General features: G+C 39.5%; 1 long non-coding RNA gene across 1 annotated transcript; it reads left to right on the top strand.

Annotated features, from left to right (window-relative positions):
• Positions 1-32,608: 32,608 nt before the first annotated feature.
• On the top strand, positions 32,609-60,497 carry LOC106730816. The gene is made up of 4 exons (XR_004318192.1): positions 32,609-32,763; positions 54,560-54,566; positions 54,747-54,757; positions 60,485-60,497. It is a non-coding gene; the product is annotated as an uncharacterized LOC106730816 (long non-coding RNA).
• Positions 60,498-72,089: the final 11,592 nt, after the last annotated feature.

The following is a 72,089-nucleotide window of genomic DNA, read 5'->3' as shown; positions in this document are numbered from 1 at the left end:
ATTTCATGTAAATTTCATGTGTTTATAAATTGAGCATCTCAAAAATCACTTAACAGCTATCCTCCCACCACAAGAGGAAAAAGTAAAGAAGGAAAACCAAAAAAGGGCAAACTGTCTCTTTTAGGATATTTGAGAGATGGAAATTTTAAAAAGCCAGTATCTTCTTTGGTTTTATCAGACAAAGGATGGGGAAATGGGAAAAGAGAAGTACAGTAACCATCAAGGTTAGGAAGGGAAAAAGGAAGAAAGAAGTCCTTATACAGAGATGTGAGCGATGACTTTCCAAATGCTAACCTATTTGCATCATTCAGCCTCTGCTTGTATGCCTCTGGCCCCCAAAGGAAAATCACGTGCTGCCCAAATATCTGCCCCTAACATTTTACATTTACCCAGTGCCTGGTAGAACGGAAGTTCAGAAGTTATTTGGACAGTTGTTCTCAGAGGTATCATCTCAATGCTCAGGTGTTCTGAGTGGCTATTTGATCCATGAACTTTGTGGAAATATTTAAACGTACAGAAAAAAATAAGTGCACTTTGGCATAATATGTGGATGGGAAAGACTTAAGGAAATACTAATTTTTCCTCCTAGTGGAAATTCTTTTATAAGAAAAACTGCCTTGCTTACAATAGATGAATTCCTGCACATGGCATAAGCAGATAGAATGTGTGTGGAATTCTTACTTAATCAAATATTATGAAGAAGTTTATACCGCAGACAGAATGTTGCCATGAAAAGCCATTGTCAGACTATGAAGTGAGGAGAAAAACGTGAATAAGGGTAAAAGAATGAGAATTTGTCTTTAAAATGAAATCAGATGATTGGTACCAATTCTACTGTTCTCTTTATAGAATACATAAAGGATTACAAATATTTTACAGCCATTTTTACCATTTCATTCTGATTCTCTTCTCATTGTTTTCTCTATACCTTCCCTTACAAAGTCAAAGAAAATAGGCACTTGGACAGTTTCCCTGTGTTATCTAAGGATGTCCCATTCTCAGAACACCAACACTACGCCACAGTAACGTTTCTAAATTCAAATTTTACAGTAAAACAAATAAAAACAAAACTTGAGACTCAGGATAGGTAAGGCATGGAAATCATGATGTGACAGCTCTGAAATTGCTCTTAAAACAAGGGTAACAGGCTTCACTATCATCTGCTCACTCAGCAAACTTTGTTAAAAATCCAAGGAAAGGGAGCCTCCAAGCATACTGAATCTTAACACATCAATCTCACAGCCTCCCCAACACCCTGAGCGGTAGGTGATACTACCTTCTTAAAACCTTAAGAGACTGGGATGCTGAGAAATGTAGTATCTCATCCAAAGCAAGGAAGTGAAAGAGGAAAACCCTAACACAAACTCCAGAATGTAAACTTCCAAACTCTCTGCTCTCTTTGTTTGGCCACACTGTTCTTAGTCCTGAGGCAGGACATGAGTGGACTACAGTCCTGACACCTACAGAGGACCCATCCTTCCATTGTCATGCAAAACAATGCCAAAGCCTAAAATAAGTGCGAAAGCATCCCATGGGTTCTTAGATTTTCCCTGAGGTTAGTATGTGTTTAGTTATTATGGAAATATCAGTCACCAAATATTTTCAAAGAGCACCACACCTCCCTCTCTCTCCCTGACCCGTCCTGCTTTGAGATTGTCATAAGTACGTGCTGTGTTTTTCATTTGTGTTACATGGTACTAGTCAGGGTGGGACTTCTCTGTGAAGCAGAGGTTCTCAAATAAGGTTAATGGACCACTAAGCAGCCAATAGAAGGACTAAAGATGTCATTTAGAGCCCCAGAATAGTGTGCAAAGTGGTGTGTATATGGGCAGTCTTCTGGGGAGAAGGCTAGGGCCTTCGATGCCATCCCCAGTGGAAGAAGAACCACTTCTCTAAAAAGCTGGGGATGCTGGGACTTCCTCAAAGCAGGAGAGGAGACTGAAGAAGAAAGAGTAAGTTATTCAGATTGCTTTTTAAAGAGAAATGCTAGACTTTTCACTCATTTGCTTTTAAATTAAGAACAAGGATTATAAAATTCTATTCAATAGAAAATTAAGATAACTTTCGCCAACTTACACGTACACAACTTTTCCTCTGTACCCAGCACTGTGGTAAGTATTTTACATACATTCACTTATTTCATCCTCACAAGAACCCAATGAAGTTAGTATTATTATCATTTCCATTTTATTTAAGGTGCAAGGTATTTTATAAATAAAAATCTATCACAGTTCTGTATTACTACAGTACATAATGGAGAAAGACAGAGGAGGGGAAGGGAAAGAGAAATGGGAAGAAAAATAAAGCAAAGAAAGGATGATGGATGAAACGGTGAAGAAGAGAAATCTGGTAGTGAAGTATTGTTGGAAAAAAGAAGTAATAACGATGCGTAGACTGCTGAGGCCATGGTGAAAAGCACAATTCTGTCTGCCAAAGCCACATGCATTAGCAGATTAATCATTTTAGAAGAAAAAAGAATATATAAACGAGTAGATTAAAAACATGTATAAACACTGTCAAACTTTATTAGGAGAAGTGTTTCAATTTCAGCCTAATATTTGGAAATACAGACATTTCTGAAATGTTCTCTTTTCTTCATTTGATGGAGAAAATCCTTATTCACACACTGTGGAAACAGACTGAGAAAATAGTAGTTTCATTGAGTAAACATCCATTTTCTGCCTGGTCTTTTGGACTTTAATTAATGGTTCCTCAAAGCTCACACTGTCCATCGATGAAATTAAGCCAAGAACTGTATGGAGACCACAGATGAATGCTAGTCTAGCCTTCCTTGCTAGCCAAGTCTACCATGAAATTGGACCTGGGCTGTCAAAATTGGAAAGTAAATTATCTGTATTGTACTGAAATGCTCTCAATATGTTTAAAGTAGCCCTGTATACTACCTGCGATAACAAACACACTACTGGAGGAATTGAAACTAGATTCTTTCTGCTTTTTAACAAAAATCTCAGGAATATAGTGAATACATTTAGCACAGGGACGTTCACATGGTTTTCTTATCAAATTAAAGAAGGTTCGTTATTCAAGAGGGAATCAATGATTTAGGTCCAGTGTCAAGATTCTCATTTTATTTTTTCATCTTTAAAAATGTGTAGGGAAGACTACATTTGAGTATTAAAATTGACTTTGTTTTTCTACCTTTATTCTCAGTGATCAGAGTAGCCTGGAGATATACCTTTTTTGAGTGTTTTCTAACACCTTTGGTATTTGTTGCTTTAAGTCTCCCCCACTTCACTCTCATCCTTAGCGTACATTGTCTGCTCTATAAGACTGCAGGGCCATGGAATTGTACAACTTGGGGGACTGGGGTGGGGATCTACCGTTCAGGTGCCCTGTGAATTGTCCCACTCAAAGATCTAATTGATTTTTTTTAATTGAAGTATATTCAGTTTATAATGTGTCCATTTTTGGTGTACAGCATACTGTTTCAGTCATACATATGTATATATTCATTTTCATATTCTTTTTCATTATAAGTTACTCTAAGATATTGAATGTAGTTCCCTAAGCTATACAGAAGAAACTTGTTTTTTTAATCTGTTTTATATATAGTAGTTAGTATCCGCAAATCTCGAACTCCCAATTTATCCCTTCCCACCCTCTTTCCCCGGTAACCATCAGACTGTTTACCATGTCTACAAGTCTGTTTCTGTTTTGTAGATGAGTTCATTAGTGTCTTTTTTCTTTTTAGATTCTCCATATGAGTGATATCATATGGTATTTTTCTTTCTCTTTCTAAAGAACTAATTGATTCTTAACAATTTCAACTAAATGACTATCAAAGATAAACGTTAAATACCTTGAATTGGCTCCAAATGACCATTTTCCCCCCAAATTTAGACATAAACACTGAGAGGGAACTTGTTAATTCACTGTTCTCTTTATGTTCACTTATAAAAATATGTACTCCCACCTTGCCCATTCCTCTCATTGGACATAGGCCGTTGTCACAATCAGCTCATGAAGCTGTCAGCAGGTCCATGGAGACCCCATTATGATGTCAAAGTCAAGGCAAAGTAACATTGATGCAAATCCTGTGGTTATTAACAAAACAAATGGAACTCATTTTAAATGACTTTTACAGCTAAGATCCCTTCTCTGGACTCTTCCTCACTACTGTGTCTCCATTTCAAAGTCACATCTTTGTTAATAATGTCATGGGATCCTGAATTCAAATTGCTTGTATTTTGCAAAGTCTTTGGAAGACTCATGCTACTGTTCTAATTTCCTTTGGGTGTATTAGAAAACCACAAACTATTTCAAAGAGTTGTAGTATTGGTTAGACACTGTGCATTACAGTGCTATATTATTGCATCAGAATTTAAAATCTTGCCATGAAATGGGGGTACTGAATAAAAGAGAATTCAGCTAATGGTGTATTACTGAACTATTTGCACATAAAGAACATTTGAATTAGGATTTCTTCCATTTTTACTCATTCTTCCAAGAATTATTAAGTGCTTACCCTATGCCAGACATTGGCTACATGGTAAATAGGGAGAAGAGAATAATGCAAAGGATCCAGCACATCCATGACATTCATGGGTTTTATGGCATTTATGAGGGAGGGAGGGAAACACAAATGCCCAATTCTTATACAGTGTGCCATGACGCAGTTAGACTCCGAGCGATTGAGAGCCCAATGCCTGAGGGAGTCTGGTGATGTATCTTGGAAGGAAGATACGAATTTGGTCATCAAAGAGGAAGGATATAGTGGGTGATTGTTGCCTAAATCCTTTTCAACACTCTTGTAATAATTGGGGAGCTTCTTGCCTCCCAAAATAGAAGACAAAAACCTCTCCGCCAGCCTCATTTGGAGCCACTCATTCACCTGTGACCTAGATTTCAGCAGTCCAAGGTGCCCATTGGAGACATGGATAAAGAAGTGGGCAGTGTGAGTGTGTGGGGTTTGCCTTCTAAGGCAGAAGTAGAGTTTTGGTGTGACCTATGCAGGGGTGGGGAAAGCTGTGATATTGGCCTCACTTGGAAGACACTAGAGTGGTGGGCTATTGATCTTGGTTTCCAAGTAAACAAACTGGTCCTTGTTTTTCCTGAAGATTCCTATAGTTCCTTGTACCACTCAATACATTGTGTGAGCTACAATACACTATAAGTAACACAAAATTTTTTCCCATGAGGTAGGCCAATCACATGCCTTTATGTCTAATTCTTTTTGAAGTGCAGCTTTCCTCTCCATGGAAATTGGTCTAGGATGCAGCAGAGTGATCATCTATCTACTAGATCCAGGATGGGTCCATGACTCAGTAGAGTTGATCCTCCCATGTGGCCTAGCACAAAAAAAGAGAGTTAAACCAGTCAGCTTCCTGTCCCTTGGAAATTTAAATTAGGAAATGCAAAAAGGATTGGCTTTTCCTTCTAGCTCTTCTTTAGGAATGGTCAAAAGCCTAAGCTGAAAGGTAGTGAGGTAGGAGGGCCGTGAGCAGCAGCCCCAGAGTTGTGCAGTGCAGAACCTAGGCAGCCATACATGGCAACCTTCACAATGAAACATAGAAGCTGTGGTTATGAGGATTCACAAGTCATGAGTTTTGAAGCTATGAGGTAATAAAAAGATAAATGTAGTGGAGAAAAGGAATGAACCAGCCTCAGTGGCTGCAGGTGGGGGGCAGTCCACTCTGGGTATAGAGAGAAGGAGTTATATTATATACAGATGATTTTAAAATAATACTAAAACTGGCTAAAAGTTGGTCTTACTTTCATTATTACCATGCACCTGTGATTCTAAATAATGTCAGTGATAAAATGCCACTAACTCCCCTCCCTGCCATTTTGGTACACCACTAGTCAATCAGTAGCAAGAGAAGGGAATAGAAATACAACGTAAGAGTGAGACTTTACAGGAAAAGGACCATGTGGGAGTGTGTGTGTGTGTGTGTGTGTGTGTGTGTGTGTGTGAGAGAGAGAGAGAGAGGGAGGGACAGAGAAGCAGAAAGAGACAGAAGTGGGCATAGTGGGCAAATTGAAGGTTCCCAGGAGATCCAAGGAAATGACTGACCCTGGAGTCCAAATTGGGAAGGGCTATTTACAAATTTATTTATTCCATTAGCTGATTACTATGTGCCTGATTCTTACTAGGTCCCAGTGACTGTCCTATCCTCAGATTTCTGCTTTTTTAAGGACTTAAGAAAAGAAATGACCACCTTCAAACCCGACTCCCTGACTCTGTGCTTTCCTAGACTCCCTATCACTGAGACGGTCTGCAGTCTCTGGCCTTTGCACTCCACTCTCTGAAATGCATTAGATATTTCTGACTATTTTCTGCACTATGTTACATGAAGAGCTATTGTTATTCCCATGCCTTAAATTCTGTTTTGGCCTAGGCAAAACCTTCCTTCTCAAATTTACATTGTAATGAGTGTTCTATATGATAAAGAAGAAAAATATCAATTACAGTAGAAACCAGTTGGGTTGGGGAGGGGAGGGGACAGAGTGGATGAGGGAAGGGAACATGGAAGAGAAAATGGGAAGTGAAGACAGGAACAAAAAAAGAAAACTGGAAAAGCTTGACACACCAAAAATTAGAAGAGTTAATTATGGCTGTGAAAGGCTGTGGGGAGGAGTCATTAAGAAGACTTTAAGACTTAGAAAATGATAATACCCAATTCCGGAGGGGTGAAAAGGCCATTAAGCATTGCTGGAGGCGGTATACATTTGTATGGCCTTTTGGGCAAGAATCTAGGGTTTAGCAAGAGCCTTAAACATGTTGATACTGTTTGGCTCAGTATTATGCTTCTGGGAATATAGTCTAAAAAAATTATAAATTTTGAAGGGAAAAAACTTTATGTACAAAAACTTTTTCTCAGTGATATTTGCATAAGTAAGTAATTGGAAACAACCAATATGACTAACAGTAGACAAGTGATTAAATAGTTTTCACAATTAAGTGATTCCTGTCACTCAACTGGACATTAGGTAGCCAACGAAAACGGTGATTTTTAAAGACCATGTAATACAGAAAATACTTACACTGTTACAATAACAAGCTACAAAAAGGCTATATGGTCCCATTTATGTTTACAAATGAAGGAAAAATGTCTATAATAAACGTTAGGGAACACATCAATGTGTTAATGGTGGTTGTATTTGAGTAGTGACGTTGCAGGCTGGATTTGCTTTTCCTTTTTAACAAAGCACTTTTTAAAAATGAAGGTGTTATTTACACCTGATAATAGTCACTCATTTTTAGTATCCCTTGTAATGAATTGTAGTCTTGTATGCAATCAGTTATCACATCCCAATTGAGAAGTTTCCCAGTGTCCTTTCACAGTGAACCCCCTTTTCCCACCCCTAACCGCAGACAGCTGATCTTTCTGTCATTAAAACTTTGCCATTTCTAGAATTTCACATAAATGGGATCACACAGTATATAAGACTATAGTTTTAAAGCTTTAATCTCTGTTTAAAATGTTTCTTCACTGACCACATTAAAACGTGATTTGAACCTAAAACATCCAGATTTCACCTGTCTTTTTCCACTAAAGGCAAAGCAGGAAAGAAATGAAGAACCTTGATTACTTAAGAGAGAGTTAAAACAGACCTGAGTTATCAGGGAGCTCATAAAATCTCTGACTTAGTGACCATAAATAGATGTATACTTACCAAGTGCTGGTGTAGGACTGACCTTCCTTCATGTCTGAGTGAGATGGAGTAGAAAATAACTTTTTAAAGTTTGTTTCCAACCTGATAAGAGGATAATGGGAGGAGAGGTGAAAGATAGAAGAGAGGGCGCTCAGCAGAAAACTAAAGGAGGTGCACTTTTTTATCCCTCTGTATTCTGAACATATGCTATTATAAACATTCTGGAACATTCCATGTAAAGAGTAAAAAGCTCCTATGGTCACCTGCTGTGTTCTCCCTTTTAAAAAAAGAATTTCTGCATCTTTTTTAAAAAAGAATGTTTGAAAGTTCTTTATGCTAGGCCATGTGATTAATTGTAAGGCAAATGACGCTAGGTGGAGTATAATTATGACCGCTATGAACTCAAAGCCATTTTTATTAAAATTACAGTCTGATTTACTGTATATAGCCATGTGATTATCTGTAGGAAGACCTATGCACTTTAGTTCAGTATGAAGTATAGACACAAGGTTAAATATTAAGTGAAAAGTACTATATGTTTATATGTATGTATATACATCCATACATGTGTGCTGGGAATGTTAAATCGAAGGTTTTTTAATTTTTTAAGAAAATTTTAAATGTTTAACTTCCCCCTAACTCCCTGATACCTTATTTTTTAAGAATTTTAATTGTGATAATAAATGCATAACAAAATACACCATTTACATCATTTTAAGTGTATGGTTCAGTAGCATTAAGTACACTAATATTGTTGTGCAACTGTCACCCCATCCATCTCCAGATGGCAGAACTTTTTTCATCTTGCAAAACTGAAAGGTTGTTATCCATTACACGTTAACTCCACATTCCCTCTTTTCCTTCAGGCCCTGGCAACCGTCATATCTACATTCTGTGACTCTGACGACTCTGAGTACCTCATATGAGTGAAAGCATGCAGAATTTGTCCTTTTGTGTCTGGTTTATTTAACTTAGCATACGATCTTTGAGATTCATCCATGTTGGAGCATATCAGAATTCCCTTCCTTTTTAAGGCTGAGTAATATTCCACTATATGGTTAGACTACATTTTGTCTGTCCATTCGTCTTTCGGTAGTCACTTGGGTTGCTTCTACCTTTGGACTCTTGTGAATATATTTCTTAAAAGTAAGCATTTCCAGCAATATTCCCCATGATGGTATAGGGAAGCTGATCCTATAAATGATACAAAGATGCCTTGAGCTGCTTTTCCCATGTATCATGGTGCTAGACTGTTGGTAGTTTCATGACAAAAGTACTGCATCTTTACTTTCCTGGGAATAAACTTAGTTCATGGTACGCTACTTTATAGTCATATAATAAAGCAGAACCGTGCCCAGCCTGACTGAAGGACTTCATTGTGTTATGCACTTGACAGGAATTTTCAATCTGGAAACTTTTCAATTCTGGGAAATTTATGTATTATTTCTTACATACTTTTCTCCCTATAGTATTCTCTGCACTCTCTGCCTGAGATTTCTGATAACTTGGATTTTAGACCTCCTAAACTTAACCTCTAATGTTTTTCTCTTTCTCTCTAGTTCCCCCAATTTTTGGTTTTATTTCTTGGACAGAATTATCAACTCCATCCCTCTCTCTCTCCCCCTTTATTTCTTTCCTTCTTTCAAGGTCCACTGTATAGTTAAAATTTTATTATGTCCAGTATTTATATGTATTCATAGTAGCACCACCTTAGTACTACTGTAGCTGGAAGTTTCCTATATTTAAATCTTTCATTCTTCTGAAATTTACTTTGGAATCTATATACTCATGAAGATAAAATCTGTGCTTTTGTCACGGTATTACTTAATGAATTTGCCATCCTTTTATCACTAGTATGCTATAATATACAATAAATGTAATTATAAATGTATAATAAATTCTCATATCTTCAAATTTACATATAATTAAATATTGGGTACGTCATACTTTCTCACACTTCCTCAGTCTCCTCCTCTTTCAAAATTTTATGTTTAGGTGACATCCATTTAATCTTCTTGATACAATTTTGAATCACTTTTTAAAGACTTCTCAAATGTCCTGATGGAATTGGAATTGAAATTAGATCAGTCTTACCATTTGCAAAGAACTGACATCTTTCTAATTAGTCTTTCCATCCAGGAAAATGGAATGCCTTTTCATGTTTTCAAATCTTATGTCTTATAGTACATTTTAGTAATTTCTCTACATTTCCTATTAATCCTAGATTAAATCTAGGGTTTTTTTTCTCATATTGTGAGTATAACATTTATATCATTATATTATTACTAGAGGTCTGTAGAAGGATATTTTATATTTCTGTTTTTTTCTCAAGGTACTTTATTATGCTCTGTTATGTGTACCAACATTAGCTTTGTTTTGTTTTTTATATTTTCTACATGGATAGAATCAGCCACGAAGTACGAGTTTTCCCTCCCTATGGGAATAGCTATAAATGTTCTTCCCTTTCCTCTCTTAGTGCATTGACTAAAACTTCTAGGAAAATTTCAGAAAATGTGGTGAATCCTGAATTGCTCTTGATGTCCATGAGACTGTATTTGTGCTGACTGTGAAACAAACGGTTCTCCTAACAGAGATGTTACTTACTATGTTACGGAAATAGTCATATTACTGGATTCTAAGATTTTAAAAAATTGACAAGTACTGAATTTAACAAAATAACCCTCTAAGATCTGTTTGAAATAACATTTTTCTCCTCTGACGTATTCAGGTGTCCAATCAAACTAATAAAATTCCTAGTATTAAATCTTAGATGAATCCCATGTTTTCAAGTTGTGCCATTCTAATAATACATAGCAGTTGTTTTAATACATTGTCTTGATTTGCTTCTATTTAATGTTGATTTTTGCTTATGAATTTAAGAATGGTTTAGGCTATAATTTTTTCTATAGTCTTTCCTTGTCAGGTTTTTAATCAGCCTTATGTTTACCTATTTATTATGGTCTGAAATGTTTCTGGGGCATCAGTATTCTGTCTCTTGAAGATGTGTTAGAACTCATCTGTAGAACTCTTTAGGCATGGTAGATTTGGGGGGATATAATTTTTAATAACCATAGAAGACATTTTAAAAGTTATTGTTATAACCAGAAGTTGTCTATTTCTTCTCATGTCAGTTTGGAGATTTATACTTTGCTGTATATAATCCATTTATTAAGATTTTAAAGTGTGTTAGCATGTAATTATAATATTTTAATATTTAAAAAACCATCTCTGTGACAAATGTGTATTCCCTTTCTCATTTTCACATTTTTGTGTTTGCTACTTTTTTTTTACTAAAGCTTGAGTGAGGGTTTTCCCTACATTATTTTCTTAATTTTTGAATTTCTCAGATATTTGGTTTTGTAATTAGTTCTTTCTTCTACTTTCTAATTCATTAATTTTGTCTCTTACCTTTATAATTTCCTTTCTCTGACATTTCTTATTGTCTGGTTCTCGTCTTAATTGCATTAGCTCATTTATATGCCTTGTCTTCTTTTATTAATATCAATAAACTTTAATGTGGCAGAGTTACTTCTGAGTATAATTTTGACCCAGCTTCATATCTTGATATATTATTATTAGCTTTATTTATGGAGCTTATTTCCATTATAAATAGACACTGATTTAGATTAATACTTTAAAATTTCTAACTTCTTGATTTTTTTATGTATTTAACTAAAATTTTGTCACAAATTTCTGGTTTGTTGCATTGTAGCCAGTAAAACTTCTATTTTGGGGAAATCTAAAAATAGGTTTTTGTGTGTGTGTGTGACCATTTGTAAATATTCATGGATGTGGATACCCATTTTTTTGTAGAGAGCAAAGTTACATGTAAATATCAAGCAATTTTAGTAATTAAATTATTCAGGTTATATTCTTACTTGTTTTTGATCTATTTAATGTTTCAAGGTTGTTCTGTCATTTAACACTAAAGCATGCTCTTTTTAAACTCTCCTTTTAATTATAGCAACATTTACTGCATACATCCTAAGACCTAGACATGCGCTGTCCAATATCGTAGTCAGGTACATGTGGCTTCTTAAATTTTAATTTTAATTATTAAAATTAAAAATTCAGTTTATATGCCACTCTTGCTGTATTTCAGGTGCTCAGTAGGCACACATGGCTAGTCGTTACCATACCAGACAGCACAAATAGAGAACATGTCCGTTGTCATAGAAAGTTCCGTCACGCAGCACTGATCTAGACTATTACATTTTATTGTGGAGTATACCGTGGATCAGTGTAGCGTTGCTATGTTGGTTATTTATTACAATCTGAATAATCCTTTCTATTTTTGTCTTTTAACTGCTTGATACATATTTACCTATCCTTTAATTTTTAATACTTCTATATCATTTTGTTCTATATATTCTCTTGTAAATAATATATAGTTCTGTTGCTTAAATATTTTTAAAATGAGTTTAACAAATTTATGTTTATTTTTATGCTAATATAAATCAAGAAACACCTTGATTTACATTTAAAAATAGTTTTCTGTTGTCCCCATTGGTTTCCATCTTATGATGCATGTATAGCGTATTAGTTAAGACCATTAGCTCAAGCATTTGCCTTCCTGAGCATGGATCTCATTTCAACATTTCGAGAATCAGTAGCTCTTAAAGTCTTTGTACCTAAATGTCCTCATTTGTAAAATGTGTAAGGTGGGGATAAAGATAGTACCCATTTCACAAAGTTATTAAGAAGGCCTTGTAAATAAATGTCTTGAATATGCCTGGTATCTAGTAAATGTTCATAACTATTATAAGTTAACTCCTGGGCTGTTTTCCTCTGGAAACATTAAATGTATTTTCATTATAATGGTTACCATCAAATTAAAAAAACTAAGCCTATATATCTCTAATTGTCCATTTCACAAAGGAAGTACGATTATTTGAATCCCATTTCGGATGAGGTCGTTAGCTTGCTTTTATTTCCCCTCCCGCCTGTATATGCATTCCATGATTTTTGTTGGAATTACCTGAGATAATATTCAATATTATTTAATTAATATTATTGAATATTGAAACTATTTTAACTTGAATCTTTGCTTTCAAGAATGATGAATTGTTTTACACCCTGAAATATAAATATCCAGCCTCCTCTATTTAGTCACATGGTTTGGACCAAATAGTTATCTATGTTTGGGAAGTTCCCATTTGGCTATTTCACTCTATATCACTCTTCACATGCTTTCCTTGGAAGCTGGAATGCATCCCTTCCCTCTGCTGGGGTGAACTGTATCATCATAAAGGATTTCAGTTATTGCACGTACCTAGATGACTTCTAAGTCTGCATGTCCATTTCCATACTCTCCCTCTTTCTAGTACAATAACTCCTGGTTTTAATATGTTATTTCCACAGGTCTGTTATCTATAAGATGTATATTTCTTTATCTGTAAATAATGGGATTAGATTAAATGATCTTAAAGGCTGATTCTAGGAATAAAAGTCTATTAAGTTCCAATCTTTCCTCTTTATTATCCTACCAACAGTGCTCTTTAAAATTCTTTTAAACTCCTCCCTCTGAATTTGTTCTTTTTTCATTATTGGTCTAGAAGGTGGCCATTATTTCTCTAACAGATTTACTGGAGCATACAGTCTTTGTAAAACACCCATAGTCTTTGATCCTCTCAAACCTACCCTGCTACAATTAGTAGTTCCAGTATCCAGAGGGAACATACTCGCCACCTGAGTTCTCAGCAGATATCTGCTCATCAGTTTCCTTTTTTCTATTCATCCACCCATGCTCTCAACTGTCCAAGCCACCTGATAACTCATCTTTGGGTGCCACTCAAAAAGTGAACTCATAAGAGCTGGTGCCAGTGAGATGAGGGATCAGCTTAAGGGATGGTGGCTTTCCCTCTATTTCTCTTCTCTCTACTTTTTAAATATTTTCAGTAGCACCTGCTCACCAATCACTACCTCATTTTTTTCCTTGGTTGATACTTTACTCAGAGAGTTCAAACCATACCCTTAACCTCAGAAGTACTGGCACAGTTTTAGTCCAATAGCTAGGGCACATGCCTCATTACTGAGAACACCCAAGAGAGAAGGGTAAACCTCTCTGGGGCTGAGGGGTGTCACTTGAATCCAAGAATGATTACTTTTGGGTCATGATCTCCAGAGATGGTTTCTGATTCCAGTTGACTTGGCTGGTCAGAATACTTCTTTTTCAAACTCAATCTCTGTCTCTCTGACTCTCTTTCAACCTCTCTCTTTCTCTCCCCCTCTCTCCCCTTTCATATTAGTTTTCATCTCTAATCCATATTGGAAAATTTTCATGTCTGTATCCCGAAACTACTAACTAATGTTACTGCTGCTACTACTACTGTCACCATTACTACTAAACTGTTAATACCACTGTCACTACTGTTAGGGCTGTTACTCTATGACATGAAGTGGGTGAAACCTTTACATACATTATCTCATTTAATCTTTACAACGGCCCTTTGGGTAACTTTCATTGTCTTCTGTTCTCTCAAGTAGGGATAATAATCATAGGGAGATTAAGTAAATTTCCTAGAGCATCTGAGCTTGTAAGTAGTGGAGCTGTGGTTTTGAACCAAGGTCTGTTGAGTCACAAAGCCCTCTCTCTTAACTGCTACCAGGCTCCAATCTGGCTGATTCCTGCACATGAGCTGATCCTCTATCCTTCTGGAGTACTGTCAAGTGTTGCTAAGAGACTCCAGCCCTCTTTCTGCCTAAGCCCACATACCATCCCAAATCCTTCAGAAAAGGCCTATGCAGCCCCTCGGGAAAATCCATCAGATTTGGCATATGAGCCAAATCTGAGCAAATCCTGTTTGTGAGCCACGTGGTATGTGACATAAAATGGTGTCCCCCCTCTGCTTTCCATTTCATGGTTCTCTTTTGGAACTGAGGGGACTGAATTCAAAGCCCAGTCACTTGGGAGACAAAATAATGTGAAGCCAGAGGCAAAGATTGAGGCTGTTGCCAAGATACCCTCCTGTCCCTTCCCTTCAATGACACATTGATGCCTTTTCCATATACTTGAACGCTGAACATACGACTGTGAAGTCAGAAGTAACCCACACGTCTTGTATATGTTCTCCTTTAATATTTTTGAAGAGCAAGCAGCTCTGTGCTTCCCACACCCTTGATCACACCATCTCTCCTCCCTAGAATCTGTTCTTATTTGGAAAATGGGATTTAAAGTACTTCGAACTTTCTTTAACTAGAAAGCTCCCAAATTATGAAACATACATATATGAGAATCACCAGGAAGTTCAAGTTAATGATAATTGATGCCATGAAGCGAAGTCAAACTAAAAATGGAAGTCCATGTGATTGTGCCTTTAGAAAAATGCCCATGTATTCTTTGCCTTGGTTTAAGATATGTCAATTCAAGGAGAAAAGATTTCTTCCTGTTGTTATGAAGCATTGCCAAAAAGAAAAGATCAATTATTCTCAAGACACATTTAGTTGAGCCTTCTTCCCACGTCCTAAGTACTTAGGTTTTTGTGAGTTATACAGCTGTACAATGCAGCAATTGTTTCATCTTTCTCAAACTAATAGAGATGCTAGAAACATCTGGTAGTTGATAGTTAATTCATTTTTTCATTGCACCTTTCCGTAGGAAGCAAGGAACGCAATTCAATATATCCCCTGAGAGAGTATTGCATTTATGACAGGTGTGTATTTCTTAACAAGTCGTTTGACACCATTGCTTCTCCTACGTCCAGCTGGAAGTCCATTCATCTGGCAAAAAAGGCAGGGGAGGAAAAGTGAAATTTGAAAGACAGTTGGAATTTCAGGTGGTTGTTGCATAAAGCATCCTGGTCACTCCAGTAATATTTATTCTGCTTATTTTGTGCAATTTCCTGCAACTACCTTTTACAAGTCTGTCACAATGATGACTTTCTCTGTTTTGAACGTTATTTAGCTGCATACTACTCATTTATTTGAGATGGTAAAATGAGGTTTCTTCTTAGCATGGAACTAGAAATGGATTCAACATAAGGTTTGACCTGAGGGACAGATACTCTCATCCTGGCATCCCAGTATCTTAGCATCCCAGCCCCATCTGAGCTTCAGAAAGAGCAGGAGGATATAAGATGAGTCATTATAGCCTGAATTTTCTGACCCCTTCTTAGTATAACTCTTTGATCTCTAAAGAGTTTTTACTTAGCTCCTTGTGACCTCCCTGAGATTATCTTTCTCCTCCCCAGAAGTTATGATTAGCTAGGGTTATTTTTACTGAAAACATCTCGGCGCTTGAAGTAGCAGGGTGAGGATGCTGCGTTCTTGGTGGAGGGCTCAGTGTTTGGAATTCTTCCCTTGATGTGACATAATGAATTTTAATTGTCCTGTCCTTGGGCCATGGCACGGCCACCCTAGCTGGCTGAGCCTGAAGGACTGGTGCTACTTAGGGAGGGGTTCAGAGGTAGCTCAAAGAAATGACATTAGTAGGTAAATAGTGAATGTAGGGCCACCTTGATGACCAAGAATATGGCATCTATCCTACTGGCGTGGTGACTTCCTCATTTGAAGGTTTGGATGGCCAGATAGCTATAGAATATTTATTCCAAAAGAGTCAATACTGAATAGTGTTTATGTCACTCTCACTTATCTCATATTTCTCAGACTCCCAAGCACTGTTGACAGTCAGCCTTTTAATTGGCTTGAATGACTCCTAGATATGCGCGGACACAGTCTCTGAATGAGGAAAAGCTCTGCTGTTAATAGACACATTTGATTCGTCTTCTTTTAATGTTCGATGTTAGGCAAAATATGTTGCTTGCCGACTGGCTCAGTAATTTCCCATTAAATTTCAGCGAAAGGGGCTTGGAATATGGACCATTTCTAATTTGTTCTTCAAAATAAAAATAAAAGTACATATATGTAGAATTGTAGAATGCCCAGCTCCTTTCATCCATCTCTCTCAGGAGTCATCCAGTAACGAGTTGATGGTAATATTCCCACTGGACTCATGAGGTTGCCGAAGCAGCGAGGGGTTTAGTAAATTGACCAAGGTCAATGCTAATGAGCAAAGTGGGTATGCCTCCACGTTAAATTACCTGGCTAATTGTGGTCATACAGTTTCACTTACCACAATAAAATTATTTTGATTTCCTTAAAGCATCTATTGTAAATTGGCAGAGCTAATCCAAATAAACAGTTGGATTTAGACAGGACTGAGAAGTGGTGTGGGAGCTGGATGAGCTCAGATGACCTCAGTGCCCAGGCATCTCCATCCCCTCAAAGCCTTCCCCCGCTGATAAGTTCAGGAAGGATCTTGCTTAGTTCACACTCTTCCATTCGCTGGCCTGCCCTCCCTTATCCTTACTGCCACTTAATGGCTATAAAGAAATGTGTCTTCGTGAGATATCCACTTGGAAATGGCTTTCATAATTGCTGTTTGTGCTGCCTCCAGTCAGTCTTCTTTTCTTTGTCATTGGGGGTGGTCTGATGGCCTCAAGAATGCCACAAATGTGAGGAATGTGCACAAGTCTGGGGCTCTGATTTCAAGGCAGTTTCACCTGAACTCCCCTCCTCGTCTCCCCTTCCTTTGTGACTGGAGTAAAGAGAGCTTTAGTAATTAGGTTAATCTCTTTAGGAGAAATGTCTCGGTGGAAGTTGTGTGTCAGAACTGGAAAAGTCACTAAAGGAAGGTATTCTGATTCATCTTGGCCACTCTGTCTTAAAAGTTTTCTTTGTCTTAGAAACCAGTGCGATAGATGGTGGAATGACATTCTACTAAGTGTTAGATTTCTTCCATGCAGGAAAAAGAGAAATTTCTTTTCCCAAGTATGGTCTTCTGTTCTTTTCTTTAAGTCCCAAGAGTGGTATTTAATCTTTGAGAACATTATGCTTTGCATATGGTAAAGATTGTTAAAACCGTTGGGGAAATTTACCAGGAAATTGGTGCATTTTTTTTCTTCTTCCTTTTCTTCAGAGAACTAACAATGATCCTAACACTGTTTTCTGTGATCTAAGACTCACTTAAGTAACAGAGTGAGCTTTAAGGGTTCTGTCAAAATCTATACAGACTGGCTTTGCCTGTATCTGCTTGGCCAAATGATTGGCAGTGGAGCTCCATCTGAGGGAGATGCACCAGAATCACCCAGGGGGTTCTTTCAGACTTAGACTGCTGTCTTCTACCCCCAGAGTTTCTGATTCACTGTGTCTTGGGTGAGTAGCAAGAATTTGCCGAGCTTACAAGTTCCCAAGGTAATTGCTGGTCCCGGGACCACAGCTTAGAGAACCTTTGGAGAAGGAAGTAAGATTATATAATACATGCCCCATAGACAACACCTGCCAGCTACTATTCCTTACGCTGGGGTAACCCCTGGACTTGCTGTTGTTGGAAGTGTTGGAACAACCTATGCTACTACCAGGAAGTTTCTAATTCTGTTATCACCCTGTTAGGACATTTGAAAAATGGACCAGTGATATATTTGCAAAATATGACTCTAGCTTCTTAAGAGATGTTTAAGATACCATTATTTTGTTGCTTTCTATTCCAAATCTTTGTCTTGGAATCTCTGTGTTGTGAGAAAAATGACTACAAATGCCACCAGGGAAGGAAGGTCTTAGTATGATACTCAGTTTAACACCTCTTGGAGAAGGATTTGTTTTTCCCGTGTCACGTGGCTTAAACGGTTGGTTAACCGGGACAAGCCTCGATGTGTCTGGACTGAGCTAATGAGTAGCTGAATAGTTTATCCATAAGTGCAGAGTAATCCTCATGACCATATGATATAATATGGAAAGTAGTCAACAGTTTCAAAAACTGACATCACCCAACCTATTGTTTTCATTTGACTTAACTGATAGTTCCTACATGCCTTAAAGGGAAAAGTGGACTCATTAGTAGAGGAGGGAGAAACCACCTGGCAAAGCGGCACAACTCTAATTACATATGCAAGTCCAGCTGCAGTTTTCAGTTATAGCACGGGAGACGGGCAAGAAAACAGGGCGGTAAAAAGCCAGTGCCCGGCAAAGATTAGAGGCAGAGCCTGCTGCCAAGGGACTTAATGACAAGTTCCAGCAGTGTCACAGATGCTTCGTGAAAGGAACAAACAGATTTTAATAGGCTAACTGTTATAAATGAAGTTAATGATAGTGTCTTCCTCTTTTAAATGACCTCTTAAGAGAGGCTAAATATATCACACCTGACAACTTACTGATGAATCAGTCATCTCTAAATGCAAAAGTTACACAGTTTTAGGTGAAAATGAGTTTCTGGCATTTCATGGCAGGAAATGGTACAAAACTGGAACATGAGAACAATAGGCTAACAAGTTACTTATTGGTGGAGAGACTTAATATTTTTATCTCCCAGCTCAGCACGTCTGTGTTGTCCAATGAGATTTTCCCTGCTGAGTTAAAGAACTGGAGAACAGTTGTAAAGGTTTTAGGCTCTGGATGCCTCCTGCCAGGAGGCACTTCCTATCCTGTTCTCCAGAAGTCACCTAAAAAGGAAAGGCTGGCACACACGTGACCAGGGAAATGATCTTTGTCTCCTGGCGTTTCCAATCTCTGCTTCTTGAGTGTGGTGGTTTTCTCATTCTGTTACCTTCCCTGTGCTAAATGGTGTCTTCACCCATACTGCCATGGCCCACACCAAAGTCAGAGAATTGGGAGAGTCTCAAGTGATCCTCGTGGGACTTCTAAGTGACCTCAGCTCTTTTGGGCTCCCCAGCCCAAAGAAATGTTGCCATTTCAGTTTTTGTCAAGTGCCTCAGACTAGGCTGGAGAAGCTTGGTGTACTCGGTACCTTACAAAAGCAGCTTCCTCCCAGTCGCCACCCATAAATAGAGAGCTAAAGAAAATAAAAGTCACATCCAACATATATATCGATCACATAGCATAGTAGGCATTTTTCTAAGCCCTTCCTAAGTTGCTGAGTACAATTAAAATAGAAACTAATTTTCACATACTCAAAACATATACAACTTGACAGGAAAACACTTCTACCTGTGTAGCACTTTATTTTTAGAAAAAAGGTGTAGAGATAAATCAGGATTCAAGAATTGACATTCTTGGGAGGAGGGAATAGCTCAAGTGGTAGAGTGCATGCTTAGGATACACAGGTTCCTGGATTGAATCCCCAGTACCTCCTCTAAAAAAATAAAAAAACAAATAAGTAAACCTAATGACCTCCTTCCCCCAAAAAATAAATTAAAAAAAAAAAACAGAATTGACATTCTTAAGCAAGAGATAAGTGAATTTGACTTACTTGGATAAATTTAAATGGATAGGTCCACTAGATCTAGAAAAAAATCTTCAAAAATGAGACTTTCCATTGGTGGTTTCCATTTTGAGATCATTCATGTCTTTATCTAACAAATATTTATTGAGTTTTTACTGTATGTTTGGCAGTAAAAAGATAACCCTGAAAAAAGGGGGTATTTTTCTTCCTAGGGGTGTTTTTAAAGTCTAGTGGGAAAGCCAAACACCAAAATAAATAATTATGATAAAATCAGATGTGAATTATGATGGTGGAAGATAGCAGGAACTTCCAGTGGGGGATCTAACCATGGTAGAAGTGACGGTCTTCTGGAATATTTGGCATTTATGCTGAGACCTGAAGGATTTGGAGGGTCAGCCTGCTAATGAGTGGAGGACAAGCACTTCAAGTAGAAGCAACAAGACGTGTGAAAAATCAGAGATGAGAAAGTGTGTAGTGTATTCAAATAACTGAGAGAACGTCTAGTACCAAATTTTATTTAGCTGATGAGGACATTCACACCCCAAGGAGTGAAGAAAACTGTCCACTGGAGCCAGGTGTGGGATGCTGGTCACCTGACTTTAAGAGCTGGCATCCTGCCATGCACCCCATGGCCCTCTGTGGACTGAGTAGACCTTTGGGGAAGCGCTGCTGGAACTCATGACATTTTTGCATGAATGAAAAATAGTCTGTTTCTAGATTATCATAATACAAAAATTTGGCTAGAAAAAGTCTGCCAGAAAATTATGGCAATGAATATACAAATCTCCAGTGTCTGCTGCCTTAATGGTTCCCTTTAGACGTACAACATGCGTAGTCATGTTGACCTTTGAGGATTCAGATCAATCAAACCTAAAGTAGTAATCTTTGACGCTTCTGTTGGGAAGAGTCCATAACCATCTCACTCCAGTGGCTTTTTAATGGTTTCTGATGGGCTGCCCAGAGTGGAACCACTGACCTTTACCTCTTAGATGTTTGTGTTCTGTTAGGTCCTGATTTATGACCCATTGCCTGCTGTGACCTTCAGAATTCCTGTCTGTTCTCCCACCTGCTTGCCTTCTGGTTTCTGATTTATTACTTTCCATGATCTGGTTCATTTTCTGTCTGAAATGAATGTAACCGTCAAATCATAGAATTAGACATTTAATTTTGAAATTTTCCTCCTTACTGTAACTCTCTCCCTCTCCTATTTAGTCTTTTTTTTTCTGTTTTGTAGTTGATCATAACCCTTGTGGCTTGGATTGGGAGTCTCTTTTATAAAAGGCAAGCTGGAGAAAAGAATGGAAGCTGGACTTGGGTTAGAATAGATTTTCCCAAGTGTGTTAATGCTTGGGAAACACTAGTTTTGCATGATGTTTATAGGCTTTCAACAAACAGAGGCAAGAGTCTTTAGTAAAATAAGTTTGGATAACTGTTGGGTGGTGAGGGGCATTTCTTTTCTACACTGCAGTCTTCAGAGTCATTATCATGCTCGTGTGCTTATGACTATGCAAGTGTACACAGCATTTGTAAGATTTAATTGACCGTGTAGGTAATGAGATTCCTGTGCTCTGTGGAATACTCTTGCCACCTGGGCTTGGTGCTCTAACCAGGCCCTAGAAGGACTTGGTTCAGAAGAGGGAGACAGTAGTCCATTCCTTGATGCCCATGGAGGCGTGGCAAAGGAAGGGTTCCTTCTGGGTGGGCTGCCCATATCCCAGGCAGTATTTAGTGGCAAGGGAAGGAGCGGCCAGGGAAGGCCAGAGGCAGAATCCCACCAGGGAAAGAGAAATGGTAAAGTCTGATGATCATAGCTTCTGTTAGCTGTTTAGGGCAGGGCTCCAGCTGCCCTGAGAAACTGGAGTGCCCATCTGGGAACAGGGACTGGGGATAATGGTAGACCGTAAGTGTGGCACTCCTAATAACTGCCTCAAGGCCTTGGCAGGGTGGTCAAAAGCCCTGAATCCAGAGTCACACAGCTTTTTATTTTTTGTCTCATGCAAGTCTGAGGGAGATGCAGTGACCCTTGGCCATCTTGAAGCATGGACAATTTTATATATATATATATATACACATATATATACACACACACACATCTTTTTTTTCCACAAATGTTAGCATGTGTATATAGTGTTCTGTACCTTGTGTTTTTTTAACTTGGCATTCTGTCTGTGAAATCATTCTCTATAAAGTTCCTTCAATTTTTAAATAGTGACATAGAATTCTATTGATGGGTATACTGTATTTACTTAATTAGTCTTACATTGGTGGGCATGTATACGATTTACAGTCTTGCAATGAATATTGAATATACGTTATTTCACACATGTGAGAGTGTCTCTGCAGGATAAATACTTTGGACTGGAATATCTGACTCAGGAAGAATGTACACTTTAATTTTGACAGATATTTCCAAGTTGCTTTCTATAGACGTTGAACCAATTTGTACACAGTCCCATAATGCATGAGAGTACATTCCTCATTTTAGTCGTCGCCATAGTCCCTGGTATTTCCTGTCGCCTCCTAACATTGAAGCCATACTTTAGGTGCCATTTATCATCATGTATATATAAAATGTATGTGTATATAGGAGAGTTATACATTTATATATACATAAATATAGGGGAGTTAAGAGGAAAGTGAATTATTTCTTCCCTACAGTAAAGATGGAAATGTGTGTTGATTGTAGACATATTAGGTACAGAATTCAAACAGCTCTTTGTCCAGTGCTCCAGCTTGTAGGAAGTACTCGATGAAAATACGTTTATTACTGGCTGGGGGACAGATTAATTGGAATTGGGCTAGAGTGGGCTCACCTCTTGGGGGCCTTTAGTACCTACAAATGAATGGAGTTGGAGACTCCAGGACTGACATTCAGTACGTGTTTATTGAATTGAATCGAAAAAATCTAATTTTAAAAATGATTTCTTAAACCCCGGATCCTTTTGCTAAGCTTGCATGTATTTTAAATGGTTTAGTTTTACAATCTTGATTTAGGATTAACATCCTGTCAAAAAAAAAAAGACATAAAGAATAAGAAAAGGAGCTTTGGATACAAATATGGAATGTAAGCGATTCAATGTGAATGCCTTAGGTCTAATATTTTGCATTCCTCTAATATATCATAGGGAGCTAGGCTTTGATTTCCTCCTTGGGCCTTTATTTACACTGTATGTGTTCCAGGCTGTCTGCTTCCAGGGGAGACTGTGCTGTGATTGTCTGGGTGAGGAAGGGATCCTGGACCTTTTTTTGTCTCCTAGTGCATTGCTAGGCAAGCCAAGCTTCCTCAGCTTCATTTTCCCTCAGCCTAAGGGGAAAGATTTGAACTTAATATATTTTCTTAATCGAAACGGGGAAGTGAGGATACAGTGACCTGTAAGTATCAATTGGAGATCAAGTAAGTTATAGCAATAATAACTCCACTCCCCACCACCCACTTCATGGAGCTGGGTAGTTGGGAGCCATGGTAAGTCTTCCCATAGCCTTGACTTATTGGACCACCTCAATGTGAGCTGGAAAAAAAGACAGGAATGGAAATGGACATCTAACATATTCCTAACTGTGTGAAAATATCCACGGCAAAGAAAAGGACCAAATCAAATGCACTACAACCCATCAGTGGTCCTCTCTGAGCAGGGGCATGATTGACAATTGCCGTTTTTCTTTTTTGTTGCTGTTCAAGTTTCCAACCTTCCTAAAACGAGTGTTCCGTTTATAATCAGGAAGCTATTAGACTGTATTTATTTGTCTGAAAAAATAGAAGAGAAAAAGATGCCAGTGACAACCACCAGTGTTTATCTGCCTGCTCTGCCTCCACTGCTTGAGTTGTCCCTCCAGAGCCCTGGGGGTTTCCAGGGGATGTGTCCCTATACTCACAATGTGTCTTCCTGATGCTATGAGAGTCGTGCCATCTCTCTCCTCCCCTCCTTGGGTCTCTGTGGGAAGAGTTTGGTTGCTCTCAGTGGCCGCAGAGGACCTGTTTCCACTGCTGTTGTCTCTTGGGGCGTTGCTGCTCAATTGCAACCAGTGCCCTCTGTGGATAGTGGCCATCATGTCACCAGTACGGTGATCCGAATGAAGCAGCCACTGCCATCAGTGCCTCCTTTAATGCCAGCTCCTCCTCCACAATCATAGATTCTCTGATCCTTTGTGCTTTCAGTAGCCCTTGGAAATTTTGCAGAAACGGTTTGAGATTTTAGTAGATATTTATTAGAGTTTCCTTGTCCAGAGACTCAGGGTGAGTCTACAGTGATCGAATGAGGAAACAGTTCTATTATAGGATCTAGGCTGTGCTCAGAATGACCCCTTTCTTTCACAGCTCACCTGTTGTCTTTGAAACACTTTGGCTGTTGACCCTTTGTTCTCTTAGGATGAGTAAGTTTCCTGGAGGCTTCTTGGTCTCTTTTGTGCATAGATCCCTGGTGAGTTCATTCCACTGTATCTTCTTGAGTCATAAGGTAAAAAAAAAAAAAAAAAAGTGGAAGCTCAAGTCCCTGCCTGGGTCTGTGATCACTGATGGATGGGAACTCTCAATTCTCGAAAGGAGGCAGAGGAGAAACAAAAAAGAAGAGAAGTGAAGGAGGATCACAGAACCCTGAAAATGCTGGGCTGTGTAAAGAGGATCAGACTGTCCCCTTCCTCCCTCTACCTCTGTGATTCTCATTCCAGAAATTATCCAGATCCAGAAAAGTGAAGGGAAGTGCTCTTTGTTGAGTGCCTGCTGAGAAGTGCTTCATGTCCAACATGATCCTTGCAAATTCTCATGCTGATGTTAGGACCCAGGTCTTGTAGATGAAGAAATGGAGACTGAGAAACGTTTAGTAATTGCCTCAGCTCATGCAGCTGTGAAGAGGGGGGCTCTGGACTCTATGAAGTCCATGCCTGGCTCTGCCCAACTTTGTCCTTGACTGTGTAGTCTGGCTGCTTCTGCTGACCTTTGAGATTGGCTTCTTTTAGGTCAGAGTTTCTGAACCATGGCACTGGTGACATTTGGGATCACATAATTCTTGGCTGTTGGAGGCTGTCCTGTACATTATAGAATGTTCAGCAACATCCCTGGCTTCTACTCGCTAGAAACCAACAGCATCCCTGCCCCCAGTTATGAGAACCAAAAGTATCTCCAGACATTGCCCAATGCTGCCTGGGGCGGGGGGCAAAATTGCCTCTGGTTGAGAACCATTAATTTAGGCATTCCAGCTTTAAGGCCTTTCTTCTTAGGTGACTCCACTTCTCTGCTCACCTCTCTTAACACTTCCTCATTACTCTGCTGTACCAGTGAGTGGCTCTTTTCAGATGAGGATATAGAGACCTGTGCACAAAGGAAGCTGGGCTGAGCAGATCACCTGGGCTCCAGGCAGAGCCTGGGTGAAAGCGATGACCCTGAGAGGTGAGAGATGGGCCAGGTGGGGATGGATGGGGGGAGCCTCTGGGTGGGAGAGGCTGGTGCTGCAGTGCTCTTCTTGATTCCTCCATCCTTGGGTGGGCAAGAAAGTGGTCTGGGGATGCAGCTGTGCCTCTCCCATTCCCATCCTTAATAGATTTTCAGTTTTTGCCTCAGATGGCTCGGTCTCCCCTGCCCTGTGTTTCCTGTCTCCTTTACCTTTTCCCTGTTTTCTGCCCCTTCCTGGAGAGTTTGGGCATCCCTGGTAAAAAAGGGGAGACTCATCAGGATGAGCTGTATTTGTGTGTCAAAGGAAGCACTACATCCTTTACATTGACTTCATTCCCCCCAATGACACTGACTCTCTTAACTCAGCAAATTCCACAGCAGTCCTTGCCAACTGTGATTAGGCACATCACAGCACACGTGGACACATGTATGCTTTAACATAAACACAGATAACAATACTTTGCTCTCACTGAAATGATGTATTTTTGTTCCTCTACTCTGTTGTCTTATCTAGACACCTCTTAATGCAGGACAGCTTTAAAAGTCACCTTACCTTTGATCAGGTTCTCACCAAACTGCAAATAGCACCCCAGTGTCTGCTTGGCTTTCTTTAAAGAATACTAGAAAAGGATGACTCAGTCCTGGTGATTGGCCTTGGTGAAGGACCAGTGGAAGGGCATTTGAGTGCTCATGAGTTGGTCCAAAGAATACAGATGCCCAATGTTTCCAGCTTGGCTTGTGGAGTCTTCCCACATTGTGGCTGTGTCTAGAAGTCCCTAGTGTGGTGGTGAGCTGTGCAAACCATTATGTAATGGTGTCTTCTTACTTCCTGTCCATGGTTCCTGAATGGAGAATTTTGCACACCCTGGGAGATCTATTCCAGATCTTAATTTTCTGGTCTTGAAAAATGCAAATACTCTTCCTTCTTAAATTCAACATAAATCAGATGCCTCCTGTTCACATCTTATTCCCAGCCATTATGGTTTCTGTCATCTCTTTGTTTTCATTTGAAAGTTGACCTCCATCCACAATATCTCATTTAAATGATGGCACCTCTGTCTATCTAGTCTTCCCTTTCCCCTCTTGTCTCCAACTCTTCTTTCTCCTTTATTTCTCTCTACTCTGCTTTTCCTGGTTGATGCTTATTTTTCCCTCTGCAAAACTGTTTGCATCTGTGTTCCAGTTATAGTCAACATTTGTTGGTGCTGAATTTGGATAGGACTTTGTGTTAAGTGTTACGGACATGATTCATGCCCTACCATCAAGAAAATTCATAACTTGAATTGTAATACAAGACAAATGATAAAACCACATTTTTTCAATCCATGAATTCAACAAAAATTTAGTGAGCAAAATATGTCTGAGGCAATATTTGGGGTGTTGCATACACACTGGAGAGTAAAATAGACCCACCTTGCCCTCACATAGCTTATAATCTTAGATGTCATCAACCATTAATAATAGATTTTTCAGGAATAAAAGCTGCATTAAATGTTCATATCAGTTGTAAGATAATCCTTGACTTCAGAAAAATTTTAACGTGAAAAATAAGTTTGTTTTCAGTTTGGTCCCCAGAAACTCTGAAATGAGGATTTATTGGTGAATGATTAAGAAAATGCTTCAAGGCGATGCAGCTTAAGCGATTGGGTGAGCAGGCAGTGAGGGCAGAAGCCCAGCAGGGAGGCAATGTCAAGTGAAATCTCACCTTCTTCCTGATACGCCACAGGGTAGGTCTGAAAGCAACGTACACCTCCGAGGTTGCCCCTCTGGTGCAGGGAGCTGTGCTGGTTTTCATGCTCCTTTCTTGTTAGTCCTGAGCTAAGGGTCAATCCCCAGGTAGGTCAGGATGTGGCACAGCTCAGGTTGCTCCCCTAGCCCAAGGGCAGCACCAGGTGCAGTCCCTGGAGGCCAGAAGGTACCCAAACCAGGGGAGGTGACCCAGAAAGAGTGAAAAGGACCTCAGGGGATCTGGAGGGAGCTAGTGTCTATCATAGTTTCATCTCAGATCTAGGACCCATGGTGAGCACTACCATAGCTACGTGTATATGCACAGATATGTGTACATACATACATACATATATGCGGGTATATTTTTTAAATTGATTTTATAAGTAAACTATGAATGTTGAAAATGTAAAAAAAAAAATGAGAAACAAACTTCCTCCTAATTTTAATATCTAGTTGTGAGTTACCTTGAAGATTTAGCTGTATACCATTTCAGTCTTTCTTCTTTTCAGTGTATGCCATTCAGGTTATAAGCATTGGATTTTTCAGGGGAGTTTGGTCTAATATTCCTACTTATATTTATGGACATCTTTTGACATTCAGGAAGGCTGGGCTGGATTTGCCCTGCCTTCCGGGTGGCTGTGTGCTGTAGGAGGGGAGCAGGCATGTGGCATCTGATACCTCTTGCGAAGAAGAGACATTTTCTTGTCTCCTCCTCCAAGAATGCCTATTTTTCATGTTTCAAATAATGATGATCTCAGGTGTCATTGTTATCACTGATAGTTTTGTCATTGTTATTGTTTTTATTTTTTTTAACTAAATGTGCAATGACCTAAACAGGCAGTGTCAAATACATGCGTTATGATTACAAACTTCTATGCACAATACATATCTACTAGGAAAGAGTGAAACATACACAGCTAGACAACCCTGTTAGGGAGGAATTAAAAGACCATTTCCTTGTTAGGTTGTGTTGTAACAGCTTGTGTTCAATATTGATGTGATTGGGATCATTTTATTGTGACTTGGGATTGCTTTAGTGTAAATAGGCTTAATTGGGGTGTCAGAAATGCATAAGAACTTTTCCTTTGCTATTAATGGTGATTTTATTTTTTACTTAGGAAAATTGACCTTAGGATGGATTTTTTTCTAGGAGGTAGTGACTTTCAAAAGGTACAGAGCAAGACCTATGTGTGTGTATGTATGTGTGTGTGTGTGTGTGTGTGTGTTCAGATATAAACGTGACTGTACCTTTTTAAAAAGTTTTTATTTTAGAATAATTAGATTTACAGGCAGCTGCAAAACTAATAGAGATCCCATGTACCATATACCCCATTTTTTCCAGTGATTATATCTTATATAAATATACTACAATGTCAAAGTCATGAAATTGACATTGGTACAACACGTGGGTATAGGTCTGCTCCATTCTATCATATATGTAAATTTGTCTAACCACCGCCACAGTCAATATACAAAACTGTTCATAACCACAGGGTTCCTTCATGCTGCCCCCTTCTGGCCACACCTACTCCCCCTCACCATCTCTAACCTTTAGCAACCACTAAATTCTTATCCATCTCTATACTTTTTCTACTTTGATAATTTTATATAAATGGAATTATACAATACATGTCCTTTTGAGATTAGCTTTTTTTTTCACTTAGAGTAATTATCAGGAGATCCATCCAAATTATTGCATACATCAAGTATTTGTTTGTTTTTATTGCTAAGTGGTGTTCCATGGTATGGACACTCCAGTTTGTTTATCTGTTCATCAGTTGATGGCTGTTTGGATTGTTTCCACTTTTTTACTATGACAAATAAAGTTGCTACGAATATTTGTGTACAGGTTTCTATGTGGACATAAATTTTCATTTCTCTGGGATAGATGCCCAGGAGTATGATCGCTGGCTCGTATATTAGTGTAGGAAGTTTTTAATGCAAAAATGTGACCACGTTGCTTAATTTTTAGATATAGGCTAGAAGGCATAGACTCAGCCAAAAATGTTTTCTACTTTTTTAGGCAAGATGAACTTAGCATTCAGATAATGCTGATTTTATAGAATGAGGATTTGTCCACAAAGAATTCATGTTATAAGTATTATTTTATTTTTCTAATCTGGTACTATATTCCTAGACCTTGTTCTAACTTATAATTTTGTAACAGTCTTATTACTCCCAGTGAATTCACTTGGAATGACTGCTTTTTTGCAGTAGGAAACACAATGTCCTTAATATCAGATCATCATTATTCCACTAAAATTGACTATTTCAATACAGCAAATCTAGGGACATTCTCACTGTAGCCAGTATATATTGTTTTCCTTTCAAGGGGCACTATTTTCATTTTCAATTTTCTTTCTCTGTTTTTTGACAAACGTAGTTTTCAATGCCTGTAAAAATGGGCAGTCCTTCCTATTCAAAAGGCATTGCTAATTTTGGTTATTGTCTCGTGTTGCTTTCAGACTTGTAAACATTGTAGAAATAAAGCATTGTTCTGTCACATAAGCCTGAGAACATCAGCTTCAATGGGGCTAACTCTAACCCCCTCCCGTCCAATATTGAGAATCAGCTTGATGAAACAATTTCATGGTATTTGATTTAGTAAAGATTTCAGGCACTGTCACACTGGGCTTCTGGGATTCTCATCACACAGTCAGTCCAGTGACTGAAGCATGAAGAAGCAAGGTATTGCCAAATGTGTCGCAACTGCTGATGTAATTTGCAGTTCGCTTTTTTTTTTTTTCAGTGAAATAACGTAGAGCATATGTGGCTAGCTTAAACTTATTTTTAAGTCAGAATGTATTCAGAACTGAAAAAGAAAATGAGAGAGGAGAGAACCTCATAAACTAATTGAGTGGCACTTGAGATGCAGGAATAGCCAAGCTCTTGAAAACCCTGCTTCAGCCCTGGAAGTGTGCACTCCAGCCCTCCATCCTTCCTAGTCAGCTCTGTTGGCTTTGAGATTTATGATTTATGACCTGCCACTTCTGGAGTATTTATAATATTTCAATGGAGAAGATTCTGACCAATGTCATGATTAAAGGACAAGGGTTTAAACAAGTTGGCCAAGGTCAAAAAGGAGCTTAAGTCTGAAGTTGGCATTAGATATCTGGCCTTAGCTTTCATCTTCTCAGTCAGAATTCGCTTGAGTGACCACAACATTCAGTTTTCTCAGGAAAGTCTAGGTTAAATGGTACCAATGCAGATATTAATAGTGCCCTTTATACTCTGAAAATGTCCCAGTTTCAGGACAAATTCTATGTTCACCCTACTGTTAGCTGCATCAGTATAATTTTCTTGATATATTAATGACAAGGTTCATCTATTTTCCCCTTACGCAAAATAAACGAGTGATGATCATGTGTCCTTTAAGTCTTCATACTGATATAAAAACTTCGGTTTAATGATTGCTATTTTCTGTTTGTTAATACTAGAATTTCACTCCTAGTCATAAACCCAAGGGAAACACATGCATATATATCCAGACAAAGGCTTGTACACATTTTCTTTGTGGCATTATTCTTAATATTTTTTACAATATTTTTTAAAATTTTCACGATTTTTTTTAAACCCCACAAGTATCCGTGAACAGGGTCTGTGGTATATTTCCATGATGGAATATACTAGATAGCAAAAAAAAAAACAACATACCACTGACCTATAAAAATATATGTATGGGCTTTAGAAATACGTTATGTAGAAAAAATGGTGCAGAGAGTGCATATTGTGCAACTTAATTCTAAAAAAAAAAACAGAAAGCTAATCTCACTGGTAGAAATCAGAATATTGCCTTGGGAATTGGGGGGTAGGTTTTACCTGTGTGGCGGCAGGGAAGCCTTCTAGGGTAATGGAAATGTTCTCTATCTTGATCTGGGAGGCAGTGGCATGAATGTATACATCTGTAAACATTCATAGGGCTTTACACTTCAGATTTCAGCATTTTATTATTTATATCTCAATTTATAAAAAGCTAGAGAAGAAATTAATGTAAGAACTAAATCTATTAAACATTTCTGTTAAGTTTCTACAGCATGACAATCATTGGTATATTTGAAGAAGTAATGTTAGCCATGAATTAAAGATCATAACTCTGAGATTTACATATGTTAGCCACTATATATAAAAATAGATTTTTAAAAAGTTTCTTCTGTATAGCACAAGGAGCTATGTTCAATATATCATAATAACCTTTAATGAGAAAGAATATGAAAGCAGATATATGTATGTATATGCATGACTGGAACATTGTGCTGTACACCAGACATTGACACATTGTAACTGACTGTACTTCAATCAAAAAAAAGATAATAACTCTATTTGATTAAGAATGGGTATCTACCTCTTCCCTCCTTGCCTTCATCACATCACTATTGTTGTGTCCTGACCTTCCCTAACCAAAGTTCGGTGGTCTTGGGTGAAAATGCTGAGCAAATGAGAACCTTGCTGTGGCATGAAGTTGGGGCAGAGCCAAGGTGATGCTTCAAGTTGGATGGGCAGGTCCTGGAGACCTGAGACGTTGGTGCGGAGTGTAGATATCAGAACGGGGCTAGAGCTGAGTGCATGGGGCATCCTTCTCTCATTACTTCCCTCTCTCCAAACTCCTGGCTAAGGAAGGGAGAAGACAAGAGAGAGAATTGGAGGTTGGAAGTGCACCAATTGGCTCTTTCTGAAATTTGCTACAGGATAATATTATAATTACAAACAGGCAGGCTCTGTTTTCATGGCAACAAAAATACAGTTGAAGGCAAAAGTGTGGTGGGAGTGAGGAAAGGCATATAGTTGATTAAAACAAGTTTCCTTTTTTTCACCAAGACATTTAAATGGCTTTAGAGCCAAAGGAGTTTCATAGTCAAAGGTGCCAGTGAGTTCTTTTTTATCCCACTTTTCATCTCTGCTCTTGTTCCTATTTTGGGTCACGGTTTATATAGATGCTGAAGGATTCAGACTAGTGGTTCTCAATCTGGTGTGATTTTATCCTCCAAAGGGACATCTGGAATGTCTGAAGACATTTTTGGTTATTACAACTCAGGGGTAGGGTGCTACTGCCATCCATTGGGTAGAAGCCTCGGATGCTGCTAAGCATCCTGCAAATGGATGCTCTCAACAGATGCAATCCCGCAGGATGCCACTCAACCTCAGTGACTTGCCCAGCCCCCAAAGTCAGTAGTGCTAATGTTGAGAAACCTGGGTTTAGACTGAACCCCATGTCTAGGATTAAGGGTGAAGATGCAGTGTGTTAAGATCCAGGATCCTATCATGGAACTAGTCCCTTAGGGATCCTTTCATTTTGCAGTTCTAATCGTTAGATATGAATTGCTCTCAAAGGGCTTGAGTAGATCCTATCCTCACAGCATTTCTTAGTGACTTTGTCAGGGCATTAAGACAAAACCACAAGAACCAATTCGTTCTTGCTATTTTGATTCAACATACATTGAAGCGCTCTCTTCCTCGGCACTACCTACGGAAGTGGCAGCCATCTCCTAGTCGGCATCATGACCGCCCTTAGACCCCTCGTGAAGCGCAAGATGGTCAAAAACGGGACCAATAAGTTCATCCGGCACCAGTCAGACCAATATGTCAAAATTAAGCGGAACTGGCAGGAACCCAGAGGCATTGACAACAGGATGCGCAGGAGGTTCAAGGGCCAGATCCTGATGCCCAGCATTAGCTACAGGAGCAACAAGAAAACAAAGCACACGCTGCCCAGTGAAGTTCCTGGTCCACAACGTCAAGGAGCTCGAAGTGTTGCTGATGTGCAACAAATCTTACCGTGCTGAGATTGCTCACAACGTCTCCTCCAAGAACCGCAAAGCCATCGTGGAGAGAGCAGCCCAGCTGGCCGTCAGAGTCACCAGTCCCAACGCCAGGCTGCGCAGCGAAGAAAACAAATGGACAGCTCGTGCACATTGTATTTGTGTTAATAAAACCATGAAACTAAAAAAAAAAAAAAAAAAAAGATACATTGAAGCAAACTGGAATGGGGTTATAAATGGAGGAATGAATTAGTACTATACAACAATAGAATATGACCTTCTCTAGGAAAGGGACAGTGGTAAAGGAAAAGATCACTGAGTACATCATCAAAAAACAGGGCACTAGTCCTGAATTATCACAGGTCTGATTTTGTGACTTGGATGGCTTGGAGTCTCTAGATTTTGCTTTCCTCATTGATGAAATGAAGAGGCCAAAGTAGATTGTTTCAAAATCTCTTTTAACACCAGTATTCAGTGATTTGAAGGGAATCAACATATTCTTTACTAAAAAAAAAATAATTGACATCATTAGCTATGGAGTATCTCTGACAACAAAATGACTAGAGGAATATAAAAATTGTTCTGCAAGAAACTCTTCTTTTAAAAAAAAAAAACTCCCTTGCGCCTGTCACATAGAAGAAGTTCCTTTGTCTCTATAACATCAAGCTGTGTCTTTCAAAACTTGTCAGTTTAACTGTTTGGCAAAATGTGTTCCAGGTAAAGAAAAATAACTGTGCAGAGCTGTTTAACATTTGTTCCTAATGTTAACTGTTAAACTCTGCTTAGAAAAATAATTCTGCTCCGAAATTTGATCTGTCTGCCTTCCTTTTGTATTGCTTTTGGCTCTTCCAGAACTCAGAAATGTCAATTTGTTATTCATGTTTGCCTTCACTAATCCTTCCAAAAGAATGTGAAAAGTCCCACAGTCTTTTATATTAGGAAATAGCTAAGATTAAAATGGATTAAGTCTCAGCTCCTTTCTCTTGCTCTCTATTGGTGTAATGAGTGTTATCACAGCATTTATGAAAGCGATGGGGTTTTTCATACTAAACTATAATTTCATTGTATGAGCATTCAGTAGGGGCATTGATACAGTTAGGCCTGGCAACTTTTCACAAGCTAAATGCCAAGATCCTGCGGTGTCTTTCTGAAATGTTGGACAGGGTGGTGGATGGGCAGGGATTAGAGAGACTGAAGTGTGTGTTGAGTCAGTCTTGGAGGGGGGCAGGAGGGGACTGGATAGACAGAGTGAGGGCTGTTGACTTGCAAAATCAGCGGGAGAGCCTAGCATGGCCAGAGAACTCAGCCAACAGTGAATTGGAAGGAGAACTGTTGATATGAATATCTTCTCTGTCATATCTACTTTTATTACCAGGAAGAATAGAATGCTCTCCCTTTCATGGAAGATGCCATAGGCCTCACATCAGAAGGATGGTGTTCTACTTATTTTCCAGCAGTTACATTGACTATGTGGGTCTGTCCACACCATTTCATGTAGACCTGTTTGGGATGAGACACCGTAACCCAAGGCAAAGCTAACCAACCTACAGGGGCTAAAATGCATGTGGCATTGGACTTCAATTCTAGTCCCCAAACTGGCACATCAATGACTTGAAAGAGGGTGAATGTATGATGATATTTATTAGATCTTACTCAGCTAGATTCTCTCACCCAAAGGCAAGAGGATGCTAGAATGAAATTCTCTTAAGGGTATGGACCAAAGTCTTCCCTTTTGGAGACTGCATGAGAACACTCCCTCCCAGAAATCGGAGATCTATGCTTGTTGCCAGTTGTTGTGCTTTCCCAAAGGGAGAAGTATGTGAGTGACTCCTGTCTGCTGCTCCACACTGACCTTCCAGCTCTCAGATCCCTTCCCGGGTGCCACCGAGCATGCCCCTTAAGGGCCGTGTGGAGCCCCAGGAGCAGCCTGGGCCATGCGTAAAGGAAGGACTTCTCAGGCCCGAAACGACAATTCACCGTCCAAAAAGTCCAGGATCCAGGAAGCAAGCAGTTGAATAGATTATTTTTTACGATTTACCCCCAAAAATAGTTGTGATGTCAGTCTATTTTGATTTCAGATGGAGAAGTCAGACTTAAGCTCTCTACACCATTCAGAAAAAGCAGCTGAAAAGTGAAAAACCAAACGAAACCGAATCAGTTTGCCAGTTGATTCTCTTCACTGCCAGACACCAGTGTAACCACTCTCCTTTCTGCATTCCCCTCCTCTCGCCCCGGTTGACTGTTCAGATTTAATTGCCTTTTGTTTTTTAGATATTTCATGAACTTGACTTTACAACTGAGTTTATAAGGGGAACAAGGAGAGAAGAGTGTCTTTTTTGTGCTAGATTATTTCTCTCTCTTTTTTTTTTTTTACAAAACAGTTTATGCCTCACTTTAAAGGTCATATGTGATAAATGCCTCTTCCTATGGGATTGCTTGAGTTGTGAAGATTTTCTGAAATTATTTGAAATTCTAGTTATTTGAGCGGAGACTTTTTAGCACCGTGATATTTTTGAGACTGCTGGATGGTCATTTTATTAGCATAGCCCCATTGTCCATTTTGTCTTGTCATAAATTACAAAAGCAAGAAAATAGATAAATGAAATAAACATAAATAAATAAAAGCAAACATCTGTTCCTCCTCCTTCAGAAAAAGTCTTCCTCGAAATCTTCCTTAAAGTTTGTTCACTGAAAGCTTGTGTCTCGGAGATCACCTTTGATGTACATGAGAAAGTCATGGCCTTTCCCTAGTGATTGCTCAGTGGTCTCGCTCCATAGCAGTCAGTCTTCCTCAGAACTGTCTCTTTGTCTTTGTGACTCTCTGTTCTCCTTGCCTTCTCCTCTCTCTGATCACTTGGTTTTGGCCTCCTCTTTCCCTTTCCTTCATGTAGGCATTTGTCAAATCTCTCCCTTCCCTCCTTCCTTCCTCCCTCTGCTCCTTCTTCCCTCCCTCCCTCTGCCCCTTCCATTCCTTCACTCCCTCCTTTCTCCCTATGTATTAACTGTTATCTGTGTCCCAGGAATCTTGTCCAAATTCATGCTACCAACCTTGTAGTCACTTGTCATGTGTGGCTTCCAACCCCTTGAAATATGGCTCAAACTTTCAATTTGACTTTCTTGTAACAAATTTAAATGTAATAATGATATTCAATTAAGTTATTGGGAAATTTTGAAGGAAGGAACTTCCTTCCTGCCTCCCTTCCCTCCCCCTCCCCTCCTCTTTTTTCTTCTCTTCTCTTCTTTTCCCTTTCATGGCCATCCTGTCCTAACATGGCTTTCCCTATGTCTCCTAAATGGAGACCCTCACATCTTTATTCCTTACTGATTCATCTACATAGATCCATCTAGACCAGGATTTCCTAATGTCAGCACTAATGACATTTGGAAACCAGACCGTTCTCTGTTACGGGACTGTGCACTATAGGATGTTGAACAGCACCCCTGGCCTCTACCTACTAGATGCCAGTAGCTCCTCCAACCCCCTGAGTTGTGACAACCAAAAATATTCCCACACATTGCCAAATGTGCCCCACCGGGCAAAATTGCCCCTCACTGAGAACCACTGGGATCGACAGTGACCAACAGTGGGTAGCAAGAAGTGGACACAGGTCTTAGAACAGGAGAGATGGTTTTGAAAATAAATAGATTTCACCTAGCAATGAGATCAATTGGTAGATTTTTCTCAACAGTGAGATTAATTTAACTTTTCTAACAAATTAGAAAGGAAATAGATTTTTGCTTTTTCTCACAGAAGATAGTTAATTTTGGAAGGTTTTTGTTTTCATACAGAGTTTTTAGCTATAAACTAAATGATAATAAAGAAAAATGGTGTCCTTGGAACTTTCATCTTAGTTCTGTATTAAAGATCACTTATTGGACTGTTTTTTTTTTCCCTCACGTAAGAACAATAAACTCCTTTAACAAAACTCTGGAACATACCCAATACCAAAGGGAAGAAACGTGTAATTAAAGGTTATACAAAGTGCAGGCTTAACCTTTAGACATTTCAATTAGACAAGGCAAACATTCTCCTTTAAGCCAAGTGTCTATCTCCTTAGTGTCTATCAATTTAATTTTATCAGTTCTAACTAACTTCCTAAGAATTCAATAAACTGTGTTTATATCCTGACATTTTAGTTTTTAGAGAAGACATTAGATTTAGGAGACAGAGGCCCTTGGGAAAACAAGCCTACCATTCAGGTTTTATAAGACAGACTTGCTGCCCAGGGGATTTCTATCAAAATTTTGATTTTCAGACTAAAATTATTCGAGTGTGGGCACATAAAACAAAGAAAACTACCATGAACTTTTGACTAGATATTTATGCTCCTGGAACGTTAACCTTATTTTTAGCTATCTTAGGTCAATTTGGAGTTCCATTAACTTTAAATCTTTGTCATAAAAAGATAAGCAGTATAGCCATGTATGTATTAGTTTCCATTGCTGCTATAACATATCACCACAAACACAGCAGCTGAAAATAAAACAAAAATCTCTCAGCTCAGTAGGTCAGAAATCTAAGTTGCCTTGGCTGGTTTCTCTGCTCAGGGGCTCACAAGTCTGAAAGCAAGGCATCAGCTACCTGGGCTCTCCTCAGGAGGCTGTGAGGAAAATCTGCTTTCAAGCTCATTCAGGTGGTTGGAAAGTTTGGTTCCTTGTGGTTGTAGGACTGAGGTCCTAATTTCCTTGCTGGCTATCAGTTGGCACACTCTCCGCTCCTAGCAGCTGCTTGCTTTATTTCTCTTGTTTCTCCGTGACCTCTTCTAGAAACGGTGGATCAAGTCTCTCTCACCCCTTCCGTCATCTCTCTGACTCCTATCCCTTCCTCTCCTGCTTTTAAGGGTTCATGTGATTCCACTGGGCTCACTCAAATATTCCAGGAAAATCTCCCTACTTTAAGATCAGCTGACTTGCGACCTTAATTCCATCTGCAAAGTCCTTCCACAGCAGTACCTAGGTGAGTGTTTGAGTAAGTAGTCAGGAGACTGGAAGCTTGGAGGGACATTTTAGAATTTTGCCTACCACAACATATATATGTGCAGTTGAAAGTCTTTCCCAATTTATTCCCCAGTCATAACGTTCTCACCTCTGCCACTAAAAAGGTAAGCACAATTATTAGCTTCTTGTTAACCTTCCAAAGCCTCTTTGTGTGTATAAAGTATAAATCTATGCATTCTACTTTACCCCCTTCCTTTATAAAAACAGCCTTCCCTACATAGTGTTCTTCACCCTATCCTTGCACATATGACAGTATCTTAGAGAATTTCCTCTATTGGTATATATAGAACTTTCTCATTCTGTAGAATATTCCCCTGTGTGGACATACCATCATTGATCTAACCAGTTCAGTAGTAGTGTACTGTAAGGTGGCTTCCTGTCTTTTGCTACAACAAATGATGTTGAAACAAATGTGTTATTTCTCATATGTGCTGATGTATCTAGAGAATGACTTTCCAGAAGTGGGGGGGTTGTAATTTTAATAGATATTACCACATTGCCCTCAATAAAGAATGAACCAGTTCATTATCATCCTTGCCCCAGCAGGACTTGAGTGGTGGTTTCCTACAGCCTCACCAGCCACAAAGTGTTGTAAGCCTTTTAGATTTTGGCCAATCCGATAGTTGAAAACTGGTGCAATAGCGTAGCTAGGATGATGTGCTTTTCTATTTCTTAAACTTGGGTAGCTCTTTTTTTTTTTTAAGCCACTGGGTTCCCAAGCCCCATATAACATGAATAATTTAAAAGAAAATCTCGGAAACTCAAAGTGTAAGCTTCTCCGAAATAAATGGAGATGCAGTTCTTATGTGAAGGGAAATTATTAACTTGATTGATTTGGCGGGACTTCTTTCTCAGCATGGAAGAAAGCAGATACTAGACATTGTCAAATGATTTTCAAGACATTGATTTACTTAGCAAACATTTATTGAATGTCTACCTTTTTCAAAGCATTGTGTTGAGCACTCTTGGGGAATAAAGAATTAGGCCCAGTCCTTGAACAGAAGGAAGAGGGGAAAACCTATGTTTTTGGAGAGGCTGTGACTCATTTAAGCCCCACAGTAGCCTTGGAAGATGAGAATTACATTATTATTTTACCAGTTGTTTAAAAAATCACTTCTTTATTTCAAAATTATATACCTATTTTTCTTGCTTCAAATACCATATGATAATGATGACAGAGTAAAATGTTAAAATGTACCTGAGATTCACTTTCTGAAAACAGCTTCATTTTTAGCCCGAATTATTTTAAGGCAAACACATTAATACTCTGTGTTTTGTAATTATGGCACTATTGACCTATCCATGTCAATTCATTTTCCTATTAGGTTAGGATTTTATTAGGAATGCTTTATTTTCCAGACAATTGTACATCTCCTGAGCAATTGTCTCTTCTCTTTGACTTAAAACCAGGATGAGATACATATAGAAGTCTTCTTGATATCAAACTATTATATATATTAGCCCTACTGAATGATGTCTATCATTTATTCATATTTTCTGAACTTATTATACCCAATTTTTGGTATTAATGGGATTAAGCTTGTTAAGTATTATATAGTGAGTGATAAAGATTCAGATCCAGATCAGCTTGACTCATACATGTACTTTTTTTGCTACTTCATATTGCTTCTCTTTTTTAAACTTTATAATTTTTAAAGATATTTTCATAAATTGGGTTTTTAAACATAGTTTTACCCTGACATTGAAATGGCTTGCATATGTCACATATATGTAAATTCATTTAAAATATATATTTTGAAAAGGTTAATATAGTTAATATGTTTTTAAAATGTAGGTCTGTGGACGTTACATACACATGCAATTAATTTAAGGAAAAAGTAAATAGCTATATGAAAAAAATCTATCTTTTCCATAAGGATTATATTTCTGCAAGAGCTTATATTAGTTCTGTATTTATTTGGCTAGAATAATGTTAGACATTTTAAAATAAGCAAGATTTTTTCCCCCAAAATGTTGACATCTTTAACATCTACATAAAGTCAGTTGTTTTTCTAAAATAACTTTTCCCTTTTATGCTTCTTTCTCTTCATCCATGGACTTCACTTGCCAGCAGGAATTGTTTGAACTATTAATGTGAGGTTTTTGAAACCTATAACAAGAATATATTAGTGTCAGCAGCAAAAGGCCCATAATTCTGTTTATAACAATGGGAAGCCATATGATAAAAGTTATATACTGATGAAAATAATATCTTGTAACCAACTTACAGAGACAAAGATAGATTCTGGAGGCAGATCCAGCTATTTGGGGTAAGAGTTCTATGGCCCGTGATGATCAGCTCATGGAAAATTTCCATTTCAATGAGCTGCTTTGACCATTTAATTCAGTAAACATTTAGTTAGTGCCTATTACATGAAACACACAGTTCTTTAGGACTCATGGGAAAAGTGAGTCTATTTTCCAAAACAAAATAAAGAATTATTTTATATTTATGAAGACATTGGTATAGAATTTTTCAATCTGCATCATCTCAGAGAATTCCTATTAATGTCATTATGTTTACCATTTTTCCTGTGTGTCTCTGAAAGGCTGAACAACAGAATAGTTTTTCTCGCTTGAGAACTGCTTGATTTTTATGGCAAGGAAACACTGTACGAGGAAGTAAAAGAAGACATGAATTTCTAGCTCTGGAGATCTTTAGGACAAAACTAGAGAATGATTCATCCTGGATGACTTGGATGGTGCTTTCCTGCACATGGGAGTAGAGCTAATGACCCCCTCCTTCTGTACTCCAGTGACAGAAGCAAACGGGTGGAGTGAAGTTGAAGGATATGAGGGATGACATGAGACCCAGGGGACATGGAGCGGATGTCGACTCGGGAAGGAAAACAGGTACTGATTTTGAGACAAGAGGGAAGAAAAAGAAGTAGCTAAAGATAGGAGAGAAGTTGAGAGACTGTAGATGATCTTAACCTCAGAAAAGGTGGGTTCATCTAACAGTGAAGTGGATGGATCCTAGGCAGAACAGAAATATTTGTAGCATGTGCTACTAAGTCACTAGTTGGAAATCTTAAAGGAAAAAAAAATCTGAAATCCAGTGATTTATAAATGATCCCAATTAACTAGTTTGGAATCTGTTCCGTCCTCATTCAGAAACTGATGAGTGGGAATCACAAAGTTCATTATAAGGATAGCAGTCAGTCGGGGTTGGGTGTTGGCAAGGCAGGAATCCAGGAGGGTCCCAAACAAGAGGAATTCTAAGGTGAGGATAAGGGCAAAACTGAAATTATTGACTATTGGCACTCTCAGAACTGAGAGGGCATTTGGCTGTATGAGTGGTGTAGTAGGTTCTTACCACTGCTGTAGCAAATTTAAGGGATTAAATAAAGAATAATTTAGTATCTTACAGTTCTGGAGGTCAGACGTTCAAAATGAGTTTCACTGGGCTGAAATCGTGGTGTCAGGACTGGTTGCTTTGCAGGCTCCAGGGGAGAATCTGTTTCTTGCTTCTTCCAACTTCTAGAGGCTGCTGATGTTACTTGGCTTGTGGCTGCATCACTGCAATCTCTGCTTCCCTCCTCGTATCACCTTGCCTAACTTTGATCCTCTTAGCTTCTTCTTATAAGGACCGCCATGATTACACTGGGCCCACTGGGATAATTCAGGATTCTCTCCCCATCTCAAGATTCTTAATTTAATCACACCTGCAAGTCCCTTTTGCCATATAATGTAACATATTCATAGGTTCCAGGAATTAGGACATGGATACCTTTCGGGGCCTATTTGACCACAGATGGTGATCCACTGGGAAAGCACGGAAGGGGTCAAGGAAGTGGATGTCATAATGAGAAAGGAGATATAGGAGGAATTAGGATTTGAAAGAGTTGGAAAGTCAGGAGGTTGGGGCCTATTAGAGGACTCGCACAGTTTGAGATCTGGTAGCAATAAATGGTTAAGTATATTGTGATGCTCCCTCAGAGAGGAAATGCCGAAGAAATGAATTCTTAGTGCCCTGAAGTACAAGGATCTGTGTGGTGTGGTGTCAGAAAGGGTTTTGATGGAGGTTGTTAGAGCCTTAAAGGATGATGGCCACTGAGAAGGGAAGATTGGGGTGGGTGCTCAGTGTCTTCGAGGACCTGGGAAAATGTCCTGGAATGTAGCAACAATGAATGGCAAAGGAGAGATGTGTAAGCATATGGAAAAGGACTTAAAAACTAGAAATAGAATTGCATGTTGGTTCTGGGCAGGAAACTAGAAGCTGCAGAGGAGAGTAGGGAATGTCTCATCACCTCCGAGTCATTCTACCCCTGTCCCCACATCATAGGAGGTGTGTGACAAGGAGCAACCTATGCTCCTTGGGAAAGGTCAGGAAGAGAGGTGGAGTCTTAAGGATGAGAGGCAGAAGAGGATAAGGTAGGGGCAAAGAGACGAAAGGATATGAAGTTGTGGGGAGATGTTGTTAGTCGACTGTGAGCTCCCAAATGGTAAGAGTGGAGTTACCTTCTGGAGGCCGGGACTAGGATAGTTCTGAATGATGAGAAGGAGAGTTTTCTAGACATGAGAGTGGGAAGACGTGTTTCCTTATAGCACCGAGTGCTGATACATGAAAAAGTGCCCTTTCTTCCTAGAGGAAGAAGGGCAATGCATTCTTTTGCCAAGTATTCTTCATCACAGAGATGTATCTGAATAAGAAATAACTGTGTGCAGCATCTTGACACTTAGAAAGTTTCTTCACAAACTCTCATTTCTTTGAATCTTCTACTTGTGCTCTAGTTATTTATGTCATTGTTTGACAGACAAGCCCGCTGGGCTCAGAGGAACTACAGGCCCAGCCACAGTCCACGTGGCTAATAAATGGCAGAGTTGAGGTTGATCTCAGTTTTTCTAATCCGAGTGCAATCTTTATCCTTTTCTCTTGCATTTAGAAAGGAGAGTGGCCTGCAGAATACTGATACACTTGAAGAGTGTGAGAAAAAATAAGGGAAATTGATTAAACCACCAGATCATTTAAAAATTACTTCTCAACAAAACGAGGTGGTAGTTAGAGTTTTTTCAATTTAGAAGTAAATATGAAAAGGATACCACAAGACTTTAGAGGAAAAAATTTCTGGCCTTGTGAACCACCCAATGTTGTGTTGACTTGTTGTTCATTTTGTGATGAACCCTGAAAGAGTTGGCTGAAAAAGTTTCCATGTGGTGTGGACACTGCCTGCCGGTCTGGCCCCCAAAATGACTGAATCATTTTGGAATTTCAAGTGACAGAAAGGCAGGACAGACTCCTAAGCAAAACAGAGCTGAAGTCATCCTTACAAGTTCTTGAACGGACAGAAGTGCGGAGTGATTGAGTGGTGTGTGTGTGTGTGTGTGTGTGTGTGTGTGTGTGTTCCTCAAGGCTACTTAATTGGGGGCTGAGAAATCACTATTCTCCCACATGTGCCCCGGTTACAAAGTCTTGGGGATAATCGATTCTGTTTGGGGGCCAACTAAAAGGAAAATCAGATGGAGAGAATGGAAACGTAACACTCCCCCTTTGTAGAATTTTAACCTAGAAGCTGTGAATCCTGAGTAAATGCATAATTTCTTTTAGTCACATCTTGAGTGGCTATCATTTAGCTAAGAGCTTAAACATTTTCCTAATGTTTTTATTTCCAGTTTCTGGTAAAGATATGGAAAAGGAAGGGAGGCAAAGAAGAGTTGAAAGAAGAGAGGATTTTACACGCAAGTGAAATTTTTTCTGTAATTATCATGAAAGGAAAATTAAACATTGTCAGAGATTAGGGAAACAAATTCCTTCAGGTGACTTTTTTGGTGGCCTTTCAGCAAAATATTTTACCTCAGCTCAATTATTCTGCTGATGTTTATGTGAAGTACTCTGGAGGAATTGTAGATTTTATTTCTGCCAGTAATTTAATTATATGTCATAAGAGTTAGTTTATTTTAGCTCGACTAGTGATGAATACTTGTAGTTTAGGAATAAATCAGAGTTAAAAGATTGTGGGGTAGGGGGATTACTCATTTAGAACATTCTAAACTTTGTTCTGTGTCAGACTTAGGAGATGTACCTCCAAAGGAGACCAAATGCAGTAAGCACCTGTAATGGATTTTAAGTATGAGCAAAAATCACTCCGTGTTGCTGGAGGAAATTAGGAACCCAGTGGCAGGGTTGCAAATCATACTAATGTTGTATTTTCACGTTCAGGTAGAAATTCTGCTTGACAAGCAACCAGAGATCATTACCAAACACTTTAAACCTGCAGTTCTTCATGAATGCATGAGTACTCTCTTTAATGGAAAAATGATGCATCAATTGCCAAGAGACTGGCTTCCAGAAATGCATTTCCCAATTGCTAAAGGGATGAAATGGTATATATCATAGAAGACAGGTTGCTAGGAGGGAGGGAGGGAGATCATGCTACACATTCCAAAAGGAATATGGAACTATTACATGGGGAATAAGTTTTCAGACGAGGAAATAAGAAGACTACATAAAACATTGTCAGACACTCAGCCCAACCTGAATGATTATGTTATTCTCCAGAAAAAGCAAAGAGCAAAAGGCTTTCTCAGTTCAGTAACTGCAATAACAGAAAGGGGTGATGTAAACCAATTGGCTCTCTCTTAATTTTGTGACTACAGAAAGCAATGTTGACGATCCTTCAGTCTTGCAGAATGGCCTCTCTTTCTTCCTTGCCTTCCCCTCACCATCACCATCTTAGCTCAACAGTTACTTCACTTTGGAGGGCCCACCTGCTGCCTCCAGTCTCATTTTCCCCCATCATAGCTGTAGGCGGACAAGCCCAGGTTCACAGGGCCCCCTTTTCATTTCCTCTGTGTGGCGGCTTTGGCATTATACATAAAACACTCAAGTGCCAATTTCTCTTTTCTGAAGAGGAGGGAAGCATTGGCTTTACAGGATTTTTGTGAGCAGAAGATGAGATAAAGATATATAAACTGCTGATCTTAGAGGCTGGCATATTTGATCAATGATACATGTTAAAATTTTGAATTGTACCAGGAAGACAAAATCTCCCATTTTTTCTGATCTTCACTCTCCTTTATATCAACATTGATGCTGAAGGCATTCTCAGCATACTTGTCTGCCAGTTCCTCAAACTCCAGCACTTCATGGGCCTCCATCTTCATCTCACTTCTGATACCCATTTCTGCCACCACCATCACTCAAAGCTATCCTGTCTTCAAGATCTTTGGCTCTCAATGACCACCTGCCTTCTTCTACCTCTTCCATATATTACTTATGTTACAGGTATTCATTCACTTAATCCTCACAATGACACATCAAGGCATTGTTTCTCTTGCTATTTTATAGAGAAGGGAACTGTGGCGCAGGAAGGCAATGTAATTTGTCCAAGGTCTCACAGCCAGGAAGGGGCAGAGTCAGGATTCCAAAACAGGTTACCTGGTGGCAGAGGCTGGGGTCTTAGCCATTTCATCATGCTTCCTCTCCTGGAGTAAGGCGCTCTTGGAAGATACTCTCCACTGTTCATTGGGAATCACAGACCTGTGGTTCCTTATCACCTCCATCCCAGATTTCCCCTTGCTCCAGTTATCTCATTTAATACCTTCATCGGGCTCTCATACGCCTCTTCAAAGACCTGAAAACCTCCAAGAGCATCAGTTCATCTCTGTGGTCACTCCCTATCTAGTCTCTTGTGCCTTACTTCCCTCTCCTTTCCGTCTCTCTTACCTCTCTCAGTGATGTCTCAGAATTCTGTATCATTGGCCTCCAAATTTGCATTTCCCACAGACCACTGCTCCTAAAATCCAGCATAACCCAACTCCACCCCTAAAGAAGCCATCTCTTCCTCCACATTTTTTATACAATGACTACACTATTTGTCCAGTCACCTACTTTATTTTATTTTCTTTTTATTGAAGTAGAGTCAGTTTACAATGTCTCAATTTCTGGTGTACAGCATAATGTTTTATACATATATATATATATACATATATTTGTTTTCATATTCTTTTTCATTGTGGGTTACTACAAGTTATTGAATATAGTTCCCTGTGCTATATAGAAGAAACTTGTTGTTTATCTGTTTTATATATAGTAGTTAGTATTTGCAAATCTCAGACTCTAAATTTATCCCTTCCCACCCCCTTCCCCCCGAGTAACTATGAGTTTGTTTACTATGTCTGTGAGTCTGTTTCTGTTTTATAGATGAGTTCATTTGTGTCGTCTTTTTTTTTTAGATTCCACATATGTGTGATATCATATGGCATTTGTCTTTATCTAACTTACTTCACTTAGAATGACAATTTCCAGGTCCATCCATGTTGCTGCAAATGGCATTATTTTATTCTTTTTATGGCTGAGTAGTATTCCATTGTATAAATATACCACAACTTCTTTATCCAGTCATCTGCCGATGGACATTTAGGTTGCTTCCATGTCTTGGCTATTGTATATAGTGCTGCTGTGAACACTGGGGTGCAGGTGTCTTTTTGAAGTAGGGTTCCCTCTGGATATGTGCCCAGGAGTGGATTGCTGGATCAATTGGTAAATCTATTTTTAGTTTTTTGAGGAATCTCCATACTATTTTCCATAATGCTTGTACCAAACTACATTCTCACCAGCAGCAGAGGAGGGTTCACTTTTCTCCACACCCTCTCCAGCATTGATCGTTTGCAGTCACCTACTTTAAAGCCTTGGCTCTCTCTGTCCACCAGCATTCAGTGCTTTTCCAACCTGATAGTTGTCCCTCTGATTGTCTCCTCACCTCTGCCTCAGGCTTTCCCATTCCTGCTGCTGTCACCTGAGTTGCAACAGTCATTAAGTCTCTATTGCCTCCTTGTCAGAGCCTCCCAGTGATTCTGCTCATCAGGTAGCAGTGTCCGCATCCTCATCCATCCTCTTCATTCCACACCTATTAGTCCTCTAAAGCACACTGTACTTAGAAACTCAGATAGTCCCAGCTCCTCTCCTTGGAGAGAGATGGAAGGTTGTGTTTAGGGAACATGGCAGGTGTGACAGAACCTTGAATCAATTCACAGAGGTCGGCACTCTGCTGATCCAAAGGGCGAGTGGACCTCATGGCTTCAGAAGGAGCTCAAGGCTCAGGAAGGACTGTCTCCGTGAACGATACGGGACAGAAAGAAAAATGAATCTCCACATACTGTTTACATAGCTGGAAATAAAATTTTGTCTAATATGTATTTTGAATAGTAATTTGAAAACCAATCTTTAAAATAGATGGGAAAGAAAAACACACATAGAATGGCGTCAATTGAAATTACTTTGATAGTTTGCCCTTGGCAGCAAGTTAGCAGGTCCTCGGTTCAAACTGGTGTGTGGATGTTTTTGGATTATGTATTTAACATAAAAGTGTTGAGTATAAGTTTCTCTGGATTAAATGTGGAGTCAAGGATTTAGGAAAGCTCTATATATGTGTACAGGGAGCATGCTTGATGCAAGGAAATAAATGTATGAAGTGTATTAGTGATTAGGAGATGCTTAGACTAATATAATGGGATATGCTAATTTCATGACAAGGTAGAATATTGTAATACAAATTTTTAACATCAGAGAAGCAGAAAGTGGACTTAGTGATTAACTTCTCTTTATCCTTTCGGATTTGATTCAAAAGTCAACTTTCCTTGGATGTGTTTACTTAACTTGCCTTTTAGCCCAAAAATTACTTGAATGCTCTTCCCCTGGAGTCCTGGAGTCCTACTCTGTTGGACCATGTGCATCTCTTTTGTAATACTGACAACAGTGTATCATCACCTTTGATTTTCTTGTCTTTACCATCTAGACTTGCACTGTCCAATGTGGTAGCCACTGTGGCTATTTAAATTTAAATTAATTACAATTCAGTGAAGTTTAAAATTCTGCCCCTAAGTTACAGTAGGCACATTTCAAGTATTCATTAGCCAGAAGAGGCTAATGGCTACTGTACTAGACAGTACAGGTATAGAGCATCTTCTTCATCATTGCAGCTGGTTCTGTGAGGCAGTGCTGATAGCTACTGATACCCTTAAAGGAGCGATTTTGCCCTTTTTATTTCTATATTCCCTACACCTAGCACACAGTAGGAGCTCAATAAATATTTGTGGGATGAGTAAGTACAGGAAATTCAAATACTTCAAATACACAGCTGAGAGAATTTATAACCTATATTACTTTGAAGCCATATATTCAAGTTGCTCTCATTGATTTGGTTGCTGTGGTGAACAGTTGATTGCAAATTAGAAATGATGGATTAAAGGCAAAATTTCTGCATTTGTGTGCAAGATAGGCAAATATGTGTACATTCAAGAAGCCTGAGCACCAAAAACATAATTTTCCCCACGTATTAATGGTTATTATCTCTGGGTGTATTGCCATCTGGCTGTGAGGTTCACCTGCAGAAACTGGTTAATAAAGGACATTTCTCCTCTAAAATCATCAGAACGCCAGACTATTTGCTCTTCTTCTGAAGCATCAGGTTACCAAATGTAGCAGTACAGTTACTCTATGCTTTTTTATATTTTGAAAAACTAATCTGAAAACTGATTTTTGGAAGAGATAGGAGAGAAACACATGCAGGAAGTAGCATCAGATAAAAGGTTTCAGCAGCATGAATTCAGGATTGAGACCTTCTCAATCAAGCTGACTTAAACCATAAGGAGAGGTATTAGTCCACATGCGGACATGCCCAGAGATGGAGCACGTTCAGGGTGGTTGATTCCGTGACTTAAGGATATCACCAAGGATCTAGGTTCTGGACACCATTTGCCTAAGTCATCTTTAAGATTGGTTTAATTTCGGATGAAAATTCCACGCATCGCCTACAAACAAGACACTTTCTAGAGAAAGATGAGACAGTCTCTCCTGTTGGCCTCTCAGGAGAATCAGGAAACCTTTCTCAGAAGCCCCTTCTTGACTCCTCATCTTTCATTGGCCAGAATAACGTCACATGCCCATTTGCTATCCAGTTGCTGGTGAGAAGACTAATGCATTACCCCTAGATCAATCAGGCCCACTAGCAGAGCTACAAACAGGTTCAGGCTCCCTGGCATGAAACATAAGATGGCACTTGAGTGACATATGTTTGAATGAAATTCATTCAGTTCAAAATGAAATTCAGCAAGGAAGGAAGGAAATGGATGTACAGTCAACTAACAATTCCTGCTTATAGACCATCCCAGTACTTTAGAATAGATGACGCAGATATCTTCTAAACCTCCATGGGAAAATAGGCAGCTTGATGGTCAGCCCAGGATATTTTGAAAACTCAGTAAACTCACTAATGGTATCAGTATAAATCAATCTTACCATGTCAAGTAAATCCTAAATTCATGATTTGACTAACACTGTCTCTTATATTCAGTGGGAAATAATGAATTGTGAGATTTCATAGGTTCATATTCAAGCAGGCAAATTTAGGAGGATGGAGTGAACAAAGCCACACCCTAAATCTTCTCTCTCTGGATGAAAACATATAATCTTTCATACTCTCTTCATCTCTTCTCAACTTCTGGGATGACGGGAAATTAGTCAAAATTTAGGCTAGTGATTCTCAGTTGGTGGCAAGGTTGGACAAGACCTTGGCCCTCAGAATCTCTTGGGGGAGCTTCTTTGCATACCCCTTTTATCTTTCTTCTCATCGCTTTTTCATAGGTTCCTGTTCCTCTCACTGATGGTTAGAGGAAATTTTGGTGACATGTTTCTATTTTCCTAATACTCCAGTTTTTTCCATTTTTTTTCCCACATGAAGTACCAAAAAAAAAAAAAGACTCTTAAAAATAGTAAAAGTCTTCAGGTTGTGAAATAAATATTTATTGAGCACTTACTATGTGCCACACATGGTACCAGGTCATTTAGTACTCATTTCATCCACACAGAAAATCTCCTTTGAGATTTTTGCCCCTGGGTTATAATGCAGACACTCTAGCATTAGATGATTTGAGGGAGCTGTCTGCCTGCTAGTAAGTGGAAGAGTTGGAACTCAAAACCACAGCTCTCTATGTCCCAAGGCAGCCTTCCTTCCAATAAGTGATATGTTATTCTGAGAGTAATGTTTTAAGCTTGTGGAAAATGAAGCATAGCATTTCCCAAGCTGTGGTTTGAGAGTCCAAGAAAGAGCTGGTAGTGGAGCCACAGCAGGCCAGTGAGAATAGAGCAGAGGCCCAGCCCTGAGTTTGTTATTGATGAAGGGTGAGACCTCGGGTAAAATATTTAACATCTCCAGGTTTCTCTTCCACAGAAAGGTTCTTCTAGATCCGGGGTTGGCCAACCACGGCCCTTGGTCCAAATCTGGCCCATCACCTGTTCATGTAAATAAAGTTTAATTGGAACACAGCCATGCCCATTTGTTTACATATTATCTATGGCTGCTTTCACCATGCAGTAGCAGAGCTGAGTAGCTGTGACACAGAATATGACCAGCAAAGCCTCAGATATTTACTCCCTGGCCCTTTACACAAAACATCTGCTGACCTCTGTACTTGATCAGTGTTCCTCAACTTCGGTGATGCCTTAGATCATGTGAAAATTACTGATATGCGAATCCCACTCCCAGAAATTTTTATTTCGTTGCTCTGGGGTGGGGCCCAGGCATTGCTACATTAAAAAATCATTCCGTTAAGTCTAATGTGTAGCCAGAAATTCTCCAAGTGTAACATTCTTTGAGTCCATGAAGATGTAGGTGTTCAGAGTAAGTTCTTTCTTAAACTAGTAAATGACCAAATCAGAATTGGATAATTTGAATTCACATCTTCAAAGCTTGGACTGTCTACCACTACTTACTAGTTAATGACTAATTTCTCTGAACCTCTGTCTCTTCATCTACAAAATGGGGATCATCAACTTTTTCCTGCCTGCCTCAACGATCACATTGGAATGGAGTGTCCAAATGTATCTGGACAACTGTCAAGTGTTAAATAAATGCAAATACTTATATTCTTGGGCACATTTTCTGGAGTCACTAGAAGAGACTTTAAAAATCTGGATATTAATATTTTTATTCTAAATTCTGATAGGAAAATTGGCCTTAAATATGTATTTTCTAAATCTCATTCTATTTCCTGTTTTCAAGTCTCCAGCTAGATGAACAGCATATACCTCTTCTTTCTGCAGTATTGCGAGCATTCTTACGTGAGCACTTCTGTATGTCCTATGTAGTCTTCGTTCATCCAACCTTGTTACAGATCTTGAGGTCTTTTTAATCATTCTCCATCCATTAGCTTCCTGAGCCTTCTTTCTGGCCATGTGCCTCTGAGTGCATGCCAGTGACTATGAAAGCTTTCCAATGTTTAGGACATTGTTTTTCTGTTTTCTCTTTAATGAAGTGCCTGGACCTGTCTACATTTGTCCAAGTGTGGTCTCATCAGCATCTTCTAGAGAGAGGGTCATCTCTTCACAGTCAGAGTGAAGCCTGTGAGTGTGGCCTAAACATGATGTGGCCATTGGCATTGCTACTGTTTGGTCTTTAAAAAAAAATTATTCTTCTTATGGATTCATTCATTACTTGGTTTCATTTTTTTTCTAGACATAGAAATTTTTGCTCTGTATGTTTTTTTAACATTGATTTTTTTTGTCTGTTTATTTGTCTTTTTACTTTGAACTATTATTTTCCTGATACTAACTGAGATCTACACGTTATATCAGCAGTGAGTAAACTGCAGTCTGCAGGCCAGATCCAACAAACACCTACTTTTGTGTATTTCTGGGTACAGAGCCACACCCAATTGTTAATGCACTGCACATAGCAGCTTCTCCGCTGCAAGGACAGTGCCGAGTAGTTGAGGCAGGGACTTTATGTCCCACAAAGCCTAAAATGTGTCCACTGGCCCTTTACAGAAAAGTTTGCTGACCTCTGCATTAGATGAATACTGATTTGGACTTGACCCAATAGTTTGGGAAGGGAGTTAACTGTGATATATTTATGTATCTCTTTCATTTTGTTCATTTCTATAATGAGACCAGTTCATAGTATATCGTCTTTCATGCATTGATTCATTTATCACCACCATGTGTCATGTATGGTTCTGAGCCCCAGGGATGGAGAAGGAAGCAGGATACACAAGCCTCTAATCCTGTGGGTTTATGCGCTAGTGTGATGACACTGACAAACAAGCAAAGACAGGCACTGAGGTCCCTGCAGATGGTAAGTGTGGTGAAGGAAGGAAGACCTAGTGATGTGTTCAGAAGTCATGCGCAGACTGGTCCCGTAATGGTCCGCAAACTGCTTCCTGAGAATTTAACATGAAATCTGAATGAAGAAAGAAGCAAGGATGTGAAAATCAGGGGAAGGAGTTTTCCAGGCAGAGGGAACAGCAGGAGCTAAGACTCAGAAGAGGAAATGAGCTTGGTATGTTCCAGAAATAGAGATAAGACCATATTGCTTCAAGCAGACTTGGGGGAGGGGAAGAGAGGTGGGAGTTGAGGCAGTGACCAAATCTTACAGAGCCACGGGTGTCAGAGTACAGGAGTCTAGACTTTATGCAAAATGCATTGGAGACCCTTGGGAGGATGGTGAGCATGTGAGAGACATGCTTTGATTTATGTTTGTGAGGGATCACTCTAACTTTTCTCTGAAGAATGGATTACAGGGGGCCGGGAGGGAAGGCAGGCATCCTATTTGTAAGTTATTGATACAATACTGTCTTCAATTACAGAGGAAACTTAGTCAAATTTAATGGAGCCCAGACCTCTACTTGGGATGGGAGATCCAGTTTAACAAACTGGGAGGCAGCGATGAATAAGCTACCATCCAATGTCTAATTGAGGAATTCAGTCAAAGAGAAAACACATATAAGTGGTCCATTCTGCTGAGGAAAACCTAGTTACTGGTCATTATTCTCTTTTTGCCTTGGCCAACAGGAAGCTCAGAATTACACCTGTTATTTAGTTCCGTCAAGTATACATGTGTACATCTTTCTACATCCTTTCATGACTTCAATTTCCTATTTTTATTTGGAATTTATGGACTTACTTGAGAACTGTCTCAAATCCTGATTTAAAAGAATTTGCCAAGATATAAACAGTGATGGAGTCTGTAATTTCTAGGGTCTCCTGAAAGTTCTGAAAGTTGTTTTCCCTTTGTTCCCTTTGTTGCTCTTTGTTTTCCTTAGTGTATTCATTTACACTGGGTGTGGAAAGAGGCCCTCTGAAGAGTTCATTATATAAGTGATGGACTGACAATTATAATTAGCACCCAAGCACTCAGACAGTTGTTCCTAATGGTTCAAGGAGGCCATGGACCCTCATCACTGCTGAACTCAGCATGCTTTGCAAAATTAACTCACTCATATATCCAAACAGAAATGTGAAAAAGAAATCCTCATTAGTTCCGTGGTGGAAAAGAACTCTGGCTGTGACAGATGTCTTCACTACTGTTACGACTCTGAGCTACATAATTAATTAAGAAAAGAATTCAGGGAGAAATGGCATGTTTAAACAACACTTTCTTTGATTGGTTAATGGAATGCCGGGCTCATGTAAGGGATATTTCTTCCTCAATAGAAGCACTACTCTGTTTGAAGTGCAGTCAGCTATTAGACACTGAATGCAAGGCTGAAATGTAAGGTTTCTTTCTGTTAGATTTACAGTCTCAGGCTACACTAGAGAGGGGAAGAGTCAACAGCGCTCTGTAAACTGGAGTCTGCAATCAGACGTGCTGGATCAGCCACGGCTGCACTATTCATCAATATATGTGACATGGCGAAGATGGCAGGTGCTTGCCCTTTGGAGGCAGAATTTATTTCTTACGATTCTGTGTTCAGAGCCCAGAAGAGTGCTTGTCAGAGTAGCAACGCTGAAAAGTTGTTTGTTGAATCTGTGAATGAATGAATTATTCTCTAAAGGTGCAGGGTGTGTAGCTAGATAACCATGGTGTAGGCTAGAATTTGATGACTACCCAACAGGAGTTAGAAGCGTCAACCCAGGGTAGCAGAGAAGGCTTGGAGGGTAGTGTGAAGAGTGACATGTGAGCTGGGACTTGGAGGCTGGGCAGGATCTGATGGGTTGGGGATACTGGGAAGAGGCATCCTGTGCTGGGAGGAAACCTTAGACAGATAGAGTGTACGCCCCCAGCAGCCACTGTGTGTTCTACTTGGCAAGATCCACCAATCCCAACAATTAGGGAGTATCAGAACCCTTTCATGGTGACATACCACTTTTCCCATGCCTTAGGTCTTCACAAAAAAAGTATCTCTTCATTTTTTTCAAAGTGTAAATTAACTAATTTTAAGTTGAATATATTTAATTTTGATCAGTAGATACTTATTTTAAGGTTTTAATGGCAACCGACTTCTGTATATGCAAAAGCCTGCATCCAATGCTAATAGAATCCATATTGTTTTAAAGCACATAAGCAACATGAATAATCTGACAATACATTGCAAATAAAATTTTAGCAAATTTCAGAAGATAAAAAAAAGATTTTAATGGTGAATAATTTTCTTAATGATAAATAATGACAAATTCTGCCTTTTCCCACTTAGTAAGTTTCTATTTAGCAGTCTTTAAAATTTGTATTGTGTTTTAACATATCTAAGGTCCATGGGGAAAAAGCAAGGTTGGGGGAAGCATGATTTGTTGACACATTGCTCGCTGTGGGACACTGAGCTCATTGTTGACTATCGACAGTGACCTCATCCGTACCCAGAGGCCATAGTGCCTGGTACCACAGAATTGTCACAAGCGTTAAATAATATATTGGGAGACATTTTAGTAGTTACGAAGGGCCATGCGAATGCACTACTGGATGGGGAGTTTGGAAATATCTCTCTACTAGTTTGGAGCCTACTGCACAGTCAAAGTGAAAGACAAGGAAGTCCAGAACCAGTGGTAGGAAATTTGAAGAGGATCCAGTGAATATGAGTGTCATTTCAAGAACAGTATGGATCAAGTTCAATGGCTAATTAAATGAACAAAGTTCACAGGAGAAGGAGGACATGAAAATGGCTAAAGTCTTGAACATATATGATTAGGCAGATCGTATTAGTACTTGCAGACACATAAAAGCACACACATGTGTACAGATGTATTCATGAGTGTATGTGTGTGTATATATATTTTTTAAAGTGAGAAGGGAAACAAGATTGCAGAGAATGTCCTTCATCTAATCATGCAGCAAGAAAAATCTTGTTCTTTTAGTAGTTTTGCCAAAGTGTTTAGGGAAAAGTGTGGTTGAACTTGACACCGCTAGGGAAATAGCCCCCATTCCTCAAGTGCCTTTTAGATGGTTGCACAAAATAGAAGGTGTGACTGAGGATGATTTTCTTAGCCATGAGTGTCATGCAACTCTGGAACAGAGTACTAAGGATGCCTTGAAGCCTCTTTTATTGGAATTTTTAAATACAAGAGAGCTGATCATTTACTTACTGTAGGTAGCTTTTGGACTGAGGACAAATAGCAGATGAGATGCCCTCTCTGATTCCTCTGTCTACAGATTCCCATGATCATCTGTGAAAATGAGGATCGGAATTGCAGAGAGGAGGGGGGACACGTGAAAACTAAGCAGAATGCCCAAATCTGGTGGTCACTGAATCACTGAGTCACTCTGCAGATAGTCACTTGGTGTGCAAGTGTGCCAGTCCTTGTGTTAGAGCCAAGGACGGCAACTCAGGACAGCCTGGTGCCGCTCTCAAGGTAATCATCATGTAGTGGGGACAGAGGGATCGCTACTGCTTGTAAATCGTAAACCCTAAATGACACAGTTAAACTCCTATCTACTTGATGCATTGCCTCTCATGTCTCACCATCCCTGAAAAGGTTGCTGTCACTCCTAGATGTGTGACACTGACTGTGTCACAGGGGAGTACATTATCAGGGTTGAAATAAGCAACCACTTGTGTGGTGGGTCCTGACATGAGCCAATAGCTCCACTTACTTAAAAATAGCTTCCCAGCAGCCGACTAGGAGGCCTGCATGTCTTATTTGAGACTTATGCCCTGGGATGTTGTATTAGACCTTGAGAAGTTCCCTTTAGCTGTTAACATTGGTAGGAGTTTCCAAAATTAGTTTTCTGGAATATTCTTCCTGTAGGACACTGAGGAGAAAAGGAAGAGTTAAACACATTACAAAACACTCTGTACTCCACCAACTCATCCCAATGAATATTCACAGTGAACACGAACATGGAGAGCTCAGTGCATCAAAGGTCTTGGGAGGTTCTGACTCCCCACACTTCTGCCATGGGACCGTTCCTTCCATGAGACTCCAATTAACAGCCAGTAAGGCTCATGCTTTGGGAAATGCTGGGTCATCACTTTGGGTGGCATCGGCAAAAGCAGATTGTTGCACCTCAAGTGAATGGAACACCCGACAAGTAATTGCAGATGGAAGAGGGGCCAGAGAAGATGCTGGAACACACGTTCTACTGGCAGCCTTCTGCCAGCAGTCTTGGCCTTGTCCACGCTGCTGGGCTGAATATTGACCTGCAAAGATGAAGCAAAGTCCCATTTGCAGCCACATTTTTGCTCAAGGAATTTTTAAGAGACAAGGGTGAAGGATTCCAACTGCAAACATATATACATGTGGGTGTAAGAAACATAAACAGAAAAGAGCACTTATGGGTAACAGAAGTGCCAGCTGGGACTTTAGAACTGGGTGGTTTGTGTTTGCACAGTTTTTTTTTTTTTTTAAGTGCAGAGTAGTTCTTAGAGTACATAATCCATATGGTGTGTTTAAAATAGACCACATAGTTTGAAAATGGAGCTCCTGAGAAATTCACAGATAAAAATCTCAACCGTTATTTTCATATGTAAAAGCTGGAATCATCTTGTAAAGATAACTCAGGATGAAATATTTCCATTTCCATTTGAACACAGAATTATTTGGTTTTCATTGCAAAAAGTTCCAGCCAGAGCCTCCTATTAAAGTCACATGCCTGACTGCAGGCATTCTTCAAGTGTCTGTTACAACACTTCAGTATTGAGCTGGCAGGAAAAGATATAAAGAGAAGATAGGCAAAGAGAAGATCTGGAAACAAATATTCTAGTAATTAGGTCTACTGGGGAACAGGGGAGGGTGACCTGTAGGATTGTGAGTGTGGGTGATGCTTGACTACTCAGATTTATGGTTAAAATCCCAAATCACTTTCAACTCTATTCTTGGCTTAATAACTTTAATTCATTCCTGAAAACCATTAAATGAGGAGAAAAATGCATTTGTTAATTAGATGAAATCGATACTACATAGGTTAAATAGATAAATACATCGATTTTATACATAAAATATAATGTTATGAAGGTTGTTATTTTTTCTGACCCATTTTCCTTACCAACTTTTCAACCTTTTAAGGCTTATGGTTGCATTGTACTCAAAATAAATTTACAAGTGAAATTGTAGTACAAAAAGATACTTTTGGGGAAACATTATGGTTAAATATGATTGTGCCTCAAGTGTAGAAATGGCACATGTGGCCAATAGCCATAACCTGTTCATCCCTCTTGCTTGGTGTGAGGACCAAGCAGAACTCTTTGGGTTTATGTAGACATGGTATACCTGAGATTTGTTCCATGTTATTGGATCCTTTGACTAAAAATTGTTGTGTTCAGTTAATTGGTGGTTATGTCATTGCCTGAATTGATATGTTGACATATCACCTCTTATAGTTCATTTATTTAGTGTGTTTGGGGGTTAAAAAGTTGATGTTCTGGGGGAAAAAAAGAATTGTCCCCAAAGTAATAGAACTCTTCAAAAGCCATTATGGCAAAAAAAAATTAACAACATTTATTGTTTATTAAGTATCGTATATTGTATATTACACTTATTGCATCTGTATGTAGTAATTTTCAGCTCACTTTAAAGAACTGCTGCACGCTTAGTGGAATGATTTTAATTTCAGATAAAATCGATAAGAAAAAACTTATTCAGGGACTTAGATCAAGTTTATAGACTCACAATCAACTAGACAACACAAATTTACACAGCAGTTTTAGAAAATTTGATTCCAAACAAGCCAAGCACAGAAAGATTAGCCTATTGGGAAAATCCCAGAATACTCCAACAGAAGAGTAGAGCTTTTGTCCAGGATTGGCCACTAACCAGCTCTGTGGCCTTGGAAAGTCTCCTAACCTCTGGGAGCTTCTCCTTCCTCATTTGTAATAAGAGAGGAATGGTTGCCCTGGATACTCATTAGTCCTTCCAGTGTCCACATTCTGGAAGCTAATAATGTTTTAGTTAGTCTCTTAAAGTAGGAAATATAATACATGTGGGATTTCCAATTTAAGATGTCCCTACTGGTTACAGAGTTAGACATATGCCTATACGTATACCTATACTTGAAATCAAGATTGATTTGAGCATTTTGGAATAAAATCTTCCTAAATCATCTCACACCACTTTCATTTATAGAAATGGTGGGACCCTACTGGGCCCAAAAGTATTTGACTATTATATCAGGTTGATAGATTTAGATACTAGCAAACCATCCAAAAACCTGAATAGCAAACGCATTCTGAATTGGAGTCAGTAAATCACTAGGTATTGTCAGCACCTACTATGTGCAGTGCACTTTGCTTCATGCTTTTGTATTCACCTCTGGAGCATCAGTTTGGTGCCAGACTAGGGTTTCAGGAAATGAGTTGCCACTGAGTTTTTCTCAGAATATTTCCAGAAGTTGGTTTAGTGCCACATAGGTGACTTACATAGGAATGAAATTGTATAAACTGTGTCTTCGATGAAAGGCACCAAAAGTCTAAAAACCAAAAATCTGCTCATAAAATTTAAATCTACTTTAATTGAATGTATACCCCATGGTCTCAAGGAATGATAAATGTTTCAACTGTAAATCATAGTGTTTCAAACTTGACACTTTCTTGACATTTTGGGCCAGGTAATTCTTTGTTGAGAGGGGCTGTCTTGCACACTGTAGGATGTTTAGCAGCATCCCTGGGCTCTACTCAGTAGATGCCAGTAGCGCCGCCCACCCCACTTTCTCATAGTGACAACAGGAAATGTTTCCACAGATTCCCAAATGTCCTGGGAAAGGGGGCAGGAATTGCACTCAGTTGAAAACCACTGCTTTATAGCAGGATGAGTTGACAATGATATTACATCACAAAATTTGCTTTCTTGAAAATAATAGTGGCATAATTATACATTTGACAAGTAAAAATAGTTTGATGCTAATTAAACCCTGCTTTAAGTTTTCAGGGCTGCTATGCTAGCCTCTATTTGTAAATGGGATTCAATAGAGTTAATTTATTGCCCTTTTAAATTCTTAGGTAAGTAACATAGAGCTAATTCATATACATGGAATAGAAACTGGGAAGGGTATAGGGAGTTATCCATATATTAATATGGATGAAGGGAGATTACCCTCAAAACTGTACAAAGAAGAACTTGTTCCTTTCCCTTGCAGCAGACCTAAGCTTAATTTATGTTGATGTTTTTTTTCCCCTAAGAATTGGAAGCAAGGAAAATAAAACCAAAACACAAGAACATTTAAAAATGATTCAAAGTCATTTCTTCTATACTTACTTCAGTTGAGAATGTTCTCACCAGATGACAATGGATAGGCTTAAACGTCTCCTGGAAGGTCACAATGCTTTTGATCTCAAAATATTTTTATAACCAAGTTGAGGCTAACAGTTGGTGAAAAATAGAGAGTCCTGAGGAGTTGATGTTTATGTATCTGCCAGAAACTGAGAGACCAGCCAGGTGTCCGTCTTAATAATCTAGGTGAAATTGGACCAGGTAACTTGGACCTAGGTGGTCAGAGTAGAGGTGATAAGAGCAGGTGATAGGATTTGCTGAAAACTCAAATGTGAGTGTGGGGGGAATCAAGGGTGACTCTAAGCTCGTTGGCCAAAGCGTAAAGATGGATGGAGTTGACATTAACTGAGATGGAAAGACTAGGAGCAGGATTGGCAGCAAATAGCAGGGTGGGGGGAGAATATTAAAAAGTTCCATTTTGGATGTGTTACATGTCCAAACATGATGAGCTTTGGAAAACACTGCTAATGAGCCACACATGAGGAGGACTGAGAATTGAAAGTGGACTTAGACATGTGGGAGTAGGCAGTGAACTTTCAGTAGAACAACTTTGGTGAGTGGTGGCTGTCAAAGCTGGATCAGAGGAAATTCATGAGCTTGGAATTCATGCGATCAGGAAGTTGGAAACAGGAAGCTGGAAACAGGAAGGAGAGACAAAACTTTGAAGGACTCTTGTTGTAAAAGGAAATCAAGAAGTGGGCAGTGTCTGGAGAAGGATTGGGTGATGGAAGACATAACTGCCTGTGTTGAAGGTGATTTTCAAATTTGGACTTATTTCTTCTCTCCGCTCTGTAATTACTCACAACTTGCTGGCAGGGTTTACCATCGGAGAGTGAATGCGCTTGCAAACCAATCCATCACCCTAGCCTGCTGTTAGCACTTGAGGAAGAAACAGACTCAATGAGCACAATTATAGAAGTGCAAACAGGACTGAGTGGTGTCTGTGTACTTCCAGGGTGCATAGCACACATGTGGACACACACTCTATTTACTGGCCCTGACTAAAAAGGGTGGAAACACAGTACTTTAATTGTGTATCATGATGCTTTTTTTGGCATTGTATCAGATTTGGAGAGGCTCGCTAATATTTGAAAATACTGCTGCCTGCAAATAGAGCTGACAATAGATGAATATTTGCGCTGCAGCATGAAGTTGTAGACAGTGTTTTCGCTATGATTTTATTAGCCTGTTTAAGGACCCACCATAGGAGAGCATTGCCATGAACTCAAAAGAAACCAGGCTTGAACTGATGCACGAGCCTAATTAGAACATGGTCCTAAAATGAAAGAGTAGAGGATTGGAAAGAAAGTGAGACGGAGCCTAGAAGCAGAGCTGACTTGTTTTGTGTTTGGAAGGTTTTCAAAGTGAATGGGTTTTATTGTGTGAGAAAGAAATTGAAGTAGCATTGAAAGTATAGGGAAAGAGAAATCGGGCCCAGAGTACAGTTCTTTAAAGGAGGTGTGTTATAAATGACAGGAAATAAAGGACGGAGTAGCTGGAGGCGGATTGGAGTAAATATGTTTTTGTAATAGGAGAAAAGAGTAGGATGGATATTTGTGAAGTCGAGTTTAAAAGTTTAACCTATTCCTTTCTCTACTCATAATTTTTTCAAAAACTGCTATTCATAGGTGAATGCACTAGCAAATCCATGTCCATTATCCTCACCTAGTAGTGCCATGTTAGGAAAGCAACCACTGCCCTTTCTCCCTTCATTTGAAAGGTTAAAATCATTGACATTTGTTTCTAAAATAAAAACACAGCTTTAAAAATCCACATCTCACAAATCTGTGAGTTTTCCCGTGATCATTCCTCAAATAAGAAGGGATACAACTGCTGTGTCCATGGCTAGGACAGTGGCTGGGAAAAGGGGTAAACAGCATGGGAGGTGACTGATGGAGTCTCTGGATGATTAATTTCAGAGGTTTGTATAACAGCCAACTGCCGGACACATTGTTGATGAGTACGTGGGCCCAGCATTAGGGACGTCCTGAACCCACTCCCATCTCTCTAAGAGGAAAAACACAAAGAGCAGGATGCTTGGGGAGGCGACCCGCCAAACATCTGCGTTTAATTTTTCAGCAGCAGTGACCACCCAGGGGGCAGCAGCTTCTTCCCAGGGAAACTCAATTACACCAGCATGAGGTGCCTTAACTTCCTGGAGGAAAAATTATACCTTTGGTCAAGCAGAAAAATCTGCTTTGGAAAGAGCTCTCCAAAGTGTTGTCCCTTCTTCGGTTCAAGATGGAGTTTTGGAGGAAAACTTTCTAAGGCCAGTAGTTTGCCCAATCTTGTCACTTTGAAGTTCTGGAGGAGGCGCGGGAGGTGGGGGTATTCACCTTGGGGCAAGTCAGTCAGTGGGGAGTTGATGGGATCCTGCGTTTTGTGCCCAGTCTGCTGAAGTCATTATCACTTGAGACCAGACTATTCTAATTGGGTGTGTTCCCGGGAGGATTGAGAACTCTATTCCTTTAGGTCAGTGCTCCTCTCGGTCAGCCAGAAAGGTTTTAAGGCTTATGTCCAGGCGCTAGGACGTGCCGGCAACATCCTTGAGTGTTCCAAGGGAAGCCACGATGGATTTGGGTAGAGTGATGTTCAGGGTGCCGCAGGTGCCGCTTACCAGCCCAGCAAGCCTGCCCTGCCTCTGCTGTGTGTTCCCCTTTATACCAACTTGTCTTCCCTTTACACTGGCATTGAATCTTTCTGGATGGTCTTCCTTCTCTTCTGTGTGTAACAGTGTGTGCTTTACCAGGCTTTGCCCACTTATGCATTATGAGATTTACCTCGATTAGATCCAGTGCTGCGCCTAAACTTTCTTTTCATGATTTTGACTGAATTTATTTGCTGGAGTATTTCCTGTTTTATAGCAAATGCTATAAAATTTCTTCCTGTTAGACTCCAGTACTCAGAAGGCAGTGTCGTCTTATTTTGCTATTGCATCTTAATTCAATGGCAACCCACCCAGTGTCCTGCCTGCACTGTTGCCTTGAGGGTAGGATGCAAGGGCCTTGTCTCTTGTCCTCAAACCTGTCATCAGGCCTGGCGTATAGTAGCATTCTGTGAATATGTGTTCAGTGAATGAATGAACAAATGAACGAATGAATGGGATGGCTGCATCATTCGGGATTTGACACGTGCTCTCCACACCAGCCTGTTAGAATTAAACCATGGACTCTGATGCCAGGCTACATGGGTTTGAATCCTGGTTTCATCCCTTCTTGGGCACTGTGACTGCTCTCTGCCTTAGTTTCCTCATCTCTAAAGTGGGTAAATAGTAATACCTACCTCTCGAGGGCTGTGAGGATTCCCAAGAGTTACTAAGCAGGAAGAACTCTTCATGGTGTATATTAAGACCATATAAGGTTTAAATGTTTTCATGTCTCTTCACTCTACACCTCCAAATCTATGCTTGAATCACATCTATATCTCATAGAGGATGCTTTGGGGATGCCTTCCTGCCTCCTGCAATATGGTTGTCCCTCTTTGTTACTTATCATGTTCTACAACCATCAGTTTAAAAACTTCCTCGGCTTCCACAGTCTGTGCTGGCCGCCTCAGTCATGGGCATGGACAACACCACATACATACCTCTGTCAGAATGCTTATATTATTTTGTGACTGGCTGTTGTCTGTCCTTCCCACAAAAACATGAGCTCTTGTAGGGGGACACTCTCTTTCATCTGTAGATCCCTACTGGAGCCCGTGGACAAAATTGGACCTCCCCAAATGTCAGACACTGAGGAGTGTCTGGAGTACAGTGCCATTTCAGAGTAAGGATATATCCCTGTGTTTGCCTCTGACTACGTTTTGGAAGCATTAACTGGATAAAACGGTAAAGCAGCTTTTCTCCAGGAGTAACTAGAAGATTCGAAGAACCGAGAGCTGAAAGATAATACGTGAATTACGAGGATGCGAAAGAATGCGAAAGCTAGCCAGGAACTTATCAAATTCCAAGTGCAGTAAATTAAATAAAACCAGAGGCTACTGAGAGAGACAGTTTTGAAATTGATATGGTTTGGTTGGGGAAGGAGACAGCAACCCAGGCTGCACTGTGCTGGTAAACTTTTAGCAAGCTTTGCAACCTTCCAGACTCCTCCCAGATTCAGGGCGATGTTATTGTGTGTGGTGCATTATTCGAGCATCATCAGAGCAGGAAAGAAACATTAAATATGTCCATCATGGGTACAGAGGGAAAACATCTTGTGCCCTACGATCAGGTCCACAAGTTTGGAAGCCAGAGTGTCTGAGATTTTCTGATATCAGTATTTATTGTCTTAGTGCCTTTGGCCAAATTTCAAACTCTTTGGTTGGTTGCTCACCAGAGTGTTTTGGTTTTGGTCATGTAGAGTACTGTGTTTGGTGATATTCCTGTAGTAATTAAAGTAAAGGAATATTCCTCATCACTGTTGAAGTTGCTGATTAGCGTAGAGTCAGTATCATAAAGCAGGTATGACTGAGGACTCTGGAGCTGGATGCCCTCAGTTCAGATCCCAGCTCTACCACCTGGGGACCTTGTGTGATGTGCTCTGACTCTCCAGGCTTCAGAGTTCTGGTCTATAAAATGGCCATCGTGGCCATTACTGCAGTGGAGATAACAGACAACCGTGTCATCCTGGATCTCAGGGAGGGGGCTGTGCCCTTACTTCCATGGATGTATTCTGGGCCCCAGTGGGCCTTCTGGCCTGCTGCAGTCTCACAGCGCTTCCAAGACACGCCTGATCCTCTCTCTCAGGGACCTGTGCATCTTTGCTCTCTTAAATCACGTTGTGTTCAAGAGATAAGCAACACTTCCCCTGACTGGTTAGGCAGTTACTTCTCTTTATTAATGGTAGGGAGGCCAACCTTAGATGAAAAGTCTACAGACCTGAATATGTAAAGGTAATATGATTGTTCCCAACCTTGGCCTCCTACTAGAATCCACTCAGAGCTTTAAACAAACACCAGTATCTGAGCCTGACCTTAGACCAATTAAGTCAGACTCTCTTGCAGGAGGACACCTGGGCTTCAGTATATTTTAAAGGTCCCCAGTTGCTTGGAATGTATAGCAAAGGTTGAGAGGAATTGGGATAATTGCTTGATGTGGTGGGAAGAATCCAGACAGACCAAAACTAGACAGTCCCAAACTAGGTCTATTGGCAGTTCCTCAAAAAGTTAAAGATAGCATTACCATATGACCCAGCAATTCAACTCCTAACTGTATACCCAAGAGAAGTGAAAACATATGTCCACACAAAAGCTTGTACATGAATGTTCTTAGCAGCATTATTCATAACAGCCCCAAAGTAGAAACAATTCAAATGTCTATCAACTGAAGAAGGGTACAATGTATTCAATCCATAAAATGGAATATTATTCAGCCATAAAGAAGAATGAAGTAATGGTTCATGCTACAACATGAATGAGCCTTGAAAATATTATGCTGAGTAAAAGAAGCCAGACATAAAAGACCACATATTATATGACTACATTTATATGAAATGTCCAAAATAGGCATTTCCATACAGACAGAAAGTAGATTAGCAGTTTCTGGGGGAGAGGGGAATGAGGGATGACTGCTAAAGGGTATGGGGTGTTTTTTTGAGGTGAGTGATGAGATGTTCTGGAATTTGATAGTAGTGATGGTTATACAACCTTGTGAATGTTCTGAAAAACACTGAACTGTACACTTTAAAAGGGTGAATTTTATGGTGTATCAATATGTCTTTAAAAAACTAGGTCTAGTCCTTACTCTTTGAGTGATATGGGCATATGAGTCATTGAAACTGTTTGAACCCCAAATGTCTCTCATCTGTAAAATAGAGAACTCCCCCCAGGGATGTTGGAAGGATGACAGTTGATGATGTTTGCAGAGCCCCTGCGTGTGGTCTGTCCTCAATACATGGAAGTGCAGGTCCCCTTCACTGCCTGCCCAGATCCCAGAGAGGGACCCCGGGAGGACACTAAGGGACTGGTTCAGAAAAGGGCTGAGAACTGCCCAGTCACCCTTCCTGGACTGAACTCTTCCTTTATGATCTGATGCTGTCTTGGGAAGCCATGCTGGATGTTATGAACTAAAAGTGTTTGTGTGTCCCCTCCAAATTAATGTGTTCAAGCCATAACCCCCAGTGTGGGTGGATTTGAGACGGGAGGTGATTTAGGAGGTCATTAGGGTTAGATGAGATCATGGGGCTGGGGCCTCCATGATGAGAAAGGGACTCTCATGACAGGAGACTCCAGAGAGCTTGCTGTCTCTCTGTCTCTCTCTGCCATGTGAGGACACAGCAAGATGCAAGCCAGGAGGAGAGCCTTCCCCAGGAACCAAACTGGCCAACACCTTGATGTTGAACTTCCCAGCCTCCAAAACTATGAGAAATCAATGTCTGTTGTTTGAGCACTCCCCCTCCCTGCCCCCCAGGCTATGATATTTTGTTGGGGCATTCTAAGCAAACTAAGACACTGCAGTAGAATCAGGAATAGCTCTTTGGAGAGGTGGCACATTCACCAAAGATCAAGTGTGTGAACCCCCCTGCAGCAGTATCATAGGTAAAATGATGTGCTTCTCTTGCTGAAGTTGCGTCTCTTTCCATTTTAGCTACGTAGTTGCCAAGCCCTATACAGGACAAATAATTTATAAGAAAACTGTATTATCTTTTTCTGAAATGAGAAGATTCACAATTGAAGCCTATATGATATGATTATTTTCCTTACTATGAAGGAGCCATTAAAGGAGGTTCACAGAGCAGTGAGACTCAAGTTCCGCTTGCCTAAGAGAGCTGAGTTCTGATTGGCTGAGGCGGAGGCAGCAGGCTCATCCTTTCTCTCCTCAGTTCTGGAGAATTCCCAAGCTTTCCCTCTGTGTTTTCAGTCTTCAGGACTCAGGGTGAGAAATTAGACTTCTGGGGAGTTTCATAAGTTACACTCTGTTATGCATTATTGTTAAAACACTTCAAACATTCTTCATGCTTTTTAGTAAGTATTATGGATATCAAAAATTGTTTCATACATAAAAAATTTTCAGGTTAGCATTATTTACAAACAACTGTGACCAATAACAAATACTAAAATGCTGGAAAATGTTGGCAAATGTTATTGGATAGTATCTGAATAACCTTACATTCAGATCTCCTTATAAAATTAACAACGCTACCCAAGGTTATACATGGAACTTGCCAATTGAAGGACTTATTTTGCTTCAAAAACTTGTCGTTTTTTGAACACCAGTTACATTATTTGTGTAAAGTAGACTATGCATATAAACTTATTGTTATTTACTTTATTTGTAGTGGACACACATATATAGCATGGTAGCAAGGGCAAGGAAGGCTGACTGATTAGCTCACGACCTCTTTTCTGGGCTCCTGTCCCAGTTCCGGAAATGCAGCCCTTGTTCTTTGACTCCATGCGTCAGAGTTTCCTGCTCTTTTGACTTTATGTCCGTGACTTTCATCAGACCGGTTATGTCTCTGTGTGCATTGTTCAGTCTTAATTCTCGGAGGAGTTATAACACCTTTTCTTATTTCCTTGATGTCTCAACTAATTTTTCTTGAAATTTGAATTTTTTTATTGACATATAGTCAGTTGACAGTGTGTCAGTTTCTGGTGTACAGCACAGTGCCTTAGTCATACATGAATATACGTATATTCACTTCCATATTCTTTTTCACCATAAGCTGCTACAAGATTTTTTTTATCAACAATTTTTTTTTATGGAATTTGGGTTTTAGAAACATAAATTCCTGAGAAATGCCAGGAGGGAATTCACACTACCTGTGAGAAAGCCTGGGTATGCTGGGAGATGCTGGGACCTGGAGGTAAAATAGCATCCTTGCCAGGATAGGGCTAGCTCCTAGGGTACAGACCAAGCTTTGGATGCTGGTAGAAAGTCCAGCCTGACAGGTTGTGAAGGCCCTGTGCATGCATTTGGCAGACTTGGAACTACAGGTCAGATAACCGACCAGGAGCCCCAGCTGTGCATCCTGAAATCCATCACGGGGTTTGTGCCAAAGCCCACCTCCCGCAAGCTGCTCCCTGCCAATGGCTGAATGATGAGGGGATACTAAGGCCAGTTGGCACCTGAGAGACACAGTACCCCTTTAATGGGTGACTTTGGTTGAGCTGCCACTGAGGTGACTCTGGCTCAGTCACTTTACTGCCTATTCCTGGGAGCTGGGCTGGCCTGTGAGAGAACATAGACCTAGGGACCAGAGCAACAGTGTGCTGAAAATGCTGAGTGGTGGGGTTTTTTGTTTGTTTGTTTTTTGTTTGGAGTTTTTGGGGTTTTTTTTGGAATTGGAAGTGTGTTGTTTGAAAATTATCCAAGTCACAGTCTGACCTTAACACATTTTGGCTGATTGATATGGAAAAATATTTATAGAACTATTCACTCTTTTATTCAGAAAATATTTACTGGACAACCATGAGCAAAGCAAATATGGAAAGATGCTCAATTGTAAAGATATTTATGTCTATGCTGTAACATACCAGTCATTTGCACCTGAAAAGTATAGTTGCTTTTGTTTGAAAGTCTCGAGAAACCATGAAAAATTAAGTACTGAAACAGCCCAATGTCATCCAAGATCATCAAAATTTAAAGTAATGAGAATATACAGTAAATGAGAGACTTTTAAATGAGTGAGTTTATTCATATTTGCTGAGTATCCCTGTAGGTGAAATCAAAGATTCTAACATATTTCTCCCAAGAAACATGGAATATTGGCAGCATTAAATCTGAATTTGTTCTCCAAAGAATTCTGGAGGTCAGTATTTCTCTAACTTGGACAGCTGTCATGGGTGACCAAATTTAGCATAGCTATTCTGGAATCAGATCTTGTGAGAAATTAAAGTAGTCCAAAAACCAGGAGAAAATTAGAAGTAAAATATCCTAATTTAAATGCCAACTGAAAATATAAGCCATATGATGAAAAGCCTCCTTTTTAGGTCACTTCTCTTCACCATTGCTGCCACATTGTCGCTAGTAAGAGAAAGGAACAGTGCAGTTGGGTTAGGTCAGTGCACATAATTGCGATCTAACAGGTTAAAAACATGCTAAGCTGAATGAAATGAATTAGAACTTTCTCCCACTGTTACTGCAAACTTATTAGAGAATATACAAAAATATTTTTATGAACTTTCAGAAAAGCTCCTCCCCTAGTATCAAGGCAAAGGCTAATCTTGTTAATGGATTTCAGGCTGTATCTATGGTTTCCTCCAAACCAGGTGAAAACCACATGCCATCACCATGTTCTGGCTTCAGTATAAAGCTGCCATTGGAACTGGGGATGTGTGTGGGTTATGACGATTACCTTCAGTGTCTCAATGATATTACCAAATGTTATGCCCAAACCAATGGCCTAATGTTGTATTCTAAAAGCTGAGCCTGATTTACTGCTGTGTCTGAAACTTTTACTGGAACAGGATACTGTGTTTTCTTTCCAATGACTGCACAAGAACTATACGCTCTCTCAGAATTAGCCCAAGACACCTATAAAGCTACTTGCAAGTGTTTGTAAGATTGGAATCAAAACATGAGATCATGAGTCTTTTGCTGCAAATATCATTATTTGTTGAAATGTCCTTTTCTTTCATATCACAATATCAGGAAACTGCTCTTTATGTGTTCACTAATGGCATAACTGAAATCAGAAAAACCAGGCTCAGAGATTGCTGGAGTTAGATGTCTGTGTTGGTTTAACTGCGTTGAAAGTTTGGGAAAAGGGAAAATAAAGTTCCCAAGTCCTTATCTCTCATTGATTTACTGTAAGTTAGATGATGGTTCAGTTATTTTCTCTCAGTATTTATTGGACACGTACCACATGCAGAGATAGAACAACAGGACCTTGAGGACTAAGACACTGTGTTCTCGGTGGACTCCTGCGGTCAAGTGGGGAGTAAAATACTCCAAGGACTTTGAAACAGAGCGTAAGATTAGGGACAGATGTCGGTAAGCAGGGGCAAAGCACAGCTGTCCAAGTGACTGCATAGAGATGACATCTTCCCCAAGCAGAACCCACAGCTCAGCTCTGCCTTAGGCACTGATAGTACATGTACAATTGGCTCCAACAAAACTGGCATCAGGAAGTGGCTGATGTCTCAGTCTCAGTGTTCCACAAATCACTCAGTCCTTTTCATGCATAATATTCTTCCTGGAACATTCTCTCCTCATCATCCCCTGCTTCTTCCCCAAGCTAACTATTCCCACTCACTTGGCCTGTCTAATTCCTATTCATTCCTAATGTTTTGAAATAACCATTAATTCCTTTAGGAATCTCCCTTGGCCCCTTCCCGAAGGAACTCCCTCCTCTGTGCTCAGTAGCACCTTGGATTTCTTGTATCACAGTATCTTCTGCTTCAGTCATGAGTGCTCGCTTAATTATTTGAGTCTCCTAATATGGGCATACCTTAGAGATTTTGCGGGTTCAGTTCCAGACCACCACAATAAAGCGAATGTGACACTAAAACAAGTCACGAATTTTTTGGTTTCCTGGTGCCTATGAAAGTTGTGTTTACACTATACTGTAGTCTGTTAAGTGTGCAATAGCATTATGTCTAAAAAAACAATGCCCACATGTTAATTAAAAACACTGTATTGCTAAAAAAAAAAAGCTATCATCTGAGCCTTCAGCTAGTAGTCATCTTTTTGCAATAGTGACATCAAAAAGCATCACTGATTACAGATCACCATAACAAATATAATAATAATGGAAGCGTTTTAAATATGCCAAGAATACCAAAATGTGACACAAAGACAGGAAGTGAGCAAATACTGTTGAAAACATGGCACCTCTAGACTTGCTTGATGCAAGGTTGCTGCAAATCTCCAATTTGTAAAAAAAAAATGCAGTATCTGTGTAATAAAGCAAAGCATAGTAAAATGAGGTCTGCCTGTCTAGTGTTCACTGCATGAAGAGAGAGACTTAATCAGTCTTGCTCACCAGGATCTAGTACAGAGCTTACATGTGATAAATACCCAATCAGTACTTAACTGAGTAAACAAATAACCTATAATAATTATTTAGAAAGCTTCTTGTTAAAGCTGTTCTGAACAGTTGAGCAGGTTGTACACTGTATAACTCCCAGGGGTGCTGTTCACTTCAAAGACTGTGACTGGCTCTCCCTGGAGTTGAGCAGTGTACAACCAGTACAGCCTCACGTGTTGGTCTTGCTTCCCATCTGCTATGTATCGCGCCCAAATTTTTCTTTGTTGAGTTTCTTGAAATATAGACTTTTAGTGTCTAATAAAAGCCAGAAATTGCATCATAACCTGCATGTCTAATGAAACTCAATAAAAATTCCTTGGAACAACTGCATATGACTGACAATCTAACATTTACATTGCTATTCACAGGGATTAAAGTCTTGGAAATCTGGTACAGCAGGAAATTGTCATTAAAGAAGGCATTCTGGTGGTGGTGACGGGTTATGTTCAAACAAAGGAAGTTAAGACAGCCTTGAGTGAATCAACATTCATGCTCTTTACCTGCTTTATCCTGTCAAGAAAGAGCAATCCCTTTCATCTCCAATCTTTTTTAAAAAATAGAAAGGGAATAAAGGAAGATTGGAAGGAGGAAGAAGGAAGGAAGGAAAAAGACAAAAGAGAAAGAAGGGATAAGTTTGCAGTATCCCAGAACAGAAGAACAAAAAAGGAACCCAGGATAAGAATGGAAAAGTTAATTGTTTAATACTTAGATGATTTTAGCTATGATGCTATGAAAGTCAACTACAAACTTAATGCTGATTTCTCCAATTTCACAACACTGGAGACCCACACCTTGGTTTATACCTCTCCCAATATACCTATTTTTCTTCTCTCATAGTGGTGTCTTGGGCTTACATTTTCTGTCAAATCTGTCCCTGGAGAGCAAGAACTACATCTGTGCATCTTTATTCTTCCAGTAGTGCCCAAGGAAGTGTCTTGCTCAGAGCACGCATTCAGGTTGACATTTATTGTGTTAAATTGCATTGAATATATACTTGAGAGCTATGTAGACAAACAAATCAGGCCACATTTGCACTGAATTTCAGGGAGAATTCTAACTCATCAACAAAGCAAAATTCCTGACATTCTTGGCCATTTACCTTTGCTTTTCCATATTCTGTGAATTTAGGTATCCCTGAAAGCTTGATCTTAGAATAAGTTCTAGAGCAGCACTGTCCAATAGAACTTTCTAGGATGATGGGAGTGTTCTAATCTGTGCTTTTCAATATGATAGCCACATGTGGCTACTTAGCAGTGAAGATGTGGCTTGCATGACTGAGGCACTGAATTTAAAATCTTTATTATTATTTTTTTTATTGAGTTATAGTCATTTTACAATGTTGTGTCAAATTCCAGTGTAGAGCACAATTTTTCAATTATACATGAACATACATATATTCATTGTCACATTTTTTTCTTCACTGTGAGCTACCACTAATTGATTTTAATGTAAATGGCTTCATGTGGCTGCCAGCTTCCTTATTGGACAGGGACGCTCAAGGGGATAACTAGACAGCCTTTGGCACTAAGACGATGAGCATCTTTTATCTTCCTCTTCTACATAGTGTCTGGCATATTATTTGCTTATTTATTACTTGTTTTTTGTTAACCTGAACTGAAAATTTTTCACTCTTTTTCTTTCCTTTCCTTTGCTCTTTTTGTTTTATTTTTTGTTTGTGGTTTTGTTTTTGTTTTTTATTAAAGTATAGTCAGTTTACAATGTTTGTGCTTTGTTTTAATTAATTTATTTTTACTCTGTTTAAAAAATTATTCTCCTTCTTGCATCTTAGGTCTGTCCCATTGGCCTTTGTGGGTGGCCCTCATAGATAAAATAGAATCTGACCGAGGATACAAGAATTTCAGCCCTACCTGAACTTGATAAGGTTTTAAGAATATGCAACCTCCTTGGGTAAAGGGATCAGCAAGTACTCACTGAAGGGTCTGGATGATTTCTTTGTGGCTCTTCACTGTTTTGTCCACCTGGAGGCTTTGAGCTCACATCTTGAGGTCACATATGGGTAGTCAAACATTTCAAGTGTCACTTCCTCTCCCCTTGGCCAAACCCT

Source organism: Camelus ferus, chromosome X, assembly GCF_009834535.1.
Source record: "Camelus ferus isolate YT-003-E chromosome X, BCGSAC_Cfer_1.0, whole genome shotgun sequence".
Taxonomy (NCBI): domain Eukaryota; kingdom Metazoa; phylum Chordata; class Mammalia; order Artiodactyla; family Camelidae; genus Camelus; species Camelus ferus.
The sequence above is the reverse complement of the archived record's forward strand: the minus strand, read 5'-3'. Positions and strand labels throughout refer to the sequence as shown.